Raw genomic sequence first — 60,976 nt, forward strand, 5'->3', positions numbered from 1 at the left:
AATTTATTTACGCAACAGGTCAAATCAAGTTAAACGAATTAGATGAATTTTTAACAGGTTAAATAGATTTAAATAGGTCAAATAAGTTAAACTGGTAGCTTTAAATAGGTTAGAAACATATGAAACATATTTCAGATGGATTAAACATATTTTAAACAGATTAAAAGAGTATGATTATGGCCCAACCTAATTATTAAACGGGTCAAAATGGGTTAAACGGATCGAAGATTTAAACTTGAACCTAACCTATTTAATAGCTAGGTCCAAATCGGCTGATCCATTTATAATCTAAATCAATTTATATCAAATCCAAACCTGCTTAAAATGGATCGTTCGTAAGACAGCTTAACAAATAAATGGAGATGGGAAGACAATGTATCTGGCAACAAAAATCCGGCCCAGCAGACCAAATCCAACATCACTTTAGAAAAGCGGACAAGGTCCAGTCCTTTTTTTTATTATATTCCAAAAAACAGCCCGTTTAAAATTCTGGATCAGGTGATGTTAGCAATACTTGGGCCTTGGGAGAGGAGAGGCTCAACATATTTGATGCTCACACACACATATCCCTTTAGCTGATCGTTGATGTATGTAGCCTTCTTCTAGCATGAACTAAAATACTTTTTGAATATCATGAGTTATTATACGGGAAAAGCATTTTAGATTAAGAATAATTCTCACAAAACCACATCAAGGTGTATCGAAATTGATGATTGTTATCCTCGGAGACAAGTCTCAATTATTATTACATTTTTAGAGATTCCTGCACACATATATCAGAATTGATAGATTAAAGATTTTGACTAGGATATGTAAAACAAGCTTTCAAGGATCTCAAACATTTTTTTTTTCTAAGAAATCTGACCAGTATGAATACGCCCAATAAAGTCAACATCTTATCTTTTGGAATTCTGGGAAAGAGTAAAACCAAGCTCTTAACGAAGTTACATATGGAATCATGTAAGAAGGATCGCAATTGCTTGGAAAACCCCTTGCTTCTGTACTATATCTTTTATTTAGTCCACAAACTTGAGCTTCAGTTGGAATGCAACTATTCTCTGATTCAAAATAGAGAACAAAATAAATCTTTGCTGAACCGGCTAAATATGCTGATAAATTGAGGACTTGAAATAAATCATGTTCCCCAAGCCTAGCATATAACTCTACTGCAGATCAAAGAAAAAAAAAGTGCATATTTATATATGATGGAAAAAAAACATAATCTGCTTATTCTTCAACCTTTCATTTGCTATAATGTTTTTTTTTTTTTTGAGATAATTCATTGGCTATAATGTTGCCACTAATTTTTTACCACACTGAGATAGGGCCTTCCACTGCATTGTAGATGTGCACAAAGATAGATTCCCATGTGGTTGGATTTTTTAGCAGAAGACCATGAGCCACACCTCTTGATAACATGCCCATCTGGATTTTCTCTTTCAGAAACAAAAAGCATAAAAACAAAAGATAGGCGATACAAGCAAATTAGATGCAGAGCTCTTTGGTCATAATATTATAGATGCAAATTAGATGCATGTAAGGTGTCAGGATTATCTTTACATATGGAGGTTCGAGGTGGAGGATAAATTGAAGCAAAAATCCGCAGGGTCTTCTAGCTCATGGGAATAAGCAAGACAAGGGCAAATAAGCACTTGGATTGTTTGTACTTTGGAGAACCTCTAACTTCAGCTGTATGCACATCAATAAGCAACTGAAACCATCCTGCAACAATACATAGGAGGTCAAAGCAAATTGACATTTCCACTGGCTCCATGAATCTGACACCAAACAACATGGCGAGATCAAATACAGTGCGCTGTTAAAGCCCCATGAGAAATCGGCCTCTTCTTAAGCCATGCATTAACCAAGGCAACAATTGTCGATATTGCTGAAAATGCAACTGTTATGTAGTCGAGCCATGCTGACTCTCGCAACCAGGGCAATTGTGCAAGCTCTCATGGATATAGATATCACAGTCAAGGCAGAAGTGTTGATTGCATTTCGGACAGGAAACATGGGGATCGGATTTACCCCCTGCATAGATTTTGGTAGCGAACTTGGTTAGAAGAATAAAATGCAAACCATGTTGTGATATAAATACATATGTGAAAAAGTATGCAGGCATGCATAATGTGTATTAGAATCACTTTAAAGCAGAAGAAAATTAGAAAGGTTCACTTTGAATGGATAATATTCTGACTCAGAATATGCAGCAGTAAACAAGTTTACAACAAAAAGCTGAGATGAAATTATTCTGAACAGCAACACAAGTAAATATTTGATCTGAGATAAATCGGTTTTAAGCAGTTTGAGGTTCTAATAAGATGCAGGATTAATCATATGGAAGTTATTCTCCAAATAACTTTTTGATAAACACAAGCAGATTTTTAATTAGTAAAAGGTATTACTCATATTTGATGTGGGACATTCTCTTTGGACTGAGTACAGGCTGTCACCAAGGATGACACATCAGAATATGTCATGTCTATATATCACATCTGAGTCAAAGTTACTGCTCTCAGAAACCTGTGCCATTTATAATTCAGTACTACCTCAAGAACTGCATGTCCCTGGTTCTTTTACCATTGTAACAAGCTCAGTATTTGGAATATAATTTAGTGAAGGCAAAACTTGAAATTCTCGAAAATTAACTTCTACTAAAGTTTCAGAAAAAAATCATGAAAAGGTGAGAAAAATGAAATAGGAGCCAGGTTCCCCCCCCCCCCCCCCCCCCCCACAAACACAGACAGGCGCGCACACAAAAAAAAAGCTTTTTCAAAAGTAATCAGAAAAAAGAAAAAGTGGAAACATTTGAATTATTAATACAACTGCATACGGACAGCAATGGTAAAATAAACAGGAAAATGCATTGACAAATAACATAAAAAAGTAGCATGTACTTCAGAAGGAAGTTGAATAAAATGTAAATTGTGGACCATATCAATCACCAAATCACTAAGAAAATGAAACAACAAAACCAAGCTGTCTCGATTAATAAGAGTTTGGCTATGGATTAAAATTCTTAATCTAAAAAACGTGCAGCATTGGTATTTAAGAGATTCTATGACCAATTAATAGTCTCCTTACATATATACATAATAATGATACCAACAAATTAATTTAAGGCATCACTCTGTGCTGGTGGATAGATGCAAATGCTGTTGAGTTACCAACCTAGAAAATTTATTTATGGGATTGTGTGGCATAATAGAGTCACAATAAGGAATGGGATTCCAAGTATTTATAGCAAATCTTTTTTCATAACAAACATGTTGTTTCTATTATTTTACTTTTAAAAAACAGAAGAATGGTGATTACCGTATATGCTTACCTTTTACATGAGAATATAAACAAAACAAAATGGTGGAAAACATGAAAGCTGGCCATGAAAAATGTTAGCTAACTATGTCTTTAACCATTGGCCTGATAGAAGTTATTTTAACTTGGTGACTGACAAGAAAAAAATGGGGGGTAGCAATCCTTTGTCTCATCTATGCGCTTCTAGTGTCTTGATCATCTTGGATTAGAGGGCTCGATTAATTCAACTATTGGTAGGCCATCTGTTAAGAGATTTCCAAATATTTGTTCTTCTTGAGCATTCAAAGAAGTAAATGTTTTTCCTTCTCATAAGTGGTGGGCCTGAACACCTATTCCATTGAATGTAATTGGTATTAATCTACAAAAGCTCATAGAATTAAACGTAAGAGACTTTTGAAGTACTTGGCTGGTCATAGGGATTTAAGCATGGCCTCTTTTAGTGTAACAAGTTTCAACTGAAAATAATGTAATAAGAATCATATTTCTTTATTTTTTTCCAGTCTCGATGCCTTGTTTCTATGTTCTCAGGCTCAAGGATTCACTTATTCAGCAATAGATTCAATCAATTGACCCCTTTCCATCTTTTATCTTCAGATCTGTATCATTTAAAGTAAATCATAATAACCGAGTCCCATCAGTTTTAAGACATTTAAAAGATGAAACTAATAACCTATTAAGTCCACGCATGCAGCTGATGATGATCTATATCATAGATAAAGGTCAAAAAAATATGAGAAGGTTAAATAGAGGAAAAGGGAAAATAGCAACATACACAAAGTTAGGTTTATCAAGTGCAAAGATGATAGGATTTCAGATATTATATAAATTGATTGATTCAAACATTAGTATACCTCAGTTAAGTGTTTTCAATTATATATTCTTCCTTAGCATTCAAAAGAAGAATATGTACATACATATGTATATTTTTCCTTCTTTTTTATAAGCAGTTGGCCCAAACACCTATTCCGTTGAATGTAATTGGAGCTAATCTACAAAAGCTCATAGAATTAAACCTGTCTCAAAAGGGAGCTTTTTGATTTATATGGCTGGTCATAGGGCTTTACATATGGCCTCTACTGTGACTAGTTTCAACCGAAAATAATGTAAGAAGAATTATATTTCTCTTTTTCCAGTCTCAATGTGTTGTTTCGATGTTCTGGGGCTCCAGGATTCACTTGGTCAACCATAGGTTCACCCAATTTAACCATTTTCCATATTCTTACTTCAAACTATTAGAAATCAGATCCATATCATTTAAAATTAAATCACAATTATCGAGTCCTGTCAGTTTTAAAACATATAATAAAGATGAGATGCAGAAGCTATTAAGGCTATGCATGCAGCCTTTTGCAACATTGAGATGAGTATGATTTTGACCTGATATCCTTAGTAACATGATATTTGTTAGTGATCACATGGTTAGTATTATTTCATATTTCAAGTAATTTTGTTACAGAAACAATGTTGATAAGCTCACATAACAGCTAATCTGCAGTATAGTATCATGAAATACTACATTATGTAAGTAATTATATTTATAAATTTGATGCTAAATGGATCAAACACCATTTTTTTTATTAGGCTTAGACCAAGAGACAGTTGATTGTGGTCAGTCAGATATGCAAAATATTACCAATATTATAAAATGTATCAATGATATGAAAAATATTCATAATCCTTTCTATGAATTGAACTCTCGTTCCAAATTTGACAATTGCAAATTTTTTCTATCCCACCATTACATAATACATCTTCACCTATACAGAGTTTATCAATCTTTTAATACATGACTGTAAGGTTTAAAGACAAGAAATTGGAAGTATTTGCTTACCATGGCTCACAAGGCTCTGCTGGCAACCATAACAAGTTTGTGGTAACTTCTGACTCCATTTAGTTGGAATCCTGGAAGACACCTCATTGAATGGTGTCACTGGGAAAAGATGATGATAAGACCTTGCTAAATGAGGAGAAGAAACAAGTGTCAATCCACAAATCTGACATTCAGTTGGTAGCTCACACACGCGTGCCTTGCATCTAGGGCAGGTGTACCCTCCACCAACCTTTGCTTCTTTGTGACAAGAACAAATAGAAATAACACCATCTGCTCCTCTCTGAGGAAAACCCATCCTGATCAAATTGGCAGCTGCATATTCTGCTATTGCAGGGGGCGGTGGGGCATGCTCCAGTAACAATTCCTTGAAATGAGACTGCCAAAATAACACTAATATTTTGTTGGTATACATGATTAACTAGTAAAAGGTAAAAACAAGGACATTATCCTCACCTCATCCAATGCCACAGTATATGAACCCCCAGTTTCCTCACAAAGATGCTTGCATATGTAAATTTCTGCTGACAGGCCGATAACAGAGCACCTTATTTTGGCTTTCTTACATTGCTGGACTGTCTCCATTATATCTCCTGGATCACAGGTATTGAGAGCAGAGTACAAGATTAAGACTTCCCGGTGACCATATGATGGGATCTGGCTCAGATATCCATAGACAAGTTCTAGGGCATTCTGCAAGGAAGCATCACCAGAACATTCAAGCTTGCCAAGTAAAGATTTAATCTGTGAATCTGGGCTGCCACCTAAATCAGTTAGGCACTGGGCAACACCATCTTTTATGGTGACCATACCAATATGACTCAATGGATTCTGATCAAAGAATTCCCTAATGAATACCTCAACACATTTTGCAACCACAACCATTCGACTAGGGCGAAAATCCATCTCTGAAGCTGCCTGCATTACTTGAAATTAGTAATATACCAATATCAAACAGAATGAGTGCTCTACAATTGTTTGAAGCTAGTGCATATCAATATGAATGAACATTTTGGGCTGTCGAATTCCTCTGAAAACTTGAGTTAATTATATGGAGAACTCACTGTATGAGTGTGATTTTATAAGAAAGTCACCTTATAATGTTACTAGAGCTAAAAGGTTTGTTTTCCCTCTTCTTTTTTCTTTTCTTTTGAAAAGACATCCTATGATGTACCTTTTTTTTGGGGAAAAAAACAGTAATTATTCATTAAATATCAAGATAAAACTACATATAATGATATGAAACAGAATGGATGTTCCAGCTTTGTTTGAAATCAGTATCTATCAGTGTCAAATTGTGACCATTCTGGACCACCAAAATTCTCTGAATGCTCAAGTTAATTATATGGGACATCATCTTATAAATGTAATGCCATAAGAAAGTGGCATTCCACATTACTCAATAGAGAGGACTTTTTAAAAGGGATGTTTTCACTATCAAAAAACATGCCATGATGTATTTAAAAACTGCAAAGCAGTAGTTGCATTCATGAAAAATCAAAGTAAAACAGTATATCAAATTTACCACTATATCAAGAGAACAAGGAAATGTGGAATCTCAAAAAAATAAAATAAAATAGTGTAAAATAAAGGTAAGCCTCTTTCGCTCTAAACCTCATACACAATAAGCCACATTCTTGCAAGTTACAATGACACTATCCTTCCTGAAATACAAGAGGGAAACTTTTAAACCCCTCATATTTAAGGTTTATTATGAAATCCCACCTATTGTCTTCTCCTGTAGACTAGCTCATTGTGACTTTCTCCCACCTCCTGCCTCCCTTTTGTCACAACTCAAAACATAATAAAGGCCGGCTTCCAATACATTGGTACTGTTTCCCCCAGCTTTCTCCACAACATCTCTCTTCTTACTGACCCATAATGATACCAACCAGCTTGCTACCTGTCACACCTTTCCCTTCCTTATTTCTTGCCCTCCAAATCCTACCTTGAGTAAGCTAAGTCCTCCTCCAAGAGATGGAGGTTGTATATACACATGCATGTGCGCGCGCACGCGCCCACACATATTGAACATACCCCAATTGGTGCGGGCACCAGAATCCAGAAAAGACTCCAATCAATTAACTCAAGGTCACTGTGGCTTTGATCGAGTCCTGTAAATAAATTCAATAAGTCAGAAAGCAAGCCTCAATAAGTCAGAAAGCAAGCCAAGTCAGGACATGTTGCATGTTTCTACCACCACCTTTGCACACCCTTGGAGCACCACCTCGGCATCCACATCAACATCAGCTGGCCACCTCACCACCACTCCAACCAATGGAAGCACGCCAACCAGGATGAAGTCAAGCATAAGGAGCCGACCACATCATCTCATCAAAGAAACCAATGCAACGTCATGCCACCTCATCAGAAGAACCAATCACCATGCCACCTCATACAAGTTGACACGTCACCCAAATTCAAAGTCCAAGAGGTCGGCCACAATTTAAATGCAAGAAAATTTCAAATGGGAGCCAACAACTTTTCAAATCCTCCCCCTTAAAGCCGGCCAACTTTCTTTCCTTTTCTCTAGCAACCAAGCCTTCAAATGTGGAGCGCCATTCATTATGTGTTTAAATTTCAAATCATGAGGAAAGTCTATAAATACCTCCTCATGATATCTTGTAATTTCAATTGATGAATGAATAAAAAGTGCTTCTTTCTTCCTTAGCAATCTTGCTTTGTCACCTTGAGAGAAGGTTGGGCGTGAGGCCCTTGTTCCAAGTTGGGCGTGAGGCCCTAAAGCCACTACCACATCCACCGCTGCCCTACCTCCTCTCGCCTCCTTTTTCTTTTGTGATTTCCATTCCCCTCTCACGCCAAAGTTCTAATCCCTATTTCTTTGCAGGTCCTTAAAGTACTCCATGTCATTGGGTCAATTATCCTTCCAAACCAATAGCAAAAGGGCCCTGTTGCAACGGAAGATGAAGCTTGGTCATCCAATCATCAACCTTCGAGAGTGAGATCAAGGATCCTCCTCCAAAAAAATTTCAGAAGTTCAATGTTTGGTAAACCTCAACTCTAGGTCTGATTTATTGAAGGAAGTGTCCTAATCAAGTGGTTTCTCAACCACAACGGTCCATTCTTCTAAGTCCTAAATGAATTAGTACATGCGGGTAACTAGTCTTGAAATTACTATGCTCATGTTAATGTTTTCTTATCCCATATGTGACTGAATTTTCTGCTGCTATTAGGCTAGTTAATCAACATAACTTACTGATAATCCTTATGTTTAAATCCCTCGCATTCATCCCGCATCATTTTTGGTATCAGAGCAAGGTTAATTAGGACACGCACATTGATTATGCTGAAATTCTGCACTTGCTGAAATTTCTGCACTTTTCTGAAATCCATTGATGCCAAAATCCTAGTTTGCATGCCTTATTAAGTTTATGAATTAAATCTGAATATTTCAAATTTTAATTCCGAATTTTAGTTATTAAAGTTGAGATCTGATCTCCACAAATTTAGGATTTGAAGTTAACAATTTCAAAGTTAAATTTGAAATTCTAGGTTTGGGCTCCAAATCTGAAATTTCCAAATCTAAAATTTCCAAATCTGAAATTTCCAATATGACTTTTGCATTCGAATTTCAAAACTTGAAATTTTGAAATATTAGATCTGAAATCCAAATTTGAAATTCAAAATTCGAAATTAAAAATGGGAACTTAAATTGAAACAAAAAAAAATTTGAGATTCAAAATTTAAATTTGAAATTTAAACTTGAAATTTGAAATTTGAAATTCAAAAGCTGAAAACTAAAATTCAAATCTGAAATTCAAAATTCAAAAATTTAAATTCGAAATTTGAAATTTGAAATTTTAAATCTCAACTTGTGTGGACATTTAAAATAGTTGCATCCATCATAAATCATATTAAGGGCACTCTAATTGCAACATAAGGGAAGGATTTCATCACCTTTCCTTAGCCCAAAACAACCACCCTCATAAATCTAGAACCTAAGCCTAATTTAAAACTCAACTAGCCAACTTAACTTAGAAACCACAACGAGTCTTTAGGCTAATTGAATTTGGCTAATTCCTTGCTGTCTAGAAAAGTTCCGATCAGGGTCGTGGCTACCATCTTATCTGCCCAGCCCCGTTAAGCGGTTGGTGTCAGCTAAGTATGGTTAATGGCGGTTACACGAACTCTTGGTCCAACTGGCCTGGGCAAGTGGTGAACCAATTTTGATTAGATAAGTCTTTGATTTAGATTTAGCAAACCCTAGCATAGGCTAGTCATTTTGTTTTGTCTTGAGCCTTGTATGACAACTAGATCAGGATCACCCTACAACCCATCACATACACAACCCATTGAAGCCATGGACCCCAATCTTGAGACCATCCTAAGGACTATGACTGAGCAGTTCAAACAATTGAACAATAGGTTTGATCAAGTTGAGGAGAGGCTAGGAACCCTAGAGGAAAATCAACAGACCCGCGTGGAACCTGAATTGACACCCCAACCCCATCGCCACCTTTTCACTCCTGAACATAATCAGCGACGACCACAACAGGATCATGTAGACCAGGATGAACGAGCCCTTAGGAGTATCAGACTTGATGCACCCTCCTTCGAAGGAAGTCTAGACCCTAAGGTATACATTGATTGGGAAAATGACATGGATCAATATTTTGAGTGGTATGAAATGTCGGAAGAAAGAAAATTCAAATTTGCCAAGCTTAGGTTGACACGACATGCAAGGTTATACTGGGGAAATATTGAGAGGATCACTAGGCAAAGAGAAGAACTACCTATCAATACATGGAGACAGATGAAAATTAAGCTAAGAGAGAAATACGTCCCATTATCCTACGAACAGAGGTTACTAGATCAATGGCAAAGATTAAATCAAGGAGGAAAAACTGTATCTGAATACATTGCCAAATTTGATGAGTTCGCTATGAGGTGCAACATAGTCGAGTCAGAAGCCGTAACCCTATCTAGGTTTAGAGCTGGTCTTAAGGAGGACATTCAAAGGGAATTGTTCTTAAGGGAAATTCATGATTTAGACCAAGCCTACCAGATTGCCAGAGACTGCGAACGATTCCAGAGGGGACCCATTTTTCGACGACCTGAACCCAATAGGATTAGCAACCCTGGAAGCAGGCCAAACCCAAGTTCAAACCCATCACACAGACCCAATCCTATCACTCCACAGGCTCGTAGGGACGACAAAGGAAAAGCCCCTGAAGGTAGAAAGGAAAACAATGTCCCTTGTTTTAGGTGTCATAAAATAGGACATTATGCAAGCCAATGCCCCACTAGAGCGTTACACATAGGAGAAGTAGAAGAAGAAGATCCTGAGACCCTAGAGAATTATGGAGAAGAAGTCTACGAAGCAGAGACCAATTTGGTAGATGAATATGAAGAAGAGGAAGAAATCATTGAGACGTCTGAATTTCTAGGAGTTGTGAGATGTATATTGACCCAGGCTAAAGAACAAGAAGATTGGCGTAGGACCAACATCCTACAAACCTTTATCAAAATAGGAGAAAAAGCCTGCAAAATCATCTTAGATAGTGGAAGCTGTGTCAATGCCATATCAACCAACACCATCAAGAGTTTAGGGTTGCCTACCGTACCCCATCCCAATCCCTATAAGGTATCTTGGATAAATTCGACCTCAATACCCATTAAACTTAGATGCCAAGTCCAGATACAATTCCAATCCTATCAGGAGAAGGTATGGTGTGATGTCCTTCCTATGGGAGTAAGTAGCATTATCCTAGGCAGACCATGGCTATACGATCATGATGCTACCCTGTTTGGACGATCAAATTCATGTTCCTTCAATCATAATGGAAAGAAAATTGTAGTTCACCCTACCCCACCTAAGGACAACATTAAGAGGGGAGCTAGTAGTAGTCTGAAGGAAAAGAAACCTGGATTGAACCTAATCAATGCTAAGGAATTAGAGCAAGAGATCAATGAAGGTTCACCCATTTGGATGTTGGCTGTTAAGGAGACCCTGGACCAAACCCCAGTAGCACACCCTCAAGAAGTGGTTGAAATCTTAGAGGAGTTCAAAGATGTATTTCCTAAAGATCTTCCTGACAACCTACCACCTTTAAGGGACATTCAGCATGCCATAGACCTAGTTCCAGGAGCCACCTTGCCCAATCTACCCCATTATAGGATGAATCCTTCAGAGCACCAAGAATTGCAAAAGCAAGTTGGCGAGTTACTTAGGAAAGGGTTCATTAGGGAGAGTTTAAGTCCTTGTGCAGTACCTGCCCTTCTGACCCCTAAGAAAGATGGCACTTGGAGAATGTGTGTAGATAGTCGTGCCATCAATAAGATTACCGTCAAATACCGTTTTCCTATTCCCCGTCTAGACGACATGTTAGATATGATGGCCGGAGCCACGGTATTCTCCAAAATCGATCTTAAGAGTGGCTATCATCAAGTAAGAATTAGGCCGGGGGATGAATGGAAAACCGCCTTTAAGACTAAGGACGGCTTATTTGAATGGGTAGTGATGCCTTTCGGTTTATCCAACGCACCTAGTACCTTTATGAGGATCATGACCCAAGTTTTAAGGACATTCATTGGAAAGTTTGTAGTGGTCTATTTCGATGACATTCTTATATATAGCAAAACAAAAGATGACCACTTAAATCACCTTAGACAAGTTTGTCAATCACTTAGACAAGATAGCCTCTATGCTAATCGAAAGAAATGTGAATTCATGACACATAGGACTATCTTTTTAGGATTTGTCGTGACCACTGAAGGAGTATCTGCCGATCCCGAAAAAGTCAAATCCATAATCGAGTGGCCAGTACCCAAAAACATTCATGACGTTCGTAGCTTTCATGGTCTAGCCACATTCTACAGGAGATTCATTAGAGGATTCAGCACAATTGTCGCCCCCATTACTGATTGCCTTAAGAGAGGAAATTTTGAGTGGACCAAGGCAGCTGAAAAGGCCTTTAGAGAGATTAAGGACAAGATGACACAAGCACCTATATTGAGATTACCCGACTTTTCCAAAGTTTTCGAGGTTGCCTGTGATGCATCAGGAGTCGGGATTGGAGGCGTTCTAAGTCAGGAAAACCACCCAGTAGCATTCTTTAGTGAGAAATTAAACGATGCCAAGCTAAGGTATTCTACCTACGATAGAGAGTTGTATGCAGTGGTCCAAGCCCTAAGGTACTGGAGACACTACCTTCTGCCACTAGAGTTTGTCCTATACTCCGATCATGAAGCCCTACGTTTCCTCAACTCTCAGAAAAAGTTGAACCCTAGACATGCGAAATGGGTAGAGTACATCCAGGCCTATACCTTCGTCCTGAAACATAAGGCTGGAAAAGAAAATCGTGTTGCCGACGCCCTTAGTAGACGATCTATGCTCCTCACTTCTGTTAGTACCGAAGTCATAGGTTTTGAAAGGCTCAAGGAGGAGTATGAACATTGCCCCGACTTTAAGGAAACCTACCAATCAATCCGTCAAGGACCCTCGAGCCAATTTTCCGATTTTACCATTCACGACGGATTCCTCTTCAAAGGAAATAAGTTGTGCATTCCCTGTACCTCCACCCGAGACTTTCTAGTTTGGGAAATCCACGCAGGAGGCCTAGCTGGTCATTTTGGTAGGAACAAAACCATCTTAGAAGTTGAAGACCAGTTCTTTTGGCCAGGTCTAAAGAAAAACGTTGCCCAAATAGTAGCCCGATGTCGAACCTGCACCACAGCAAAGCAACAACGACAAAACACCGGTCTATACACTCCCCTACCAGTCCCCGAATGCCCTTGGCAAGATATTAGCATGGACTTTGTGTTAGGATTACCCAAAACCCTGAGAAAACATGATTCAGTATATGTCGTGGTAGACCGATTCTCCAAAATGGCACATTTCATACCTTGTTCCCAGACTTATGATGCCTCAAAAATAGCTAAACTTTTTCTAAATGAAGTGGTTAGGCTACATGGTTTACCCAAGACCATCGTATCAGATAGAGACGTTAAGTTCACTAGCTATTTCTGGAAGACCCTTTGGCATATGCTAGGAACCAAACTCAAATTCTCCACTGCCTACCACCCTCAAACTGATGGTCAGACCGAAGTCGTTAATCGGAGTCTAGGGAACTTATTGAGATGCCTTGTCGGTGACAACCTAGGAAACTGGGATCTCCTATTATCACGCGTTGAATTCGCTTATAACAGCTCAGTCAATAGATCCACAGGAAAGAGTCCCTTTGAGATTGTCCATGGATATAAACCTAGGAAACCTGTAGATCTTATTCCATTACCCTCACATGCACGAGTCTCAGAGACAGCAGAATCATATGCACAACATGTCAGGGATTTACATAATGAAATCAGTAAGAAAATTGACATGAGTAACAAAGCTTATGCGCAAGCAGCTAATCGTCACAAACGGGCTAAGGAATTCATTGAAGGAGACTATGTAATGATTAGACTAAAACCTGAAAGGTTTCCCCCGGGAACTATGAAAAAATTGCATGCCCGCAGTGCAGGTCCATTTAGGATATTAAAGAAAATTGAACCTAACGCTTATGTGGTTGACTTACCCCTTGATTTTGGTATTAGCTCGACCTTCAACATCTCAGACCTTATAGAGTATAAGGGACCAACATTGATACCTAGTGAGCCTTTTGATCATGCTCCCATTGAGAGTGAACCCACACCTGAGTGCCCTCCAGCCACATTTCCAGAATCGAGAGATAGGGTTGAACATGTTTTGGATGATCAAGCTATCACCACCCGGAACAAAGGGTACCAACGCTATTTGGTTCACTGGGAGGGTCGACCAAAATCTGATGATTCATGGATTACTCGAGAGGACCTACAGAGACTTAACCCAGATCTCCTAGAAAAGTACCACAGCCAAACCAACCCCTGTTCGACAGAGTCGAATTCTTCCCACCCCGGGAGAATTGGTGCGGGCACCAGAATCCAGAAAAGACTCCAATCAATTAACTCAAGGTCACTGTGGCTTTGATCGAGTCCTGTAAATAAATTCAATAAGTCAGAAAGCAAGCCTCAATAAGTCAGAAAGCAAGCCAAGTCAGGACATGTTGCATGTTTCTACCACCACCTTTGCACACCCTTGGAGCACCACCTCGGCATCCACATCAACATCAGCTGGCCACCTCACCACCACTCCAACCAATGGAAGCACGCCAACCAGGATGAAGTCAAGCATAAGGAGCCGACCACATCATCTCATCAAAGAAACCAATGCAACGTCATGCCACCTCATCAGAAGAACCAATCACCATGCCACCTCATACAAGTTGACACGTCACCCAAATTCAAAGTCCAAGAGGTCGGCCACAATTTAAATGCAAGAAAATTTCAAATGGGAGCCAACAACTTTTCAAATCCTCCCCCTTAAAGCCGGCCAACTTTCTTTCCTTTTCTCTAGCAACCAAGCCTTCAAATGTGGAGCGCCATTCATTATGTGTTTAAATTTCAAATCATGAGGAAAGTCTATAAATACCTCCTCATGATATCTTGTAATTTCAATTGATGAATGAATAAAAAGTGCTTCTTTCTTCCTTAGCAATCTTGCTTTGTCACCTTGAGAGAAGGTTGGGCGTGAGGCCCTTGTTCCAAGTTGGGCGTGAGGCCCTAAAGCCACTACCACATCCACCGCTGCCCTACCTCCTCTCGCCTCCTTTTTCTTTTGTGATTTCCATTCCCCTCTCACGCCAAAGTTCTAATCCCTATTTCTTTGCAGGTCCTTAAAGTACTCCATGTCATTGGGTCAATTATCCTTCCAAACCAATAGCAAAAGGGCCCTGTTGCAACGGAAGATGAAGCTTGGTCATCCAATCATCAACCTTCGAGAGTGAGATCAAGGATCCTCCTCCAAAAAAATTTCAGAAGTTCAATGTTTGGTAAACCTCAACTCTAGGTCTGATTTATTGAAGGAAGTGTCCTAATCAAGTGGTTTCTCAACCACAACGGTCCATTCTTCTAAGTCCTAAATGAATTAGTACATGCGGGTAACTAGTCTTGAAATTACTATGCTCATGTTAATGTTTTCTTATCCCATATGTGACTGAATTTTCTGCTGCTATTAGGCTAGTTAATCAACATAACTTACTGATAATCCTTATGTTTAAATCCCTCGCATTCATCCCGCATCACCAATTTAAAATATTGATCATGCTTCAATTTAATTCAAACTTGGGAGCTTGAAGCTTGAAGCTTTATAAGACAATGCACAAACAGTCTACTTCATCACGAGCATTAGAATATGTAGACCCAAATATATCCGGATCATTTTGATGAAGTATCCTATCTCCAACTTGCATCATGGATTTAAAAATGGTGGTTGTCCTGAAAGGGATATCACCATTATTAAAATTTGATGGTAGGAAAGAAGGATGGGCCTGTGTATGATGATTACGTAGGTCCTCGTTACTGAAGGACCTAAGGATCTTTTAAGAATCATGCACCACCACTTTGGTTCCATCATGAAGTTTTAGCAAATCACTATGTGGTGATCTTATTAACTAAAGAAAAGGGTTATGAAAATGCATTGACTTGCTTGTCTAATGGAATTATGGAGCTGGGCTTAGGTTATACCTTGAATGATAAAATATCAATAAACTTGGATCTACAATTTCTTTTATTTTCTAGATTTTTTTCCTCAGGTTAGAATCAATTTTATTTTGAGCTTGAACTTCACAAAATACAACAACATAATCACCTCCAGTAAACTGCATGGACCTGGATTGAGCACTTCATATGAACAGACAACATATCCCCATGCATACGAGACAGAGATGAAGGCCAAGTGTGAGCAATGAGTGGAGTGATCACGCATGGTTTAGTATAGGATTTACAAAAGCACATCCCCAAAAATTCAAGAATGTCACTCTTGACAATCCTATTGCCAAGGTTCTTGATTGTTGTCAAGAAATAACTTGTCAGTATGTATAAGGCTTTAGTCAGTATCCTAACTTTGAAACTCCTGACCATGATTGCTTTATCATTTCATAACAAAGTAACTATTGTGACAAACCATAAAACCAATGAGAAATTTATCATGCCAAAAATGGAAAATTCTAAGAATGGCACCATGACACTTTACCTGATTGTTCAACGAGATTTTTATAATAAGTATTAAAGTCTTAAACAACAACCAGATCTAAAAGTCTCCACCTATAAGCTAGTGGTCATCAACTACCACTTGAAAATCAAGGAACAACATTAATGTCATGAAGGACTTGGAAATTTGCAATTCCATTAAATTTCATCGCATACTTGCAGGAATTAGCAATTACCGCAAACCATTGCAGTGTTAACTTCTTAATATCGTATAGCAATATGGTATAACATCATGCAGAATAGTTGCCTTTAATGGCCAAAAGAGTGCTTTGGAATCAGTTAACTGCCCAGCATACTAAAAGCTGTTATCAAAAGAGACTCCTAGTATGAAATAGAGTGACATAAGGCCAAACTTGTTGCTCAAAGTTCATTCTAAAAAAAGGCCTATATCACCATGAGACGTTCTCTCCAATTCCAATAATAACTCTCCAAAAGCAATCATGGATATATTGGCTAAGTACAAGTTAGAAGTTCAGCCACATGTAGCGCAATTATAAGGCTTCGCTTCAAGCAAAGAAAACACCTAGTTTAGACTTATGAGACTAAAGTGAAAGGCACATGGAGACTAACCCTAACCATTGCATATTACCTAAAGCGAGCAGGTGCAATTTAATTTTCCTAGTGGTTTATATAGATAATATTCTACTTGCTATTTCTGAGCTGGGGCTACTGAGACAAAACAACTTCTCCCCGATAACTTTGAGATCAGTGACATCTCTAAAGTTTTCCATGCCAAATAAATAATTAATCTCAAGGAGCAAATGCAAGTGTTTCCTTATGCATTACAAGATAGGAGTTTAATGTAGTTTAATATATGCCTATGTCCACTAAGATATTGTACATACAGTTTGGATTTCTAAATCATTGGAAAGCCGCAGAAAAAGGTTTGGTCCATTATAGATTTAAGGTACAATGGGATACATGATTAAGTATTGATTATAGACTCTTTGATTAAAACAATCTGGATATTATAGACAAAGACTTACATATTGTACAATCACCAGATATCATGAAGTCTGATTTATACGTTCTTACATGATGGTGGTACAACTTCTTGTTATAACATGAAGTGAAAGATACTGGCTGCTTCTCCTGTAGATGGAGAGATGGTGGCATGCTATTACACTATCAACTAGGCCATATGTCCAGGAGCCATTATTGCAGGACACTATACGGCAGTTCTCATCTTGAGGCCCCTTAAATTTTTCAATGATAATTTTATGAAACGTTTCCAAGGTCAAAAATGGCAAAGTATCTGGTGATGAACATATTAGTTTTAATCTACCTTCCTGTTAAGAGAAGCGTGATGAACATCTAGACCTGTTAACTTTTATATATCAAAATCCATAAGTGGAGCAACCGTGGCTGAAATCCAAGTATTAGGAGGTTTCACTAGAGACACCTAAAAGATGGCAAAATCTCTTAGAGATAAGCATTGCAGCTGGACCACCAACAAAATATATTGTTTAAACTTGCCAATCAACCTTACTATATTTACAAATATCACTGATTGCAAAATTATGTCCTTCCATGTCAAAGAGGGTCCACGACCCACTTGTCCTAGACTTGTTTAAGAACGGGGAACATAAACATCTAACCCTTGATCATATCCAACTTGCAAGTCCCAGGTACCCATCAGATTTAAGTAGGCCTAGTGTAACACAAGAGCCTCACATGTAAAAAGTTACAAGTGGAGGTGCAAGAATTCCATTTGTTGTTATAACTAATAGTTGTACCATGGTAAGTGCAAATGCTAGTGAGAGGAGTAAAACGTTACACATGAGCTGTATAAGTTTTCTTTTATGCAAGATTTTGTATTGCAAAAGCATTTCTCATTAGATCTAGCCCCTTCAACAGGACCAACTTTCTGTCGAGTGCTGGCAACTTGAAACCTCAAAAACCTTGCCTTTTTCAGTCTAAACCCGCAGCCTCCTACTATTATATTCACAAACCTGCTCTCTCATCATCCGTGCTAAACGAAGAAGAACATCATTTGGTGAAATGGATGAGCACCACATCAAGTATCGTCCTTTCTTTTTCACAACTAAATCTACACAGTGCTGTACTTTCTCTGATCTCCTTCAACCGCAACACCTAAATCACCAACTCGGATTCAAGTGTCTCCGAACAATGGGCCAGGCCTTCTCCCTTTACTTACCAGCTCACTCAACCTCTCATCATTCCTTCCCCGACCTAGCTCAAACCATGAACTTTCATAAACCAATAACATAACGAGATGTTCGCAAACAAATACAACCAAAGCCTAAGCACAGCAGCAACACCCAGCAGCAAACTTAGAAAGAACCGAAAAAAAAGAGAAGAAAGCAACTCATTGCAACCAAACTGATCCTCCATGGCTCTGTTCGCAGCTCAAATATTCTCCTCATCCAGATATTAACAACCTACACTAATTTTCCTTGATAAACGATCAAAAATAAATCATAAAAATCAAATCTTTTCATCTTCTCCATCGATCCGATTCGAAAAAACAAAAATTTATATAATATTAACGCCATGGAACGAAATCCGATGGAGAGAAGAAGGGAAATCATACCCGGGAGAGGTCGATGACGACGTAGAGGTACCGGATGAGGCCCTTCTGGATCCGGGGGGCGGCGGAGGAGGCGGCGGCGGATCGTAGAAGGAGGCGGCGGCGGTACTGGGCGTGGACGAGGGTCTTGGTGTCGATGGGGCGGAGGAGGCCCGACTCGTCTTCCTGGAGCGCCTCCCACGATCGCTCGTCGGCGTAGGCCCGCTCCCACGCCTCCATCCCCCGGACACCATTCTCCTCCTCCTCCTCCTCTTCCTCCTCCTCGTCGTCTCCGCCTCGCTTTCTCCTTTCCTCTCCTCCTCCCATCGCCGGAAAGCCGAGGCTGCCGCGGTGGACTGCGACACTGCCGCTCATGGTGAGGTGCGCTTCTTTTTCTTTTTCTTTTCTTTTCTTCGATGACTACCGACTGGTGGCGGAACCGGACGAATCTTTGTCTGTCTTTCGGACCGGAACGACTCGGAAACCGGTTGGTATACCGGTGAGTTGTAAGTTGTAACCTAGGTTAGAGACGAGACTTTAACCTTGGTCGTTGATATCAATTGTGAAAGACTACCGTATGGGTGAGTTGCCATTGTATCAAAAAACAAAATAAAAAATTAAAAAACAAACCTACCAATTGACACCCTCGAGTCCAATCTATCTATTGTCGTTTATATGTTATATAATGGGAACTTTGGTACTCACCTTGTGCTTGTGTTGCCAGTATCTACATATTTTTCGTAGTACGATGGAACGATGTTGTTTCTCACTTTTCTCCAGTTATATCAACTCTATGTTTAAAATTATTTTTAAAATATATTAACTTTTTTTTGCTAAGGCGGATGGATCATACTATACAAGTACGGATGCACCCAATAAAATCAGAAAATAAAATATTTCGGAGTGTCAGAGGCAATTCCCCATCTCTAACCCACAGGGTACTACCCGAGTGACTGGCTACATAAGCAGCCATCCAGTCCGCGGCCCTCTTAAGTTCTTAGCTTCACGAAAGATATGCTTAGCCTGTATAACAACCCAGGACCTTACCCAAAATGGCTAGCCGAAAGTTATTATTTGGGTTCCTTGATCCTGTATAAGTACCCAAGATCTACCCAGCAAATAACCAATGTGGGACTAAACACACGCCCACACGGATCCTTACATACTCCCCCCGTTCAAGCCCTGACGTCCTCGTCAGACTGAGGGTTCAAATCCATTCAAATCTAATCACAAGCACCACGATCAGTCTGTGGTCAGCCTCAATAGATCCGTGCTGCAATGTCCCCTAGTCCACATAGGTTATGGGCTGGATCCGCTCTGATACCATTTATAACAACTCAGGATCTTACCCAAAATGGCTAGTTGGAAGTTATTATTTGGATTCCTTAATCCTGTATAAGTACTCAAGATCTACCCAGCAAATAACCGATGTGGGACTAAACACACGCCCGCACGGGTCCTCACAGCCTGGAAAGCCCCTCCATCCCTCACCATTACCTAGATATCTCGAAACAAAGGGTGGACGCAACCGTTGCCCCTTGGACCCCTTCGAATCCAGCTGATAATCATGGCCGAGTCCCCCTCCAAGATGATGAAGCTGGCTCGTAAATATATTAACTCTATATCTATAATTTTCTTCTAATTTGAATATCTAGAATCATTTTTATGGGTATGAAATTTGGGTTTCTCGCTAATATTGGAGATATGGTTCGTATCCAATTTTTTTTCATTCGCCATACAGAAGCTAGCATTAGAGACATCGACATTAATATGCTATATCAATATTACAATTTATTGTTTAATATATGATAAAAATCAATGTATTAAAACTTTTTTTTTATTATAATTAGTTACATTACATTTAGATAGAAGGATAAAAATCCTACCATGAATCACATAAAGTAAAGTCGATATTAATAATGCCAATATTTATTTGATAAATTAATACTAATATTAAAGATAGAAGTTTTTGCTCGCCATCATTAAAATTTATTATTTAATCTGTAAAAAAAAATTAGCTATTGAAATTTTTATTTATTATAATAAATTATAGTTTATTTATTAAAAAAATATTTAATCTGTCCTAGCAATTGCGGCAGCGGCGGCAGAGGGAAGCGAAAGCGAGGCAGCGTGTTCTTATCAATGATTGAAGAAATAAAAGAAAGGGATTAAAACTTCAAGTTTTAAATGAACGAGAAAGTTGATGTTAAAACTAAACCTAGGATCAAATTGAGAATCTTTTTTATAATTAATAATTGTTTCTCGAGGCCTTCAATCTCAAACCCCCAGCGCTTCATCAACGGAGTCCTCAATGCCGTCGACAACATGCCCGACGGCGCCGTCAATTTCTACCTCCAGTTCCGTTCATCTACTCTTCCTCGTTCCCTAAAAAAAAAAAGAAAAAAAGAAAAAAGAAAAGAGGCATGTTCGACGCCACGAGATCTTATGCTCGGTAGGTAAATAGAAAAAAAAAAAGAAAAAAAGAACAAAAAAAAAAGGCATGTTCGACACCACAAGATCTGATGCCAAGTAGGTAAATAGAAAAAAAAAAGAAAAAAAAAAGAGAGAGGCATGTTCGACATCAGATGCCAAGTAGGTAAATAGAAATCTTAGCCTCCTGAGTTCCAACAGCATTACCTCGTCAAAAGCCTAATGACTCGCTCCTAGCCCTCTAAATGTGACACATGTCAAGTGTTATTCTAAGGATGGCACTCAGGCTTCTATATAAACAATTAACGATCCAATTGGAGCAAGAGAAACAAGAAACAAGAAAAAGGTGAGAAGTAAGTTTGCGTAAGAGAACGCGGTGGAAGTTGACGGTCTCATTTTCCGTTGGTAATCTTCCTTTAATGGCTTCTCAGCAGATGTTCAAGTCCGGGCAAGCCCGCGGCGAGGGCCAGGTGTGCTGCGGAACAGGTTAGCTATATGAATGGATTTGTGGTCCGGCGAGATCTGACCATTGGCGTCGCTTGTTTTTTCGTGTAGGCGAAGGCTGATCAGATGATGGATTCGGCGTGCGGTGCTGCGGATGCTGCAAAGGCAAAGGCATCACAGGCTGCGCAATCCACCCAGCAAACCAAGGAACATGCCGGCGGCATGCTCCAGCAGGTCATTTCCATGCATTCCTCCAATACTTCTTTTATTTATTTGTTTATATTATCGTTGTTGTCGCTGTCGTCGTCGTCTCTCTCTCTCACACACACAAAAAAAAAAAAATTATTTTAATTTTTTTGCATGAAGCAATTCACAACGTAGATTGATGCATTACACAAAAAAAAAAAAAAAAAAAAACTCTACTTGAACCATTTAATTCCTATTTACCAATAAAAGCTGGTACTCTATGAGATATATTATCTTGGTCAAAATGTATTGTAATGCCTATACTGAGACAGGTTGATTGTGGAAATCATTTATTTTTATTAGTAGAAAAAATTTGGAGATTAAGCCATGCTCTTCCATGATGCTGCTTCATTTCCATGCATACCTCCAATACTTTATTTATTTGTTTTTGTTTATATTATCATTGTTGTAGTCTGTCTCTCACACGCACGCGCGCGCAAAAAAAAAAAGAGAGTGCTTTATTTTTTTTTTGCATGAAGCAATTCTAAATATGGATCAATCTTCTTGATCCATTACAAAAAAAACTCCACTTGAATCATTTGATTTTTATTTACCAACAAAAGTTGGTACTCTATGAGATATATTATTGCGAGCATGAATTTTTCTTAGTCAAAATATATTGTAATGCCGGTACTGATACAAAACGGTTTTGGAAACCATTTTTTTATTAGTAGAATAAATTTGGAGATTAAGCCATGCTCTTTCATGACACTTGTAGTATCTAATTAGCAAGTGTCTATGATGCTGCTGGTTTTTTTTTTTTTTTTTTTTTGTACCGCAGGTTAATATGCTGCTGTAATTATTTGTTAGTTATCATGACTTTGCCTCAAAACAAAAAACAAAAAAAAAAGAAGAAAGAAGAAAAAAGTCAGGATATTGTAAATTAGCAGTAAATAATTCTATCTATATTTCCATCATGACACGTACAATTTTGGTGGTCATGTTTTGTTTACAGACTGGGGAGCATGTGATGAACATGGCGCATAATGCAATGGACAGCGTGAAGAACACCCTCGGCATGGGAGACTCCAACAAGAAGTTTTGAGGAAAGCAATGGAAGCGTTCAAGCCCTCTCTTTTCTCCTCCCTCGTTGTTCTTAGGATCTAATCATTCGAGAGTAGAGTACTTAGAGGTGACTCTTGACTTTACCGGTCACCTCTCTCTACTGCTGTTTTTTTTTCTTTATTACATCCGTTTGTAGGTGGGTTTTTGTCCAAGGGGGTTGGAGTGTGCTTGGCGAGTAGTGAGTTCTTGTCATGTTGCATTCTGTTGTTTTCTTGTGTCCCACTTCGGAGATTATTTAGTGAGATGTAATAAAGCAACTGCATGATGAGATGCCAAAGTTTGCTAATCAAATGTCTTTTGCATCTTTTAAGATCTACTTTGTTTTTTATTTTTACACAAAAGAAGATTATAGCCGCCATTAATGGATATCTGTCCTTGCAAGAAGAAATGATAGCCAGGTTGATGTAGGAAGGATCAAATACTCAATTATACTCCTGAGAAAGAATCATGAGCATTTTTTTGTAAAAAGAAAGAAAGCAAAGATCAATTAATCTTGCCTTCTTCTTAACACAAGCTTGCTCTCTGGAAGCTTTGCCAGAAATCAATTTTCTTTGGCTCCAAAGGAGACACTCGAGCTTCGTCCAGCTCATATAAATGAAAACCTCTTCAAATTTTAGGACGTAGCAAGTTTGTGACCTGGCTGAAAAAGCATGGATATATAGGAATTGCGAAGAGGAGCAATTTTTTTGGTGCTACGGTTATGGCTGACTTGAAACAAGAAAAAAAAAAACAGAAAAGAAAAATAACTCCGAGCAATATAGAAAGAAAAAAATAGTAAGATAAGTTGTGGTCATAAAAGGTCAATGTTTGAAGTTCAACATAGATGGATCCATGAAGGAAAAGTTTATATTGGTTGAGTATTAGGAACAAGGGGGGATGGGCGAGATTAGTGGAACTGATTACTATAGCATCTCCCAAGCATTATATGTACTAAAAGAAAAAACTATGGAATAAAAGCAAATTATAAATTTTAGTTACTGACGGATAGGTAGGTAAACACATGGCCTTTGAGCCATGGTGATGTCCTAGAGGATGAATGGGAGCAAGGATTCTGTCAATAAGGTTGTCTTAAATTTGCCAGCATCTTAGAGAGATTTCTTCTGTATCAATTTTGTCAGTCCATAATTAAGAATAAATGAAGAAAAAGGTAAGTGGATACCCAAGAGTCAAATGAAAGTACCAAAACTTAGAGATGGGAACGGTACGATATAGGCCGGGCAAGCCATTATCCTATCCACCCAATACTTACCTTAGGTGGGGCAGGGTGGGTAAAATTTTGAGGCAAAACAGGGTAGATGGAGTTAAAAGGGCTGGGTTGGACAGGTCGGATAAAGTAAAGCTACAAAAAAAATCTTTTTTTCAACCTCAAGAAGGAAATTTTTTAGTAAAGATTATACATATACATATATACATATACATATACATACATATATACATATATATCCAGATCAGATTCAAAATAGGTTTTATTATTGTCCGTACCTGCTCCGAATTCATTGCAAATCGGGTCAGATACCCGATGAGGAAGAGTAAATTGCCATTCCTACTTAAACTATTTTATTATAAATAGAGTTATATTAATACGTAGTAAAGTATGGCACGTGCGATATATGTTACATATTTTATTACATAATAAATCTATTCAAATAAATAAATAATAAAATTTAGATGTGAACCTTGGACTTCATGGCTAACATCCACACCCTCGGAAAGCAAAAGGTAGCATGAGGTTGAAAGATGGGGACGGTTATACATGCCTCATGCATGGGCATTCGAGGAAATTGGTGTAATTAATTTATTACTGCATTCCAAAAATTTAAGCTGTTAGGAGAGGGGTCAATATATATCAAACCTTAATAGGTGTCACATTGTAGAGTACTTAAGCTGCAAACATCTTTTAGTCTCCTACTTTCCATATCATTTGAAAACCTTACAACTGAATGTCATGTGTGACATGAACACCATCCTACGCTCGTGCGAAAACCTGCTCAACAATTTATGGGAGATATGATGGAATTCCAGGGGTTATTTTCCAAACTTTCACAACAAGATATAATCCCTTTCAAGTATTTAATAAAAAAAAAGATCTTTTCAAAAAAACAAAACTTGAAAAGAAGTAGTGGAACCAATTTTGGTGAGAATAAAACCTGCCAATTCTTGCTTGCCGAGTATTGAGTTCACAGATAGCATGGAATGGGATTGATATTGTTAATTAGTCCATGCATGCCACATGAACTCAAATCTAATACAATTTTGGGGAGCTGACAGACCAGGAAATTCTCATGCAAAGTACCTCACAATGCATGCAAAACAAATACCCAGATGCACCATCACTTTCAAGAATAGAAAGCTAAGAATGAGAATGTTCATGATTCACCATGTCTAGAGACCAGATATTTTTTTGAAGAAAAAGATATCTTATTTGAAAATCTCATAGATGATATGGGCCTTTTTTACACTGGATTTGCTGACAAAAGAACTTGAATTATTCGATGGAGCGCACAGACAAATGATGTAGAATTATTGATATCTGAATTACACTCTCAATTTACACATATTTACAAGAAAGAAAGACGAAAAATATTGATGCATCTCATGTAAAGATCTTCGTAGGGTTTCTATTGGCTACCCATATCCGGACCGTCTCATCATCACTTGCTGATGCCAACATATGAGGCTTCATCGGGTTCCAGCTGACGCTGTTGACGGTCTTCGAATGACCAGACAGGACTTTGATTGGCATTTCGTGATGTCGCTGCCAAATGTAGATCTGCCAAACATAAGGGAGTTTCAAGGCGTAAGCTCCAGTTGCATCCCATGCACTCTTTCTAATTTACAGTGCCAGTGAATGCAATTAAAAAAACATGGTGCATCGCAAGTTTATGATAAGTCAGATACTGTAAAGCAAGTAAACTCGGGGTAAAGAAACTTTCTGTACGCTGAAATCTACAAAAACATCACCCCCCGACCCTCCAGAAAACTAAATTACATGCATATTTGTGTGCATTTGAAGATGTGGCACCATGCAAGTCAGACAAATAATTCATGCATGAAAGCATTCAGAAAAATCATTGCCATCAAAGGAAACAACACCTGTGAATCCTCGCTGCCGCTGGCAATAAACAGGCAATTTGATCCACCAAAGCAAGATCGGATTACGTACTTCCCCTGCTTGTGACCCCTAAATTTATCTGGCACATCAGATGTTGCATTGACATTCCACAAATGGATCTCCTCACTGTTCAGGTTGACGATCAAGGACTGTCCATCCCTTGAAAGAGAAAGTGATGTAATCGAATGATCCTCATGTATGAACCGTTCTTTTCCCCTTGGGAAGTCACGTATCCAGATTTCTCTACTGGAACATATACTGATCAAGCAGCACCCGTCAGGTGTCACAGCTAGATCAGAGACCTTTGGCATCCTCTCTCCCTCCCAAACTTCCAGTTCCTTGCCTTCTAGGTCACATGTGAAGATGCAATTATCTGGCTCGCAGCTGCCACACACTATTTTATCCGAGTTTGGGAACCATGCACATGAGCTGATGATACGATTCACTGGACCAGTAAATGTAAGCTTGCACATGCCAGTTTCGACATCCCATAATTTAAGGGCTTCTCCATTGCCACATGTGAGCAGCATCATGTCATCAGGGCTCCATGCTACAAAGGAGATAGGTTTCATGTGGCCCTCTAGAATGTGCTTCCGCGAGACTGTGTCATCGTCTTTTACCTGAAATTATTGTTTGAAAAATGATAACTGAAATGGATTTTCAAAGCCAACATGCAATGCAGTTGTTCAGAAACCAATGCATTGCCAATTAGACAAAAAGTGCATTCTATAATGATAAGCTTCAGTAAATTGAGATAGATGTTACCAAATTTTTAGTAAATTAATATATATTGGTAAAACAATAACATAGTTTTTTACTTCACAGATAGCTGATATCAGTACCCAGTTTATTGAAGATTTGACCTTGTTTCAAGTCATCAAGTTCATACACATCATTGTTAAGTAGCTGTTTCTCATAACTTAACCTACGAGCCATGTATAATCTGAATGGAGCTGGGTATTGGGATAAAATTATGATTCATCAAGGTTTGAGTACTTTCTGTCACCGGCTCTTAACTGATGTCAAAATATTAGGCAGAAAATACTGTTTAGTGCAGGTCAGTGTATAGAAATTTTGAGACACAATAAAAGCATTGATAGATAGTTCCAGATATCGTGTTCCAATAATTAGACAGACCTATCGTGAAAAAATGCTGGCTGAACCAAAAACGTGATCAGCCTTCTAACAATTAATTAGAAAATTAACAACTAAAGATCAAACAATTTGCTTTGTTGAATATCGACCAAAGAAACTAATAGAGAAGCAAAAACATCTGTATAATTGTTTGGCAAATCATCAAGCCATGGGATAAATTAAAATACAAAATAATAGTCACACTTCATGAAATAAACACTTTTTTACAAATTTGATAATGTAAGGTCTAGCTTTTTGCTTTCAATTTTGTATCAGTAAATGCAAAAATTTCAATAGCACACCAACCATGAAACCTTTCTTTTAGTTAGAAAAAGACAATAAATGCAATGAGCAAACATAAGGATACAATTTTGGGATAGGTTCAGACATAAATCAGAAAGGGCCCCCAAAAGAAATCATAGAGAGAAACAAACTGCAGTGTGTTTCTTTTTCCTGCAGAAAAAAACTCCTATCACCTATTGTTCAATAAAAAAAAAATTGTTCTTGAAAAATCATTATTAGCTAGCTTAATTTACGGCATACATAGTTTAATACAGAATGGTAATGTTAGGATCCCATCCTCCATCCTCCCACCGCCGCTGAACTGGAAAGTATTTTATTCTTATTTGTGATAGAAATGTAAGATTTGGATTGAAGATTTAGTGAAATACTATATTAGAAGATTCAACCATATACAATAAGTGGTTAATCTTGCTGGTGGACACTTGATACAGGTCCTCCTTTTGCTTACATTTAGTAGAGCCTCTCACAATCCTCGGCAAAATAAACTCATTGGATCACTCTCGGAAGCTAGTAAGGGGAAAGGTTGCCACATCACATCCTGTTTTATGAAAAAACAACTCATAGAAACTAATGGTACTCAAAAGAGCATTCCAAGTTGGTCGACCAGCATAAAGCACACAATCGAACACCTCAACAAAAAAGGGGCTTTATAAAAAAAGAAAATCACTTATTGGAAAATCTCTGAAACCATAAAACCCAGAAGCTTTTATCTCCATATGCATGGTCTGTGGAAATCAGTCCAGATATATTTGGACTGCAAAATTTGTTGGAGCTCAAACTTATTATCAGATTGAACAGTTGCAAATTATTCAGTGGTTCTATCATGTCACTCATGTGCTTAAAGAAAGACAGTGATAAGTTGAAAAACTATTGCTGTTGGTAGATTCATGTAGCAGCTAATTCTTGTCTTCTTTAAGTAAACTTGAATGAAGGAAACCAGTCACTGTGAAGCCTTTCATGAATAATACGCACCATTGTACTAGTAAGCATCCTTCAGCATCATTTGACATGTTAGTAAGCGTCCATAACATCCTTCAGCATCATACAATGTATTTTATTAGATGCTACCTACTTTGGAACTAATCACCAAGCATTCACCATCATACCATGGAGAAACAGGGTTCCTTCAATTGGATGATCATCAAGTCAACTACCTAGAGCTCGGATGAGAATTAAGTTTTTTCAAGTTATTTAGATCTTAACCTTAAATAGTTTCTCTAATCCTTGAAAATTTTTCCAAATAATATTCTTGTTGCATTCTTTTCAAGTACCATCTGTTTATATGAAAATTAGTACAATTATGTAACGTTAGTGATGTAAATTATCATACCGTCCATATAATGGCTGTGCAATCCCTAGAAGATGTTGCCAGATACACTCCGTTGTTCGAGAACTGTACAAACCACACTTCATTCTTATGGTCACATAAGGTCTGCGCAGAAGTAAGAGATATCACACATCTGTTGTGTCCATATTATGATAATATTACAAATATCAAAAGCAACTACAGCAAACTCCTAGTCTTCTCATCATTACTTAATAAAAGAAGAATCAACTCAATTTTGTAATGTAAAGATTAAAATAATATTTTTGCAGCTTCATGAAACAGTGCATTTCAGTATTTCCCTGCATCTATTTGACAAATACTAGTTCTACACATAGCAATGCAAAGGCTTAAATACATCCTTCTGTTTTTCATTTGATTAAGATATATACCAATTAAAAAATAAGAAAACCTTTCTTCCTAAAGCAATCACATAAGATGTCAACAATGTTATATGTCCCTTTAATGAAAAACACATGGTAAAAGGTGACAATGTTGAGACACTTTTTATTAAGATGTATCACTAGATCTTGTTTTACAACTTTAATGCACAGAATGGCATGATGTTTAATGTAGGACCAGACTTAGCAAATAAAAATCAGGTACAGTATTGCAAGAACATGCTGTCTCCTTTCAGTTTTGGCCACCCAAAGACTGGTGAAGCAGCGAAAAGGCAATAAAACCTGCTTAATCCAGAAATCTTGCTTCATTTGACCAATATTTTCTTATTCCGAAGCACCATGCTTGAGGACAAATATTCAAGAAATATGTCTAAAAGCATTCTTAGAATTCCAAAGGTCATAATAGATTTATAAGGTATGCTTTAAAAAAAAAACATGGAAGCATACATGCATGCACATATGCATTCATATGCATGGATACTTGTGGGTCAGTACTTGTGTCTCTATTATAACAAGGTTTTATGATACCTTTATTTCAACAAGCTTGGTTATGGTAATTTTAGTTAACGAGACCAAAAACCCAAATCCATCTATTTGGGATAGCTGGCATAAATTGATTGAACAGAATCTTCAAATTTTCAAATGTATTGGCTGGTACCAAAGAAGGTAAAAAATAATGAAATATGAGACCACAATCAATCGAGAAGTTTAGCAAGCACAAGCAGACAAACTTAAGTGCCTCCAAACTTACAAACTTGGAAGGAAATATTGATTATACCAAATTAATAAAATTCTGGTTTAGCGGGATGGAGGAAATGTACAAATTCATGATGTTGCTTAAGGAATGAGAATAATGGTAGATAGTATTGTACATTATAAGGTTGAGGAATGCTAGTTTGGGAGTGCCGAGTTAATTCAAAAGGATCACCCAGATCAATGGGGTTGATTTGGATCACTTCCGATGGCTCCAGATTAGGTTTGGGCGCAAGCTATGACATAACTTCTGATCGTGTATCAAATCTGCGGCATTCTATGTGAGGATGTACAAGCATGTGTGTAGTCCCACATCATTTGTACATTGGGGAAGTCTTGGGCATTTAAGTAGGGCGGACCCCAGTCAATAATCTTCTAGCTAACCTTTTCAAGTGAGATCTTAGGTCGTTACAAATGCTATCAGAGCCAACTAGACCACAGCTTATGTGGACATTGTAGCACGGGCCTTTTGGTTTGATTACAAGCCAATGTAGTGTTTTTGATTGGATTTGGGATTGGATCCTTTTCCCTAGAAAGGATGCTAGGACTTAAATAGAGAGACTGTGTAATGACTATGCAGGCATGTGTTCAGTCCTACATAGGTTGTGTATTAAGGAGATCTTGAGCATTTAAGTAGGGCCAAGGACCTCAATTAATAACACTTCGACTAGTCTTTTTGGGTGAGGTCTTGGATCGTTACACTCTAGGTGTCCAAATGAGCTTCAAGATTTATACAACATGATCAACAACGTGAACTTTGTTGCCCTAAAATAGCCAATAAGGCTATAATTACTATAATATGTTAAAATTTGACCTATTCATAACCTTTACCTTGTAAGGGGTGGAAGAATGCTCTAGAGGGCAAAGTTGATATAGATGTTATTAGGCTGAAAGGCCAATTTTGTCTGAAATTGTATCTTTTAATACATAGCAAGGTTTGGAGTGATGTCCTTGTTGGTTGCATGTGTCATGCTGGGCCAATACTAGCAACTAACATGGTTCAACATGGAACCTATTAATTCTATTCTTCAACCTGAAAAAGGGTTTTAGAGTTTTTTGTTTTTGGCACAGATGCCACGCAGCATGACATGGTAGAGATGACATAGGCACCAGCTTTTAAAACCTTTATATATAGTAAATCTAATTTCTTAGACTTCTAAATGACGGTTTACTTACTAGAAAAAAAAAGTTGGCTTATTTAATCCTTTTTCAAAGCTTCTATGAAAGTAAGATGAGGATACCCCTGCTTTCAATTTTTTTCTTGGAAAATTTCCTAATTCGTTCTTTCTGATTGATTGCTTCATGCAAGAATACAGTGAATTGGAGAAAGAAATCCTCTCAACACTAAGATCACGAGTCTGCTGCTATGGTATTTTGTTTCAATTTGTCTCTCTCCACACAGCATGGCATGGTTGGGATGACATAGCACTGGCTTGTAAAACTTGATATATAGTAAATCCAATTTCTTTAACATCTAAATGAAGGTCTACTTACTAGGAAAAAAAATCGAATTATTTCATCCTTCTTTAAAGCTTCTATGAAAGTAAGATGTGGATATCCCTGCATTCATTTTTTTATCAGAAAAATCTATTATTTTGTCCTTCTGATTGATTGCTGGATACAAGAGTACAATGAATTGGAGAAAGAAATCCTCTCTCCGCTAAGATCATGAGTCTGCTACTTTGGTATTTTGTTTCAAATTGTCTCTTTGGCTTATCGTTTGTGCCTCAAAAAATGATGCATTTTTCAATATCAACCCTTACTTTCTTCTCTATTTGCCAGTCTAAGGTATCTTCGAGAGTTTGCACCTTGGTCACAACAATGTAAATGTACATGGAGCACTCAATAGTTTTAGGTAGGGGGCTGATTTCCATCTCACTATGTCTTCTCACCTGACTGGTCTTGAAAGTCTTACATCAAACCCCTCTCTTGCCTATAGTGACCTTGAGAAAATTAAGCACCAATATCACCCTAGACATTAAGCGGAGGTGCGAAATGTCCAAGTATCCAAAAGTACTGAGAGTCCAAAACAACAAAAACCACGAAACAGGGACCACGACATGAACGTTGACTAGTTTACAGCATATTTTATTAGATAATGTATGGGCAACATTAAGCTTTTAACAAAAAAGGAAATTATTTCAACAGTTCATTAGAAGTGTTCTATATAGCAGATTAAGATTTGGCACTAACAATGATTGCTTGCCCTGAAGTGTCTTTTACTTGGGCAGTTCGAAACATTGTGTCAGATGCCCCCACTTTTTAGATGTAAGCAAGGTTTAAAGTCTTTGTATGCTACCCGTACCAATCGGGTGCCAATGCAGTATGGTACCAGTATATATCATATGATACTAACACATGGTGCGGTAATGCTAAAAGCACAGCAAAGGCAACACCAGCTACCATGTCTCATAAGAAACAGTATCAAGGGTTGCTGTTAGGACTGGTTAATCATTGATACAATAAGTATGGCTAGAACAGATAGGCAAGACATGGTACTTAAAATCCTAGGGTCTAAAGATACTTCATTTACTGAAGTGTTACTAAGTGTTATGTCTAGAAATGTCACATCCAAATGTCCAAAGGTAATAATACTTCAAAAATCTATCAAAGTAAACTTCTTGGATAACAATGTCAAATTATAAACATTGATTTGCAGAAAAATGCCATATGGGAGAAAGTTACAAAAAGCCTTCAAAACTTATTTGACATAATTTCATACAATGACCTATAAAGTTGAACCTCATAGATGAGACAAGGCTGGCTAATCAACTCAGTTTATTTTTCCAACTATCCATAACTATGGCAATATGAGACGAGATGTATAAGATAAAGCAAATGAATTCTTGCTTGTCTTATGGAGCAAAAATGCTCATTGCCTAACATGATGATGGATCCCAACCTGCTCTCTGACCTCATTAAGAATGACAACTGGAAGAAGGTTCCAAAAACTTGATCGAATACATATCATAGTGGGGCTTGACTTGTCTCACTTGAGAATATCACTTACCCCAGAACAATGTGCACAAATTGAGATAAGTCAAAGGAAAATGAAGACGCCAATTTTGTCATGGTTCTTTAGAATGAATTTGTTAGCTTTTTTGTAATGATTATAGCTGGTCTGTGCTAGTACGATGTATACATATCTGTTTTTCTGATGGAACTAGTCAGAAATAGGCAGGGAGTGCGTCTGGCTGAAGAGAAGACATCAGAAGTTTCCCCATAGGCAATGCAGAATGAATGTAGTTGAGTTCACCATTGCAAAAGAGAATGTAATTTGTCATTTGAACAAGGTTCTTCCTCATAAACATTACAAAGCCAACCATACACAGAATGTCTCACTATAATGTGGGGATGGGATAGCCAGTCTCTTAACATCCCTAAACATATCTGGTGGCATTCCATAACAAATAGAAGTAGACTGTAATTTATCAAATTTGCTAAATTGGGACAAAAAACAACCTTTTGAAATTTTTTCAGAAAAATTGAAAATTTGCTAACTGGGCTCAGCATGATGTGCCCCAGAAAGTAATTCAGACAGAAAACATCATGTGAGGACCAGTACGGATGTGTGTTTAGTCCCATATTCATTATTCGCAAGAAAAATCTTAGGCACTCATACAAGACTAAGAAATTCAAAAAATATATTCCGTCAAGCCATTTTGGGTGAGGTCCTGAGTTTTGAAAAATAGTATCAGAGCGGATCCGACCCATAACCTATATGAACTAGGAGGTACTGCAGCATGGATATATTTGAGCTGACTACAAGCTAATCATGGTGTGTGTAATTAGATTTGAATGGATTTGGATCCTTAGCCTAGCGTAGATGCTAGGATTTAAATGAGGAGAGTATGTGATGGCCCGTGCGAGTGTGTGTTTAATCCTATATCATTTATTCGCTCGGTAGATCTTGGATATTTATTTAGGATCAAAAAATTCAAATAATACCTTCTGGTTAACTTTTTTAGGTGAGGTCCTGGAGTGTTAACAATTCGCACCAAAATCCACCCATGTTTTTATGTTGTCATTCAGCAAAAGGACAAGTGGAACCAACTAACCAGATAGCAGCCTGAGGGGAACAAAACTAACCTGGATGCACTTTGAGGGAATTTGCTCTTGGCTGCACTCATGATCCGCATACAGAGTAACAGCATCAGGCGAGTTATGGTAAAAACAAGACGCTGCCTGTTTAAGAACCGTCGTTTCCACAAGATGTTCCAACCTTCCGCTTGGCACCCGTACCCATGGCGGAAGCAACTCTACCAAATCCAACAACAACTTAATCCTCCTGCTCACCCTGTTCTCCTCTGTGACGATGCCCTCCGATGAAATAAGCGACCGGGCAAGCTTGTGCACCCTCCGCCGATCCATATCCAATGGAGCAATCCTTTTCCAGAGTACATCCTTCGCCGCCAACAACCCGTCACCGGACCCCAGAAGTTCCAAGAATTGCTCCTTCCAGACAAGAAAGCAGGCCCTAGCTCGCACTTCCGCCTCCAAATCGTCAATGGAATTAATAGTCGCGACACATTCGTCCCACCGGCCTGCCATGATATCAAACAACAGGGAGGTGTACTCTGGTGAGTCGAGCTGAACTCCGGAATCCAATTCTAGCACCGCAGCAGCCTTCCGGTAGCCGAGGGAGTAGAGGGCTTGAATAATAATCCTTACGAACTGAGTCCGGTCGATGAGGCCTTCCCGGCCGAGCATCGGAGGGACTGGATTGAGTGAATTGGGATGCCGAGGGCTCGATTCTCCTTCCAGCGGGGATCGGGGATTTGAATTCTCATCGCCTTCCATTTACTCTGGGAGTTCGCCAGCTTTGGGAGGTTTGGAGATGAGAAAAACCCTAAAAAGGTGTCACCTTTAGAGGTTTATCGATAGATCAGAGCAGGGAGGAGGACAGGGACAGGATCAAAACCAACGAGAACCCCAAAGAATCTAAAAAAACAGTGGATTGGGGGGAAAGAAGAAGAAGAAGAAGAGAGAAGGGAGCTCAAAGGGGAAAAAAAGGCGAAGACTTGGGAGGTTTGGTATCGGAAAAAAACCTAAAAAGGCGTCACCTTGGAAGGTTTCTCAATAGATCAGAGCAAGCGGAAGGACAGAGCCCATCAAAACCAAAGCGAACTCCAAAGAAGAGTTCAAACCAAAAGGGCCAAGACTCGAGAAATTTTGCGGAGGGATTGACGGGATGGAAATGGATATGGACGATAACAATTTGAGAAAAGGGTCGGTGTTCCCTGTTTGATTCGAACAGCAAATGATTGGATACTGGGTAAATCAGAGCCGTTCGTTTTTGTTAGAGGATCTTGTACTGGATGGATGCTTTCAGTTGGAAATTGACACGTACTAGGATAAGGTAGGGGGGAGGGGCACACGGATTTAATTTTTGTTTGGGCACACAGTTTTAAGTGTGGCGGCTGCAATCGGAACACCACCAAGGATTCTATGTGACTCGGTCGCCGGTTGTCAAATTAATTGGCGGCTCTCCTCACATTACCCAGATTCTTATGCCTCTGTCCACCAAGTCCAGCTTTTGATTCTTGACCACAGGATAAGTTTTTCCAATTATTAGATTTCTCAGAGCTGTACCGTATCCACATTAATATATACATAAAGATATATATATATATATATATATACATATATATATATATATATATATATATATATACACACACATATACATATACATATATATACGTATACGTACGCGTATATATACATACGTATACGTATATACACGTATACGTGTATATATATATATATATAGCAGAATTGCAGTCCTGTGATGCTTGTTAAATAAAAGGGATTTCTAAATCGAGCTAAGCTTGGATGCAGATGTTCAAGTTTGATGCATTTCCTACCCGAACAAGCTTCAGTCAGCCTGTCATCAAGTTTGATGCAAGTCTGACATAATAGGGGCTAGACTCGTTTGAGTCAAGCCCTCTCTCTCTCTCTCCCCCCTTCTCTACTCTTACCAGTTATGGATTTTTTTAATGAGAGAGGGAGGAAGCCAACCACATAAATTGAGTGACACTGTAGCAATTTATACCTATTTGCAAAGCACTTATCCAAATTGAATACTAATTTGGGATAAAAATTTCTTGCCAACAACAATTTAATCAAAATAAAAGAACCGTACCTTGAAAATCTAATGCAACTTGTTCATATCATACCGATTAGTCATTTTACAATTTCGCATGACAAAAGAACTTGTTCATATCATAACAATACCCTCTTTTAAAGATAAGGGTTCCCAAATCAACCTGTCACAATAAGTATCAAATTAAAAAAATGATCAGGCCCTGTATAAAACATCAAGTACGTTCATTCAGACTTGATATCGTTTAACAGTGTCGGAGAGAATGTGAAAGATGAACAACATTATGCATTTGGAACCTGCACAATTTTTCACAAGGGAAAGAATTCAGGTGAAGCAACACGCAGGTGTATTAACAATGTTCAATAGCATGACCAGGCCCAATACAAACATAGGTTTCTGGTGTGCAAACTTTGATATTATATGACAAAGCGTAGAAAAGAATATGAAAAGTGAAGGGCAATCTGTACTTCACACTGAACGATTCTTCCATGGAAAAGAATTTAGGTGATGCAACTAAAATCGAGGTGATTGCACTTTCTGCTAGCCATCATTTTGGAACCACGGGGTCAGAACTTGCTGATGCCATCATGTGGCGCTTTGCTAGGTTCCAGGTCACAGAGTTCGCAGCCAATCCATGGCCCAATAAGATATCTGGAAGCTTATGCCAGATCTAGATCTGCCAAAACACAAGGAATTATCAGATATATATATATATATATATATATATATATATATATATATATATATATATATATATATATATATATATATATATATATAAATCATATGCCTGTAAAAGAACAAGTTTAGGTGCACATGCTCAGAACAAAAAACATAACAAAAGAGTAGAGCTCTGTGCATGCAGAGATAAAAACACAGTTGAACTGATCTATTCATCATAATGCCCAACCATAAGATCAGCTATCGCAGCCAAAGCAAGTGAATATCAAAGTGGATTTTCTAATTCCGATTCAGACATAACTCAAAGGCGAAACTGACCCAAAAACGAAATAACAGTCAGAAAAGTCAGCTGAAAGTTGTCAAATCAAGAGAGTCTAGTAGATATTGTATGTTAGTTTGCTCTACGTTTGATTGTCGCATAACTAGAAATGCATAATCTCCTCTTGACCCATATCATTCTCAATGAAGCAGCATAAACATTGGTGTGTGAAACAAGTTCATGATAACATTCGCCACCTGCATCCTCTTGAATCAAATATCCTCTAGGTCTTGTTCCCGGATGTCTTCAATTATATTCTACTCTGTCGCCTCCAAAAGTCAAGATAAGCAAGACTTACATCTCTTCCAATGGTACCAAATTTGCCACATAATTGTAACATAGACATTCTACTTTCCAATCTTGGTTTCATGTACCAGGTTGTTGATCATCATCCAATACAGATGCATCAAAAGCTCTGGACAAGATACATTACACATATAAGCCTTTGAAAATAGCACCTTCATTATAATGACCTCTTATAAATCACAAGGTCGATTGTCCATTTCAGCTTCTACTAGTTGCTAATTCACCACATTTCGTTACAGCTGCACATGCCATCCTTGAAATGGTGGTACAAGCATCCATCTTTCACAAGAATATCTCGTCCATCAATTTTGGAAATGAACTTTATTGATGTATGACAGTCCACGCACATGCGGACATTTTTCAAGACACATATTGGACAGCGTGTATGCAAAGAGATGATTCCCAAACAAACTGCAAGCTTTTCAGTATGGTAGCAAGCAAAAGGATCAATTTTGCCATCATCACAGAACATGACATCCTGAGGAACATGACCAGCTTGTCTCATTTTACCAGCAAACTTGTTCCAAACACCCAAAATCTTATCAATTTCTGGATGTGAGCGATCTCCTGCTTTAAATGAGTGAACTCTCCTACCTATATGTATCCAGCTGCATGCGTTGACCAACTTTAGACCACGATCCTCCATGGCATTCCTTATATTCATAGCAGAATCCCACATGCCAGCCATGGCAAAGATATTGGAGAGTACAATGTAGTTTGAAGCATTTGTAGGCTCTAACTCAAATAGAGCACTTGCAGCTCTCCGTCCTATCTCATAATTAGAATGTAGCCTACAGGCTTTGAGAAGGGTAGACCACACACAAGCATCAGGTTCAAAGGGCATTCCTCTAATAACGTTCACTGACTTTTCTAGTAAACCAGCGGTGCCCATAATATCAACCATACAGGTGAAATGCTCCAAGGTAGGAGCAACACCATAGACATCCTCCATTATTTTGAAATATTTCCAACCTTCATCCAGAAATCCTTCTTGATTGCAGGCTGAAAGAACTGTAGTGAAGGTAACATGGTCTGGCCTAATGCCAGATTGTTCCATCTCGTTAAACAAGGCAACAGTATCTCTGGCCATCCTGTGAAGTGAATAACCAGCCATCATTGCATTCCATACTGCTACATCCTTCTGACTTATACAATCAAATATTACTCTGGCATCTGCAATACTACCACATTTGGCATACATATCTATCAATGCACTTGCAAGAATAACCGGGTACCCATCAGGTTTGTTTTTCTCAATGTAGCCATGTAATTCTCTCCCCAACCTCAGAGCTGCTGTGTTGCTGCAAGCCAGCAGAAGGATCATGAGAGTAATTGAACTAGGAAGAAAGTTTTGCTCGAGCATTTCTGGAAATAGTTTCAGAGCAGCTTCTGGCTCACCATTGTGGTTGTAACCTGCCATCAGAATGTTCCAAGACACAGTATTTTTATCTCTGATTTCACGAAACACCTTGGTTGCAGAAGTCATATCCTCACACTTAGCATACATGTCAACCAATGCACTTGAAACAAAAATGTTAGATTCAAAACAATTTCTCAGTACATAGCCATGGACTTCCTTTCCTAGATGATGTAGTTCGAGGCCAGTGCAAACCGAGAGGACCGAGGTTATGGTGACAGAATTTGGTTGAATTGATAACTGCAGCATTTTAATAGGAAGCTCATAGTTGTTCATGTTGGGCATTGCAGGCAACTGCATAGCTCGAAAAATTTCCAGAGCCTTGCCAGTAAGCCCAGAATGATGGAAGCCGGATACAAGTGCATTCATAGAGATGACATTAGGTTTCAGACCCATGTCACTCATCTTGGAAAACATCCTAAATACTTCATCTTTTTGCCCCTTTCTTGCATATGCAGCAAGAACAGTGTTGTAGGTGATTACATCAGGCTTCAGTCCATCTTCCTGCATCAACCGAAAAAGCTCAAGTGCCTCACTCATTCTATCCTCGTCGGCATATGCAGCAATCATTTCGTTCCACACTGTCTCATTCTTGTTCTCAAGCTCCAAAAATAACCTCTCTGCATACTCAAATTTTCCACACTTCCGATACATATCAATCAGTGAACCACCCACAAAAACATTCATCTGAACCCCCTTCTTGATGACATATGAATGCAGCTCCTTGCCAAGATTCAGCCCCCGCAAACCAGAGCAGGCAGGGAGAATACTTGCTACAGTTACCGCATTTGGATTCTCATGTAAGCACATTCCACGGAAAACCTCCAAAGCATCCTCAAATTTCCCATTTTGAACACTTCCTGAGATCACTCCGTTCCAAGAATTGGCACCAGGCTTGGGCCCACTCGCTCTCATCTCCTCCAAAAGATGGAGGGCCGCATCAATCTCCCCATTCCGAGCAAACCCAGAAATCAAAGCATTCCACGAGATCAAATCCGGGGCAATCCCATTAGCCCGCATTGATTCGAACTCCTGGGACGCCTCATCCAGAAGCCCAGCATCAGCATAGGCATTCACAAGGGCAGTCCACGAGACGACATCCTTCTCAGGCATCCGATCAAAGACGGCCCGCGATGAGGCAAGATCGCCGCTTTTTGCATACATATCAATGAAGGAATTGCCTATGAAAACGTCGAGCTCCAAACGAGCTCTCACCATGTACCCATGAACCGCGGCGCCCATCCTTAGGTTCCCGAGCTCAGAACAGGCCTTGAGGATCTTCGGGAGGAGGAACTTATCAGGCACGGCGCCATCTCTTAGCATTTGAACGAACACCAAAAGCACGTCTTCCCACCTCCGCGACCGGCCATGGGAGGCAATCATCGATGCGTAGAGCGGGGCCTTTCTGTGCGGCATTCCGTCGAACAGGCGAGCAGTGTTTGCAAAAGAGGCGGCGCCGCCGCACTCCTGGCGTCGAAAGGAGAGGCCGGCCTCTCCGGCGAGGCCGGACTTGGTGGCTCCGGCATAGTCCTGTGCGCGAGCGGCATCAAAGGGGGTGGGAGGGGGGAGGAGCAGGGGATCGATGGGCGTCGCTTTCTTTCGCCTCTCGTGATTGCCGATGCCTGTGGAGTGAGTGCTGGAGCTTCTAATTGGGCTGAGGTTAAGAGGGAGGAGGGCCTTGGAACGGCTGGGAGAGGAACGGATGGAGATAGAAGAGTGGTTAGAAGGGGATGGAAATGGAATGGCGCAAGGAGCCATTTTAATTGCTTGATAGTTTTAATGGCGGCAGGTGTCATCCATAGTTGGAGGTCTGCAAGAGAAACTGGGTTTGATTCTTTGATGGTGCCGCGCCGCCAGGCAATTTTGCTGGCCTCGGAGCGCTCAGGTCTGGATCTCATAGACGCTGGATCCGAGAAAGAGCGGCGTTGAATGCCAGGTGGCAGAAATACAGCTAGAGGCTGGGTTGAGCCGAGCCCGGACTGGGTCAAGATCTGATCCTTTCAAATTGAACCTCGTCCTTTTTTTTACTCCTCTTAGCTATATTATTAGTAATAGTGTCATACCATGGGGATCCCGTTTCTTGTGCATGAGAAGTACTCTATGCCTTATGGCATGATAGATTTTGACATTTGGGATTGATGTAACCTGCAGGAATTATAGACAAAAATAAGATGATCGAATGCTAAATTGCCGAGTCAGGCATTAAGCCGGACTAGTAGCATTGAGCTTTTCCTAACTATAAATGTTTAAGTTTGATTCATTTTCCAATGCCATAAATAAGGTTGAAGCTTGTTTTCATGCTGCTCGATTAAGTTTGGACGAGAGCACGCTGTCGAGCCAGACCAAAGATGTCCCAAGTTGGTTCATTTGCAGCCCTTAATGTTTCCATCTACATTCAGGACTGTTGCTGGAAATTGGACCCGGGGGCGGCCGCGAACTGAGAGGGGAGGGGCTCCGCCGCCGGAACAGTGGGTGGCGGTGCGTCGGCTGGTGGTGTCCTCCTGGAGAATCCTGCAAAAAAGCCGGTGGCCGGATTCCCCGGCACCGACTCTCCGAAGCTTAAGTCAGAGGGGGCTAGTATATGGGTGGAGTCAAGGAGGAGAATGTTTGTTCCCCTCCCTTTCTCTCCCCCCAGGTTCTCTTTTATAGAAAGATATTATGTTACCTGGAAGGTAACAGGGCAAATTGTCTTTTTCGTGATAATTGGGCACGATCATGCTCATTAATGGCGTTGTGGAGAATAAGACCGGATCAGACCGGAGTCAGCGAACTGTCATGGTTGATCGGACCTGTTGGAGTGGTTGAACCGCCGGCCGTGGTGGGCCTGGGGTTCGTAGATGGCAAGCGCATTGATTGCTGAGTGAACCGGTGATCAGGGAGAGCCATACGCTTTGATGGTCCAGTGATCCGGAGATCATCTTGAGCCGTGTTCATTTAATGGTTGAGTGCATCGGAGGCCCGCAGGGGTCACACGCATTAATGATAGGGCATGCCGAAGGCCTGCGGAGGTCACGTGCATTAATGGCTTAAGGATGGTAACAGAGTACGGTGGAGTCGTGTATTTGGTTGTCAGATCCTCTAGAGGATTAGGCGGAGGTTGGATATCTGGCTAAGGCACGGGCTCGGCACGGGTGCCGAGCCGAGCCGGTTGCTCGGCGGGGTATCTCGTTGTGGGGTCGGGCGTTTTTCTGGTCGACCGCTGGTCGGTGCTCCTTGGTTGGGTGCCTTTCTGGTCGGCGCCTCTCTGGTCGGCGCTCTTTGGTCGAGCGCCTCTCTGGTCGGCGCTCTTTGGTCGAGCGCCTCTCTGGTTGGCATGACTTGGGTTTTCCCCTCAACACTACCCCCCGACTTCCGAGTTCCAGCTGGCTACCAGCTTGAGCGTGGAAAGTAGTTTTAGTCGGGCCATTATGAGTTAAGGAAATTTTGAATTATCACGCGTTTCGAGGTGCCTTTGATAGGCGGCGTCTCTTCTTTTCCGAAATGTCTCATTATTAGGGCGCCTTCTCCGAAGCGTCATCGCGTCGTGGGCTCATAATAGGGCCGCACGATCCGACGAGGCGTTTCGGTGTTCGAAGCGTCAGCCCGAATTAAATGTGGCGCTCCGTCTTTTGGGCCGACACGCGTCGTGATCCGAACGGGGAGCAGCGTTTTTTCTCGCTGATCTGAGCCGTTGGAGGGATCTATATAAATCCTCACCTGGCCTCCTGTTACTTTCTTATTGTCTCCTTCCTCCAGCTTTTCTCAGTCCGAAGCTTCTTATCTCCGGCATCCTTCACAGGTCCCTATCCTCTCAGAACCTTTCCTTCTTCTTCCTAATGGGTCTCGGTCTGAATGATGTCGAGTCCACCATGAGTGAACTGGAGGTCGAGATGGCCGAGGAATGGTTCTTTCCTCGACGAGGGTTCCGTCTGGAGCCCGCCAGGTTGGGGGATCGGGTAACGAATCCTCCGGTAGGCTGGATCGGAGTGTACCTGGAGGCACTCTGGGCCGGCCTGCGATTTCCTCTTCACGGGTTCGTGAACGAGTTGCTTATGGAGTACCAGTTGGTCCCGGCGCAACTCGCTCCGAATGCCTGGAGGACAGTAGTCGGTTTCCTGTCGCTGTGTTTGGCGTACGGGATTCCGACTTCTGTAAACGTTTTCCGGCGACTCTTCGTATTGAAGTCGAACCCGGGGGATGGAGAGTGGCTCTACATTGCCCTTCGGGCGGGTCGGCCACTCTTCCAGGGCGCTCCTTCGTCCATTCATGAGTGGAAGAAAAAATTCTTCTTTCTGGGCTCTGAACGGACATGGGGGTTTGACCCTAGGTGGGGGCCGACCCAACTCAGGTCCGTCAATAAAGTCCCCAAGCTTTCTACGCGCGAGCAGGGGATCCTCGACACCATTCGCAGCCTCGGGGACGGTATTCTACTGGGCGGCCTCATAAGTGAGGACGCTCTTGTGAATGTTGGCCTGAGCTCGGCGCGTCCTCAGGGTAAGGGTAACAGTAGAAGTCATCTTGTATTCTGCTATTATTCTATGTTTTAATTCTGCTCGCCCTTGCAGATATCGCGAAAATGGTGACCAAGAGCGAGGTCTTGTACACCCGATTCCAAAAGAGGGCGGCCGAGCTCTCGGGGGAGCCGACCGAGCCAAAGAAAAAAGCAAGAGTTTCAGCGACTGCGGCGGTTGAGACGGGCGCTCCTCGCCTTGCACACTCCGAGGCTGGTCGGAGGGAGGGAACAGGTTCCAGGGGGGCGAGCTCTGGTGGGGCCACGATAGCGCTCCCGTGCCCGGCGCCGATTTCACAGATTCCTGGTCGGCAGGAAGCCCCAATCGCCGACCAGGGAGGGAGGAGTTCGGCGGGTTTGGCGCTCGCGCGCCCCGCCCCAGCTTTGCGGCAGTCAGATCGGCCGCCTGTCCGACCCCAATTCTCCAGTCCCGAGCCGGGGAATAGTCAAGGAGCTGCGGGGTCGGCTCCGCCTAGGCCAGCCGAGGCCGGCCTTCCGGGCTCGTCGGGCCCCCGGGAGCGGGTGCCTTACGCTCCCGTATGGGCTGTTTTCGAGGGCGACTCGGCCCTCGATAACCCCCAGGTGGCGCGCGAAGTGCTTCGGGTCGCGCTGCTCCCGGCCGACCAGGCAAAAATCCGGTCCATGAACTATGGCGCCTTTATGGACTCTGCCCTTTGCTCTGCCGTCCGGGTAAGTTGATCTTTTTATTTGTGCAACCTGTGCAAGTTTTATGCGAGTTTTATTTTAGATTCGTTTCTCACGTCTCTTTTTTACAGCATCTGCACGAGACGGAGACGCTGATGCATATCATCCAGGACTATCGGGAGCGAGCCCGAAGGCATCAGCGGGGGCATGAGGAGGTCGAGGCGAGGTGCCTGGCGTCCGAGGCCGAGCGCCAGGCGCTCCAAGTAAAGGTGGGGGCGGCCGAGGACGAGATTCGGACTCTGACTGCCGAGCTCCAAGAGGAGAAGGGCGCGCACACACTTGCCAGATCCGAAGTGTGCGCCGCGGAGGCTCGTCTAGCCGAGGCCGTGTCGGCGCTGGCTACCCGCGAGCAGGAGGTGGGGAATGCTCACCTCAAGACCCAAGAGCTCGAGCGGGAAATAAAGAACTTGGAGCGGAAAGCCGCTTACCACGAAGCTCGGGAGCAGGAGGCTCGGGAGCATGCCCAGGACGTCGTTAGGCTCTTCCGTGAGTCGGAAGAGTTCCGCGACTTACTGGAGGAAGAAGGCGTGAACGGGCTGATTCAGGGCTTCAAGGACTTCCGCAACCAACTGCGGCGGCTCCTTTCGGACTTCGACCTGAACCTGCTTCAACCAGGAGCAGGGGTCGAAGAGTCAGAGGCGGAGGCAGAAGCTCCGGCATCTGACGGGGCCGACCAGGAGGGTCCGGCTGAGGCGCCCGAGGCGGCTCCCGAGGCTGCCGAGGCTACTGAGGAAGAGGCCTCGATCGCGGAGGAGCCAGCCATTCCTGAAGCCGCCGAGCCTTAGTCTTTTGTTTTTTCTTTTTGTAAATCGGGATGGCCTCCATACTGTTAAGGCCGAGCCCGAGCTTTGTACTTAGCCTACGGGCTTCTTTAAATGAATATATATTTTTTGTAACTTGCAACTGACTTGCGCTTTGATTTTCGGTAGACTTAGGTTTCTTCACTTGGATCCGCTTTAGGTTCCAAGGACTTGGGCTCTGCGGTCCCAACTTCGTCCGCTACATAGTTAGACTTGGGTTTAGGCTCCGCGTATTTATCCGGTCCGAGCTCAGGTCCGAGTTTCCGTTGCTCGGACCTTCGACCAGTGATATCGCGACGTTTATGTCTAGAATACGCTTAGGCTCGGGAGGTCTTTTCGAGCTTAGCTCAGAATTCGGCCGAGCCCTAGGACCAAGGGTCACTAGACTCAAACTTTTAGTCAGACTTCAAACTCGGACCTTAGGTTGCCGAGGCGGATGGTTGGACTTTTTCCGACAACCGGGTTGGATGTCCGGCAGCTCGTGATGGGGATTCATCGAGCTGCCGATATAAACTAGGCTATAGCTCGCTATTGAACGGTGCATGTAGGATGGGTGAGGCCGAGCAATGATTGGCCCGACCAGGTACCTCAACGTTGGTCGGAGTTTCATTCAGGTAATTAATTAACCAAGAATGAAAATAAATGAAATAATGTAAAGACATTAATTGAATGGGTACCTGGTACCATGAGCGTCTTACGCCGAGGCTGTGAACTTTGCCTGGCGATTTTGAGGACGCTCTTCTGCTCGGGGTCCGTTCTTTGGGGACGCCAGCATAATAGAAGAATCCAGTTATCGTTAAAGACGTTTGTCGCCAACCACAGACGTTTCGCTGATCACGGACAGGAGACCGAGCCGAGCTCGATGGTCGATGGAGATCGAGCCGAGCTTGATATTCGGTGGAGACCGCATCACAAGCTCACGAACATCTTCAGGGAGACCACGTAGGTACTCCGTCATCCCGAAGTATCGGGGCATCCCGACCGTGGTCGGAGTAGGAGAACGAGCCGAGCTCGTTGGTCGATGGAGAACGAGCCGAGCTCGTTTGGTGGAGACCGCATCACGAACTCACGAACATCTTTAGGGAGACCACGTAGGTACTCCGTCATCCCGAAGTATCGGGGCATCCCGACCGTGGTCGGGGTAGGAGAACGAGCCGAGCTCGTTGGTCGATGGAGAACGAGCCGAGCTCGTTGGTCGATGGAGAACGAGCCGAGCTCGTTTGGTGGAGACCGCATCACGAACTCACGAACATCTTCAGGGAGACCACGTAGGTACTCCGTCATCCCGAAGTATCGGGGCATCCCGACCGTGGTCGGGGTAGGAGAACGAGCCGAGCGAAGTCTGGTGCCATGAGACAATTAGGAGAATTGGTGAGTTCGAACAAGTGTACATAAGCTGTTATAAAATGAAATTGATGATTAAAGAGTGGGGAACCCCTCGGGATTCTACTGGTAGTACACGCGGAGATTTTTAGAACTCCAGCTTCGTGGAATGGGAGTCCCATCGAGAGACTCCAGCTTATAAGTTCCGGGCCGCCGGATGCGTGTAACTCGGTAAGGTCCTTCCCAATTTGGAGCCAGTTTCCCTTGCTCAGTCGGTTGGGAGGCCTCGGCTCTTCTGAGGACAAGGTCCCCTGCTTTGAAGGATTTAATTTTGACCCTAGCATTGAAGTATTGTGCTGTCTTTTGCTGGTACCTTGTCATGCGAACTCGGGCGGCCTCCCTTGTTTCCTCGATCAGGTCGAGGTTGTTCCTGAGTTGTGAGGAGTTGGAGCTGGCATCATGATGCTCTACCCTCAGAGAAGGGAGTCCAATCTCCAACGGGATGACAGCTTCCGTTCCATACGTTAAATTGAAGGGAGTCTCGCCGGTGGGGACACGAAATGTAGTCCGGTAAGCCCACAGGACATTGTATAGGTCTTCGACCCACTGTCCTTTGAATTTGTCGAGCCTGGCTTTGAGCCCCTGCAAAATTGTACGATTTGTTACCTCGGTTTCTCCATTTGTCTGAGGGTGCGCGACCGAGGTGAAGCGATGGTCGATGCCGAGCTCGGAGCAGAATTCTCTAAAGTGGAGGTTGTCGAACTGACGGCCGTTGTCTGATATGAGGATACGGGGGAGCCCAAATCTGTAGATTATTGACTTTCAGACAAAATTCCGCATCTTCTGCTCGGTGATCCGGGCAAGTGGCTCGGCTTCCACCCACTTAGTGAAATAGTCGATGGAGACGACCAGGAATTTCCTTTGCCCGGTAGCCAGAGGGAATGGTCCCAGAATGTCAATTTCTCACTGAGCAAAAGGCCAAGGGGAGCTGATAGAAGTTAACGGAGCCGAGGGTCGGCATTGGACATTGGCGTTTCTCTGGCATCGGTCACATCTTCGGACGAAGTCCACAGCATCCTTCTGGAGTGTTGGCCAGTAGTACCCTTGGCGCAAAATCTTATGGGCCAATGCTCGTCCTCCCAGATGATTTCCACAAATCCCTTCATGGACTTCACGCATTGCATAGTCAGCCTCTGTCGGGCGGAGACATCTGAGGAGGGGAGAGGTGAAAGATCTTCGATAAAGCTTTTCCTCGTGCAATATGTACCAGGTGGCGGAACGCTTTACTCGGCGAGCCGCACGTTCCTCACTGGGGAGGACTTCGTCTTGCAGATAGTTGATGAGCTCGTCCATCCAGCTTGGCTCGAACTCAATGCAAAGGGCCTGCTCGGGCTCCTCCGTACTGGGCTTTTGGAGATACTCCAGTGCCGCCGTTTTGGGGAGCTCGCTCATGCGAGAGGACGCCAGCTTTGACAGCTGGTCGGCCCTAAGATTCTCTGACCTGGCAATATGTTGGATGTGGAAAGAATTCAAGGTCGAGGTGAGATCCAGTACCTTCCGAAGATATTCCTGCATTGTGGGGTCTCAGGCTTTGAAGTCATCCAGGATTTGGTTGACGACGAGTTGAGAATCGCTGAAGGCCTTCAGGTCCTTCACTCCTAGCTCTCTGGCTAACTTGAGCCCGGCGACGAGTGCTTCGTATTCCGCCATGTTGTTGGAGGCAGGAAACTCGAGGCGTAAAGCTTGTTCGGCAACCATCCCTTCCGGGCTGGTGAGGATGAGACTTGCTCCGCTACCCCCCGAGTTTGAAGAGCCATCGACATGCAAAGTCCACGCCAAACTCGGGGTCTGCTCTGTTGACGTAGGCTCAGGTTCGGGCTTGACCTCGTCCGGTATGGTGCACTCGACTATGAAGTCGGCGAGTGCTTGCGCTTTGATCGCCGGTCTGGGTCGGTACTCGAGGTCAAATTCTCCGAGCTCGACGGCCCATTTAGTAATCCGGCCCGCACGGTCTGATCTTTGCAGGATCTGCTTTACTGGCTGGTCGGTCAGCACGGCCATTGTGTGGGCTTGAAAATAAGGTCGGAGCTTCCGAGCTGAGATGACCAAGGCATAAACAGTCTTCTCCAGCTTGGAGTATCGAGTCTCAGCATCCCTCAAGACCCGGCTAGTATAGTATACTAGTTTTTGGAGCTTGCCCTCCTTCCGGACCAGGACCGAGCTCACTGCTACAGGAGAAATAGCTAAATAAAGGTAGAGGAGTTCACCCTGTTGAGGCTTTGTGAGCAGGGGAGGGGAAGCGAGAAGGTGTTTGAGCTCTTCAAAAGACTGCTGGCACTTGTCCGACCATAGGAAGTTTTTTGGCTTCTTAAGAGTCGCAAAAAATGGAAGGCAGCGCTCGGCCGAGCGGGAGATGAATCTTCCGAGAGCTGCAACTCGGCCCGTAAGCCGTTGTACCTCCTTGACTGTCTTCGGAGGCGTCATCTCCTGGAGTGCTCGGATCTTTTCAGGATTGGCCTCGATTCCCGCTGTGTAATGATGAAGCCAAGGAATTTGCCCGAGGTGACTCCGAATGCACATTTGGCTGGGTTGAGCTTCATTTGGTACCTTCGAAGTGTGGAGAATGCTTCATCAAGGTCGGTCACATGGTCTTGCGCCACCTTGCTTTTCACCAGCATGTCATCAACATAGACCTCCATGTTTCGGCCTATTTGGTCTTTAAAGATCCGGCTGACCAGCCTTTGATAAGTTGCCCCGGCATTCTTTAAGCCGAATGGCATTACTTTATAGCAGTAGGTACCCCCGTCGGTGATGAAGGCCGTCTTTTCTTCATCTTCTGGCGCCATACGGATTTGGTTGTATCCGGAGAAGGCGTCCATGAATGCCAACAGCTCGTGCCCCGAGGTGGAGTCCACAAGCTGGTCGATGCTGGGGAGTGGGAAGCTGTCCTTTGGGCAAGCTTTATTCAGGTCGGTGTAGTCCACGCACATACGCCATTTTCCGCTAGCTTTTTTGACGAGGACCACGTTGGCGAGCCACTCCGGATAGGATATCTCCCGAATGAAGCCAGCCTCAAGCAGTTTGTCAACCTCCTCGGCTGCTGCTCGTTGTCGTTCAGGGGCGGCGCCTCGCTTCTTTTGTCGCACGGGCTTGCAGGTTGGCTTTACTTGGAGCCGGTAGACCATGATCTCTGGGTCTATCCCCGGCATATCCGCGGGCGACCATGCGAAGACATCCATGTTGTCTTGCAAGAAGTTGACGAGGCGATCCCTTTCGCGCTCATTGAGGCCGGAGCCGACCTGCACGGTTAGCTCGGGAAAGTTTTCGCGCAAAGGAACTTGGATTAGTAGCTCACCAGGCTCTACCCGCTTCTTCTGAGGGCCGGCCCGTGCCTCCAGGGTTTTAGCTGAAGGCTGGTCAGTTGCTGGGACCGGCACCTTGGCTGGTCGCTTCGCCTCATGGGTCGCCATGTAGCATCGTCTTGCTACCGCCTGGTCCCCACGAACTTCGCCAACTCCTTGGCTGGTGGGGAATCGCATGAGCATGTGGCGAGTTGAGACCACTGCTCGAAGGGCGTTGAGACCTGGTCTTCCAAGGATGGCATTATAGGCCGAGGGCAGGCGTATCACAAGGAAGCTCATCCTCACGGTACTTTCGCAGGGGGCGAGCCCGACCGTGACCAGGAGGTCGACCTCGCCCTCTACTGGGACCGAATCCCCAGTAAATCCGACCAACGGAGCATTCATCCTCCGTAGTTGCTCTTCTGTCATTCCCATTTTACAATAGGCATCAAAATACAAAACGTTCGCCGAGCTTCCATTATCGATTAAGATGCGTTTTACATCAAATTTATTTATAACCATAGAGATGACCACGGCATCATCGTGGGAAGTTTCGACTCCCTCCAAATCATCATCTGAGAACGAGATGGCTTTTGAGGCGCGTAGGCGCTTCGAGGAGGTTCCTTCCCCTGAAGCTTCTCCAACCGAGGCCCCGCCTCGGATGGTGCTGATGGTGCCGGCAATGGGCCTGTTGGCGTTTGAACCTTTAGGCTGTGCGGCTCCCTCTGCTGGCCTCTTTTCTTCACGCCGGCCTCGCACAAATCGATCGAGCACCCCTCGGCGGATGAGCGCTTCGATCTCGTTCCGGAGCTGGTAGCAGTCCTCAGTATCATGGCCATGATCCCGATGGAAACGACAGTACTTCCGGGGATCACGCCAGACTCCGGAATCTCGTTTCGGGGGTGGGAGTCGGAAATAATTCCGACCCTCAATCTCCATGAGGATTTCGGCCCGAGGAGCAGTAAGGGGAGTGTAGTTTTCATACCTCCCTTCGGGTGCATGGGCCCGTGGTGGAAACCTCGGGCGGAGTGGTGGCCTCTGCTGGGGCGGTCCCCGTAATCGGGGTGGACTCTTCAGGCGGGGCGGATTTTTGGCTCGGCGCGGGGACGGGCTTCTGGGCTGGCCACGCTCCTCGCGGCGTCTTTTCTGTTTCTTGGGAGTCTGCTCGGCCCCGCTCCGCCTAACAGCCACGGCTTCCTCGGCCTTGGCGTACTTCCGCGCCCGCACAAGCATTTCAGTGAGGTCCGCAGGAAAATTCTTCTCGATGGAGAAGAGGAACATGTAAGACCGGGCTCTAGTCTTTAGTGCTGACATGGCAATTGACTGGTCAAGCTCCCGGACTTCCCATGTCGCGGTGGTAAATCGGTTCAAATACTCCCTGAGGTACTCTCCCTCCTTTTGTTTGATATCAAGGAGAGAGTCCGATGTCCGCCGCTGGGGCTGGTTGGCGGCAAAGTTACTGGCAAACTGCCTGCCGAGCTGCTCAAAGGAGGAAACAGTACTCGACTTTAGCCCGGTAAACCAAAGCCGGGCTGGTCCTCGGAGCGTTGCTGGAAAAGCTTTGCACAGCATGGCCTCCGAGGCTCCTTGTAGGGCCATTAAGGCCCGATAACTTTCCAGGTGGTCAAGGGAGTCAGTCCTGCCGTTGTAAGGCTCCACCTGGGGCATCTTGAACCGTGGCGGGACTGGCTTGTCTTCAATCTGCTGGGAGAAGGGGGACTTCATGGTGAACTCGAAGTCACCGTCACGTCCCGATTACCTTTCGTGGAGTGCTTAAATCTGGCGCTCCACCTTCTCGACCTTCTTGTCGAGCTCATCATTCTGGGGGATCGCCGCAGCGGTCCGCTCCGGTGCAGGTTGCCCTGGAACTGACTCAGCCTCCGAGGGCTGTGGCCAGCCACCAGGGCCTCTAACTGGATGTTCTCTCCAGAGGGAGGCCTGGACTTGAGAGTCCTGACCTCGAAGGGGAAGTCCGCTTGTAGGAGGCACCGGTTGAACTGGGGCCGGAGGGAGCGGTACCGTCGGGATGCCCCTGGGTTGCAAGCCTTGGACAGCGGTGGCCAAGGCCTGCACCTGTTGCACCAGGGCATCGAACTGCTCCAGCCGAACTTGAGGAGTTGACTCGGCCGGAGGCGGCGAGTTCTGGACAGAGTGTCCAGGACTGGGTGGAGGACGTCGAGAGGCATTGGAGGCTCCCATACTTCTCAGTTTCATGGCTGCAACTCGGGCCCTTCCTCTAACGCCAACTGTTGCTGGAAATTGGACCCGGGGGCGGCCGCGAACTAAGAGGGGAGGGGCTCCACCGCCGGGACAGTGGGTGGCGGCGCGTCGGCTGGTGGTGTCCTCCTGGAGAATCCTGCAAAAAAGCCGGTGGCCGGATTCCCCGGCGCCGGCCCTCCGAAGCTTAAGTCAGAGGGGGCTAGTATATGGGTGGAGTCAAGGAGGAGAATGTTTGTTTCCCTCCCTTTCTCTCCCCCCAGGTTCTCTTTTATAGAAAGATATTATGTTACCTGGGAGGTGACAGGGCAAATTATCTTTTTCGTGATAATTGGGCACGATCATGCTCATTAATGGCGTTGTGGAGAATAAGACCGGATCAGACCGGAGTCAGCGAACTGTCATGGTTGATCGGACCTGTTGGAGTGGTTGAACCGCCGGCCGTGGTGGGCCTGGGGTTCATAGATGGCAAACGCATTGATTGCTGAGTGAACCGGTGATCAGGAAGAGCCATACGCTTTGATGGTCCAATGATCCGGAGATCATCTTGAGCCGTATTCATTTAATGGTTGAGTGCATCGGAGGCCCGCAGGGGTCACACGCATTAATGATAGGGCGTGCCGAAGGCCTACGGAGGTCACGTGCCTTAATGGCTTAAGGATGGTAACAGAGTATGGTGGAGTCGTGTATTTGGTTGTCAGATCCTATAGAGGATTAGGCGGAGGTTGGATATCTGGCTAAGGCACGGGCTCGGCACGGGTGCCGAGCCGAGCCGGTTGCTCGGCGGGGTGTCTCGTTGTGGGGTCGGGCGTTTTTCTGGTCGACCGCTGGTCGGTGCTCCTTGGTTGGGTGCCTTTCTGTCGGCGCCTCTCTGGTCGGCGCTCTTTGGTCGAGCGCCTCTCTGGTCGGTGCTCTTTGGTCGAGCGCCTCTCTGGTTGGCATGACTTGGGTTTTCCCCCCAACAAGGACCTATATAAAACCGTCAGAATTTAACTTTTTTAAAATATTTTACTAAAGATTTTTGCATGTCTGTCCTTATACAAATATTCAATTGCATATTTAACCCTGCAAATTGCAATTGACATGTCTAACCCCTATTTTGAATTTTTCTGCATGTTGACCCCTCTCATCACCTTCCATTAGGTAATGTTATACCGCATGGTTATACTATTGTTAAAATATTATTAAATTGATGAAATAACATTTGTACACAAAATTGGCCCTAAATAATTTAAATTACATTACTTTATAAGAGTTGAATCAAACCCTCAACTATCAAATAAAATTCAAATAACTTAACCACCAAGACGAGAAAGGGTAATAACTGAAAATGATGATTTGTCCTAATCTAATTGAATTATTCCCACTTGCCTATAATATTCTTTTGATAGAAAAATGTGAGAACCGGCCCATATGGGCCATCCCAAATTGAAGTCGGCAACATCAACCGACTTCAATTCGAAAATTCAAAAAAAAAAAGGATCGGAATAGAGGAACCACATTTTCCTGCTCGATCTGTCAGCCATTGAGAGGATAAGTCCGCGGGGTCATGGCCAATGACAACTTCGCGGGCTGTTGGGTTGTGCAAACAGCCGCCATGATCATGAACGAGTGCAATGAGCGGAGCTAACCCCATCTGAAACATCTAAAAATCCCTCCTTTCCCTCCACTTGATCCACCATCGCGCACCCTCCCTTCTTCTTCCTTACCTTCGACGGCCGACATGTTGCCACAACCAAGCTCTGCCACCCCTGAATCCCTTCTCTCTATGGATTTCTGGTTGCCTTGCTTCTGTTGTTCCAAGACCCACCTCTTTTCATCAAAAGCTACAACCGCCGCCGCAAGGTCCATTGCCACTGCAACTCGCCGGCGAGTCCTATCCTCCCATTGCCTATTTGGCTAGGTGGCTGCTACCTTGGGCAGCTTGGGGCGCTGCCCCTTTCTCCTTCCTCCATTTCCTCCGATGCACGCTCGAACCATTGTGGCACTTCGCTTCCAGTTGCGCCACCGACTACACTATTGTGCCCAAGGCCGCGCCACCACCGGACCATCTTCCTTTCTCTTCCCTTTCTTTTCTTCCCTCTCTTCCCTGCCATTCTTCTCTCCATTCTATCTTCTTCTTCTTCCTCCTCTAATTCTTTCTTTCTTTCCATTTTATTTATTTATTTATAGATTAATTTCTCAAGTCCTCTTTTCTCTCTCTTAACTTATGGGGCCATACATGTTGATTGATCCAAGTTAACCTAGACTGACAACCAAACCCATACCCTTGATCGAATTCGGGTTGAGACTCTTCCTTCTCTCTTCTCTCTCTTTCTCTCTCTAAGCAAGACTCAAGAATCTTAGTTCAAAGCCATGACTCTCTTTTGCTCGGATCCAAGTTGACCCCGGTGTAGAGACCTTGCACAATCTTGATACCCGAGCGGCATACCAACCTAGCACCCGGCCTTGTCAGCAGATATCTTTAGAATTTGGTTACCATTAATCTTTATTAAGCCATCTAAATTATAGCTCTTTGATAGGTGCATGAAAATGTACATTTTTAACACTACCACTTTAGGCTTGATTTTTTTGACTTAAGCATGATTTGGGTATTTTTATGATGTTTTTCTAATCTGAGCTTTACTTCACAGAGTGTCCAAGTCTTAATTGATTTTGGTGATTTTATTGTAGGAATAGAATTAAGGAGCTTGAATATCCCATTGCAGTCCGAATGAAATGAAACTTGGTGGGGATGAAGTAGACATGTTGAGGTTTCATATGCATCAAGAATCAGGTCAATTGGAGCTCCAGAGAGAAAGTTATGAGGTTGCAAAGTTAGGTTTCCCTAGACCGCCAGCTTAGGCCCTGACAGATCAGATATTTATGTAATATTTCGATAATTTCGGGATCTACAGAAGTCCAATTGAGATGATTCAAATTTTGTTGGAAACTAGACTTCCAGAGCTTTCTAATAACTATAAGAACACAAAATTTAAAGATCAGATGCGATCTGGAGAGCCTTCCAAACTTCATGCTGACGTTGGTGCTCGAGGGTAAAGTCGGAAAAACACATGCAAACGTGTCTAAGTCGTATTTCTTAGGGTTTTTAGCCCCAAAACCATATATATACTTGGAGGAGCACGCCGTTCTAAAGAAAAAAAGGTTGCATTACAAAGAAATCATCAAGAGGAGCCAAAAATTCATGGAGAGCTAATTCTTTGGTGAAGCTAGGGATGAATTCGCTTGGATGATGGTAGTTTCATTTATATTTGATCTATGTAATAGATTTTCATGTTGATACAATTCTTGTTTATCATTTCTCATCAATAGATCTTTCTTGTGTTGGGATAATCTTGAACCTATTCTTTTCATAGATTCAGCCATGTTTTTTTCTATAGAATTGTTGAGGTGCTTGATTATATCTAGATTTAATTGTTTATCCAGTTAGTGTGATTTTTTGCTGAAATATTGCCATTGGGTGTATTTTTATCTTTGAATCTGAGTCTAAAAGGATAACAATCCTTGGTTTTAAAAGAGGAGAATGATTTTTTAGAATTACCACTAAATATTTTGATTATAATGCTATATCTTCCAATTAGAGAATCTGGTGCTATGATCTCTAATTGAGTTATCCAATGGATCAAATATGAATGGAATTACCTGATTCAAGTGAGGAATTTCCGATGCTTTGCTGCCATTAATTCTAGTCACATATTTTCACTACTACAATCTAATTGTCAATTTACTTTTAAATATTCACATCACATTTTACTGCTTTAATATTTCTTTTTAGTTTTGTAGTTCCTTTTAGCGTTCCTACCTTCTCCCTGTGGAATCGACACCCCAATATATACTGCGATAGCCGCATTATTCTTTGGACATAATCACTCTTCTAGATGAGTTTAGTTCGCCTTGTTCAGATTGACCCGAGCAGTTGGGCACACCACCTCACTGAACTAATTTGGAGGATGAGGTCGTATCCCCAATAGTATTTTAATTTTTAACTTTATTTAGCTTCTAAGATAATGATAAAAATAATTATATTTTAATGATATTAAAATAGATGATTTCACCGGTCTAACTAAAGTAGAATTTTGAAGTGAAAAGAGATAAGTAACCTAATGCTTCAAGGTATGTTTTCCATTTTTTTAGTAAAATAATGATTAGTTTATTAAATTTGATAGTGATATCTGTTTTTTATTTTGTTGCCCAAGGTGACAACCCAAGAGGGGGGGTGAATTGGGTTTTTCTAAATTTTTGGTGCTTTAAAAGTTTTCTTGTTAAGAGCGGTGGAAGCTTTCTTAAATTACTTGTGTGAACTTACCCTAGAGCAAGAATCAAATATAAAGCAAGAATAAATACAAGAATAAGCACAACACAAACAAGACAATGTATAGTGGTTCGGTGCACTCCAAGCACCTACGTCCACTCCCCAAGCCTCTCCTTAGGAATTCACTATAATCCCTCGGATTACAGTTGGATTGTTTTCCGGGCTCACAATCCAAAAACCTTTACACTTTGGTTTTTCGGGATCACTAAAAACCTATGTTGGTTTTACGGGCTCACCAACGAACCTTCACAATTGGTTTTATGGGTTCACCAACAATCTACGTTGGTTTTACGGGCTTACCAACAACCTACGTTGGTTTTACGGGCTTACCAACAACCTACAATGTTGGTTTTACGGGCTTACCAACAAACCTTACAACAAGAGTAATAAGTAAAGAATGAAAGCTCCTAAAAGAGCAAATAAAACAATTATGAGCTACAAAGAAGAGTTTAGAATATAGTTATCCCTTTAATAAGGCTCTTCTCTTCTTTGTTAAGATTGCTTCACTCTTCAAGGGTTGGTGGAGCTCTTAATGTTTCTTGGAATCTACTCAACCACTTTCTTTTGGCTCTTTGAATGAAGCAATTGAATGAAGCTTGCCTTACTAGGATTTTCTCTTGAATACACTTGATGTATTTTCAAAAGCTTGCTTCCTCTGATGAATACTCCCTCTTAAATACTTCTCCAACCTTCAAAAAGTCCTTCCTGACCGTTGGATTGAAGAAACTAGCCGTTTATAGCCGTTGGGAGTGCAAAAAGCACTTCTGCACAACTAGCCGTTATGCTTCTACCCGTGCTTGGGTCGACCCAAACTTTCCTGGGGTCGACTCAAACCACTGTTCATCAGACTTGGGTCTGCTCAAGCATTTCTGGGGTCGACCCAACTTTCACTGGGGTCGACTCATGCTACATTGAGGTCGGCCCTCTCAGGAAACACAGAACCTTACATTTCAGCCGTTTTTCACTTGGGTCGATTCAACTTTTTTTGGATCGACTCAAGGTTCAGTTGGGTCGACTCAAATTCCATTGGGGTCGACCCTTTCAGAGATTCTAGAGAACCAGTTTTTGAATGATACAGCCTTTGGGTCGACTCATGTTCAGTTTGGGTCGACTCAAGGTGGGGTCGACTCAAGTTCCATTGGGGTCGACCCTCTCAGAGATTCCAGAGACTTGTTTTCTTGAGGCTTGAAGATGGGGTCGACTCAACTTTCACTTGGGTCGACCCAAATGCTGTTCATCCGTGCCATAAGTGCTAGAATGTGCCAGAATATTTCTAAAACGTGCCAGGGTCGACTCCATCTCTTCTAAGATCGACTCCTACTCTGTGCCAAGTGTTCCAAAGGCGTGCCACTTCGTTCCAAGGCGTGCCAAATGTATCGGGGTGGACTCCAAACTAATTGGGGTCGACTCTAACCATGTTTTTCTGCACTTTGAAGGTTAGTTATGCACATTGAAACAACAATATGATATTCCAAGCAAATTACGATGCATGGCACAATAGAGTTTCATACCCTTAACAGTAGAAATTACCGAATTGCCCTTTTAGGTATTTTTAACGTGAAACTTTGCCAAAATGGATTCTTGAGCTTTCTACCATTCTCTATTATAAATTTTATCTCATTATCAATTCTTGAGAGTGGTTTTGACTATATATTCTTAATGTATCGTGAATATATCGAGGGTGTGTCATTTATCAATGATGTATCGAATATTTCTTCCTTACTCACTTATGTACTGGATTAATTGAGTTAATAGCATTAGCACTTCCATATGGCCTCAATAGCTTTGTAAGCATCAAAATAACACTAGGATCCTCAATCTTCCCCTTTTTGATGATTACAAAACATTGAGTATAAGCAAATTGATATTCATGTGAGAAGTAAGGTTTAATGTATAGGAAATGCACACTAGGATCCTCAATCTCTCCCTTTTTGATGATTACAAAACATTGAGTATAAACAAATTGATATTCATGTGAGAAGTAAGGTTTAATGTATAGGAAATGCTTTTGGTGTAAAAGTTTCAAATAGTCCAATTTAGAGAATGTATCAATGAACCAAAAGCTCTCCTATCTTATCCAAGTAGAATGCCTAATGAATTTTAGCTTTGCTCCCCCTTAAAGCAAGAGTTTCAAGCTATGTATCGAGGCAAGAAAAATCTCTATGATTATGTGCTAGATTTAGATTTTCTCTTTGTCAAATGTCTCCCCCTTAAGTGTATAATACATGTCTCCCCCTTAAGTATGCAATATATACCTTTTATATTTTCTCCCCTATACTGTTTTTCTTATAGAATTTGCTTCTAGTTTCTCCCTTATATTTTCTCCCCCTTTTTGTTATCATCAAAAAGAATGAATAACAATGAAATGGATAGCATTGTAATGACAATCACAAAGATCATAACTCAAGAGAAACATTGTCTATGCCAAAAGTACTATGTTTTAGAGAAGAAATACAAACTACCACAAAGAGCAAATATAAGTCAAAACAAATACAAAGTCTAGGAGATACTTTAAGAACGTACTTCATGATAATACTTTAGAGTTAATCAGCTTTAACATAATCAACATATTTCAATCTAAGCTGATTGATATTCAATTCAAAACATAAAGCATTATGAGCATATACTCAGATTTTTTTTTTTGACAATATCAAAAAGATTGCAAAATAATGAAATATTAGGCACAAGACAATATTTCATTCATTGCATGCCAAATTATTACAAGAATATGAATTATGTGACTCAAGGCAATACTGTCAGGGCAAGATAATGAGTATAGATCATAGCCAATTAAGATAGTTTTAAAATTATGATTGGATCGCATCAAAATCAAGGATGAAAAGTTTGGCTTTAAAAATGAGACATTTAAGATGTGGGCCAGAAGAGATCTCTAAATATAGATTCCAAAGATAGTTTTCAAATCAAGTGTAGATGAAATTTTTTTCAAGTTATTTCAAGGAGTATCAGGAATAATATTCAAAGAAGGCACGAATGAAAATTCAATACCTCTTTTATATATATATATATATATATATATTAAGTATATAACAAGATGAGAGCAATCTAATTAATTTTCAGAGTATAGTATAAGAGCACCTCTCCAAGATGTTGATAACCTATCCATCCCTGATCTCCGAAGTTGGATTCGTCCTTCAATTGTGGTCAAGTTTAAGTTTAGACTAGAGTTAGTCTTCTAAATTTGGTTGTAGTTAATTACTACATTGTTAAAGTAGACCAATCCAAATGCAAGTTTGACCTCCATGTCGTTAAACTAGATAAGTTCAAGTCAAGATATTGGTAGACCCCAACGTGCCTATGTTGGAACTAAGTTCTTGTTGTCATGTACAACTTTGCTTATATTCACATCAAGTGTAAATTATGTCCAATTTTATTTATTTATTTACTTATTACACTGCTCAAAACTAGGGTTATGTAACTGGTTAAGGCATGTAATATTGAGCGAGCAAAATTAAAGGAATTCAAATTTTATGCATGCTATATTCTGTCTTCTTGATAAAGTTCTTGATCAGTGGTGCTCGATATTTGGGGATAACTAATGGTGAATTCTTGAGTTCTTTGGAATCCATGGAACCCACATAGACAAAAAAAAAGAAGAAAGAAATCTATTGTAGCTTGAATTTTGATTGGGTCATAATCAAAGTACTCAATTGTGTATCTCACATTTCTCTAAAAAAGTGCTTCCCTGGATGAGCAAATTTGTGATCCGTTAGAGAAGAATATTCATTTAGCATGCAAAGTAATCATATCCAACTTTAGATAAAACTTATAGATTAAGGGTCAACGAAAAAACTAGTTGTCCACTCGTGAACGTAATAACTAATCTATCTACAATATATATATTAGATAAATACAACTCGCTTTGCCAACTCAATATGAAACCTGTGACTTAGGACATATGAGTATGTAATATTTAATAAAAATTACTATTATTTTTTTCCAAAGCATTCTAAACAGTTGAAGTCAAATTATGTTAAATTTGATTCAGAAATTTGTAAGCAATTCATGGTTTAATTGAAGATATATAAGTGATTCTCCTTTTATTCAAAAAAGTAAAGATGTATGTCTTTGATGAAGTTTTTTTCCAATGACATCTATGGGTTTTGCCAACTTCATAAGAAGCTTGCTGACTTAAATGTAATTTAAGATTCTCTCACCAAGAGATAAAAAATGATTTAAGGTTAAACAAGGAACTTGAAGAACATTAGATTCACATTAAATGATCAATTAATTAGCAAAAATAGTGTGCAGGAAATGAATCTAATTAGATAAAAATACCAGAAAGATGGAGTCCCATGTATAACCATTAAAAGAAAGTGCAACATCCTGTCATGAACATGAACCGAGGGTTCGCATATTATTTTTCAAAAGAAGAGCGGAGCCTCACCAAAACCTGTCATAGGGCAACATGAAACAACATGTGAATAGAACTTATTGTTGGAAAATAGACCCGGGGGTGATCGCAAACCGAGGAGGAGGAGCTTCTGCTGCAGTACGGTAGCGGACGGCTATCTCCGGTGGACCTGCAAAAAGTTTTTGGTCGGAGGATCTGGCGAAGGCCCTCCGATGCTTAAGTCAGAGAGAAACTTTGGAGATATTTTAATGGAGAGATATTTTAATGATCTTCCTAGAGTCTCCCTCCTCTTTTATAGGAGGGGGTGTAGCGGTTACACGCAATCGGACGTGATTGCGCAAATCTTGGTTTAAATGAAGTACCTTAGATGGCCCGAGATATCGGGCTAACTGGTGATCGGTTGAGATTGTGTGAATTCAAATATTGACAGCTGTTGTGGCGGAGATTGCGGAATTTGATCCCGAATATAGAGAATTTGATGGTCCTTAGGCGAACCAGCTTGACTGTTGGTGGAGTCGGGATCGGCTCGAGATCAATCGGGCTTTGCTCAGCCGAGACCATGCGTGTCGAGGTCGTTCCTACCGAGGTCATGCCTGCCGAGGTCGTGCTTAC

The 60,976-nt window shown here is 41.8% G+C and overlaps 4 protein-coding genes across 7 annotated transcripts; 1 reads left to right on the forward strand and 3 right to left on the reverse strand.

Annotated features, from left to right (window-relative positions):
• Positions 1-1,485: 1,485 nt before the first annotated feature.
• On the reverse strand, positions 1,486-19,176 carry LOC103697841 (general transcription factor IIH subunit 2-like). Of its 2 annotated transcripts, XM_039123171.1 has the most exons (5): positions 18,789-19,176; positions 6,005-6,064; positions 5,603-5,839; positions 5,150-5,525; positions 1,486-2,034 (listed from the first exon to the last, which is right to left on the reverse strand). In XM_039123171.1, exons 1-5 carry the CDS (start codon positions 19,137-19,139, stop codon positions 1,904-1,906), a joined length of 1,155 nt encoding a protein of 384 aa, XP_038979099.1. In that variant the 5' UTR covers positions 19,140-19,176; the 3' UTR covers positions 1,486-1,903. The 2 variants fall into 2 exon arrangements, with proteins under 2 accessions (XP_038979099.1, XP_038979096.1); XM_039123168.1 differs by having other exon boundaries at positions 5,603-6,064.
• Positions 19,177-21,526: 2,350 nt separating this feature from the next.
• Positions 21,527-23,263, forward strand: LOC113461116 (ABA-inducible protein PHV A1-like). The gene is made up of 3 exons (XM_026800570.1): positions 21,527-21,664; positions 21,750-21,872; positions 22,840-23,263. The coding sequence occupies exons 1-3, from the start codon at positions 21,614-21,616 to the stop codon at positions 22,927-22,929; spliced, it is 264 nt and encodes an 87-aa protein (XP_026656371.1). The 5' UTR covers positions 21,527-21,613; the 3' UTR covers positions 22,930-23,263.
• A 2,082-nt stretch (positions 23,264-25,345) lies between these two features.
• On the reverse strand, positions 25,346-35,472 carry LOC103695548 (WD repeat-containing protein WDS homolog). 2 transcript variants are annotated; one of them, XM_008776912.4, is made up of 4 exons: positions 34,066-35,451; positions 28,829-28,930; positions 26,043-26,681; positions 25,346-25,719 (listed from the first exon to the last, which is right to left on the reverse strand). In XM_008776912.4, exons 1-4 carry the CDS (start codon positions 34,774-34,776, stop codon positions 25,543-25,545), a joined length of 1,629 nt encoding a protein of 542 aa, XP_008775134.1. In that variant the 5' UTR covers positions 34,777-35,451; the 3' UTR covers positions 25,346-25,542. The 2 variants fall into 2 exon arrangements, with proteins under 2 accessions (XP_008775134.1, XP_026656372.1); XM_026800571.2 differs by lacking the exon at positions 28,829-28,930 and having other exon boundaries at positions 34,066-35,472.
• An 875-nt stretch (positions 35,473-36,347) lies between these two features.
• On the reverse strand, positions 36,348-40,724 carry LOC103695547 (pentatricopeptide repeat-containing protein At1g20230-like). Of its 2 annotated transcripts, none has more exons than XM_039123191.1 (2): positions 37,280-40,724; positions 36,348-36,758 (listed from the first exon to the last, which is right to left on the reverse strand). In XM_039123191.1, the coding sequence occupies exon 1, from the start codon at positions 40,561-40,563 to the stop codon at positions 37,609-37,611; it is 2,955 nt and encodes a 984-aa protein (XP_038979119.1). In that variant the 5' UTR covers positions 40,564-40,724; the 3' UTR covers positions 36,348-36,758; positions 37,280-37,608. The 2 variants fall into 2 exon arrangements, with proteins under 2 accessions (XP_038979119.1, XP_038979115.1); XM_039123187.1 differs by having other exon boundaries at positions 36,355-36,758; positions 37,082-40,724.
• Positions 40,725-60,976: the final 20,252 nt, after the last annotated feature.

The sequence above is a fragment of the Phoenix dactylifera genome, chromosome 2, assembly GCF_009389715.1.
Source record: "Phoenix dactylifera cultivar Barhee BC4 chromosome 2, palm_55x_up_171113_PBpolish2nd_filt_p, whole genome shotgun sequence".
Classification (NCBI taxonomy): domain Eukaryota; kingdom Viridiplantae; phylum Streptophyta; class Magnoliopsida; order Arecales; family Arecaceae; genus Phoenix; species Phoenix dactylifera.

Excerpts from the sequence above, each read along its gene's own strand:
- LOC103697841 (XM_039123168.1), bottom strand. The coding sequence starts at position 19,139 with ATGAGCGGCAGTGTCGCAGTCCACCGCGGCAGCCTCGGCTTTCCGGCG. Across the intron at positions 6,065-18,788 it reads TCGTCATCGACCTCTCCCGG|GCAGCTTCAGAGATGGATTT; the intron begins GTATGATTTCCC and ends CAAGTAATGCAG. Across the intron at positions 2,035-5,149 it reads GCAGAGCCTTGTGAGCCATG|GGGGTAAATCCGATCCCCAT; the intron begins GTAAGCAAATAC and ends AAATCTATGCAG.
- LOC113461116 (XM_026800570.1), top strand. The coding sequence starts at position 21,614 with ATGGCTTCTCAGCAGATGTTCAAGTCCGGGCAAGCCCGCGGCGAGGGC. Across the intron at positions 21,665-21,749 it reads AAGCCCGCGGCGAGGGCCAG|GCGAAGGCTGATCAGATGAT; the intron begins GTGTGCTGCGGA and ends TTTTTCGTGTAG. Across the intron at positions 21,873-22,839 it reads CCGGCGGCATGCTCCAGCAG|ACTGGGGAGCATGTGATGAA; the intron begins GTCATTTCCATG and ends TTTTGTTTACAG.
- LOC103695548 (XM_008776912.4), bottom strand. The coding sequence starts at position 34,776 with ATGGAAGGCGATGAGAATTCAAATCCCCGATCCCCGCTGGAAGGAGAA. Across the intron at positions 28,931-34,065 it reads TTCCCTCAAAGTGCATCCAG|ACCTTATGTGACCATAAGAA; the intron begins GTTAGTTTTGTT and ends ACTTCTGCGCAG. Across the intron at positions 25,720-26,042 it reads GCGGCAGCGAGGATTCACAG|ATCTACATTTGGCAGCGACA; the intron begins GTGTTGTTTCCT and ends TATGTTTGGCAG.
- LOC103695547 (XM_039123191.1), bottom strand. The coding sequence starts at position 40,563 with ATGGCTCCTTGCGCCATTCCATTTCCATCCCCTTCTAACCACTCTTCT.